The 72,089-nt window shown below is 45.2% G+C and overlaps 1 long non-coding RNA gene across 1 annotated transcript; it reads left to right on the top strand.

The window, feature by feature from the left end:
• The first annotated feature begins 19,352 nt into the window (after positions 1–19,352).
• LOC147711274 (uncharacterized) lies at positions 19,353–52,172 on the top strand. The gene is made up of 4 exons (XR_015295687.1): positions 19,353–19,543; positions 28,118–28,228; positions 31,815–31,887; positions 52,062–52,172. It is a non-coding gene; the product is annotated as an uncharacterized LOC147711274 (long non-coding RNA).
• The last annotated feature ends 19,917 nt before the right edge of the window (positions 52,173–72,089 follow it).

Genomic DNA, 72,089 nt, shown 5'->3' with positions numbered 1-72,089 from the left:
CTGTCCAATCAAAATTGGGGATCCTCACACTTGCAACATTGTGGGGTGGTACACTGACCTGAAAAACAGTATAACTAGTGTAGGTTTAGATAGAGAAATTGATTGACTTGTCTGAATAGCTGACCTGTCACTGACCCAACGCACTCAATAGGTGACGAAAAGCAGAGAGCTGTGAAGCACTCTGTCGGGAGGTTCGAGAACCTAATCAGGGTTTTGGGAAGTGAAAGTGCTGGCGAAGCACTTTTTTCATGAAAGTTATAACCCAATCGGGGTTTTGGCAGATTCCTTGCAGAGAGGGAGTAGCGCAGGCGTTGCAACCGAAACTGCGGGTGCTGGTCTTAACCTTTGGTAATCTGGTCCTGATCCAAATTCTGGGATTATCCTGTTCTGATGGTCCATGAGCTGCACCTGCTTGCCTACTGGCACTGAAGTCTTTGAGGTTACTCCTGTCCTTTCCAACTAACCCGTGGCCAGGGTTTGTCTTCACACTATTCTAGGTAAATATAAATCTGTGTGGGTAATTGTCTTTCTAAATCACGTACTTTTCTTTACCCTCCCTGAAATTTGCAAAGCTTTGATTGCATAGGTTCCTTTTCCTTCCCCGTCACTGGGTAAATGAGACTCTCATGTATTACTGTCTATTAGTAAGTTCCCATTTTCCAACCCACCCTTAATGAATGCTAAATTGTTCCTATCTTAGTATATGTTCCTTTTCTTACCCTCCCTGTTTAAGGAGATAAGCTGAATTTATAGTAAGCTCCAAATCTTACCTTCCCTATAGTTATTGAGCTAAATTCTGAATAATCGAATTGCATAAGTTGTGTTCTCCTTTCCAAACTGCCAATGTATTATGAAAGTCTTTGGGTTTAGTATGTTCCCTTTCTTTATCCTCCTTTAATCAAGTTGCGAAAGACTGTTTTCTAAAATTACCATGTTCCTTGTTTCTACCTTCCCTTTATTTCAAGTTTGCTAAATGGTTGGCATAATCTATCTTTTACATAGCTATACGCTGTTTCTGATATTGGTTATTGATAGTTTAATTGCTTTCAATCTATGGCTTATGACTTTTGATGATGATTAGATAAAGAGTTTGAACCTACCCATGAGTCTGTGGTAATTATATAAATGCAAATGTTATGTAATTTTGAGTGCCTTTCTTTATTAAACTCCCTGATTCATCGTGTTTAGGTATCTAGTGACAAGGATTGGTAAGTTACTGGTATAGGAATTAGTATAAACACAAACTGGTAGTAGAGCGTGGGTTACCTGTCTGAGGTAAATACAATTTGATGATCCATTTTGAATTATGGGCCCAGGCGATTATTTGTAAGATCCTAGTAGGGTGACCTGCGCGCTCTATCAGTACCCCCAAACTTAGTCATGTTTAGTATCAAACAGAGTGCTTTTGTTACCCCTGATATGATTCTCGTGTCCTGGGTGAGCTGGTGTGCAAACCGGTGGCACCCTTAGAGGATACCCACCATGATACTGAGTTCCCCTTGCCTTGTGGTGGGCTTCCCGAGCCATTTGCTGCCAAGACAGAAGTCTGATCTCCTGCTGGTAAGTGCTATACTCCCAAGGGTAGTGAGACAAGAGGCCTGGGCAGGCAGGAGGTCACACCTCCTCCCTTCCAGGATAGCTAGTGAATAACCCATCACGGCGGTGAGGCTCAAAGTCTTCACTGTCTCTGATAAGAAAGTGACTTGTCTCCCAGTGGAGACCAAGGCCCCACCTTGTTTCCAGGCTGTTGTAGATGTGGGAAGGCAGGAAACTAGGCATTCAGGAGGTGTACCCACCAAAAGGGTAGCCACACCTCTAGGGTGGATTAGTGGGCCTGTACAGCCAAGTGTCATTTTGAAAATTCATAAAAGTAGTGGGTTCTGGGTAGTTTGGATACAAACACCAACCAGATGTTGTCATCTCAGGGGCAGAGTAGCCGCAGGACTGGTAGCTTATTGACTACTAGCCCTCACACCCCTAAACACCCCCTAAATCCAGGATTTAAGGGGCACCTTTGACACCGGAACTCCGGATCTGCTCTGAAGAAGAAGAGGGCAAAAAGAAGGCATATCAGCCCAAGGCAAGACTCCACGAAAAAGATGCGCAAAGTACTGCACATGTGGCAGCCCCCTGTACCTGCTAAACTACATCCACTGACCAGACCAGTTCCAGAAGGAAGGTGAGCTCCCCCTGCAAGCCAAAGAGTTCATCTGGACTCCCTAGGGCTAGAGGTACTAGTCCCCTGCAGTCTGCCAGAACAAACCTCACTTCCACATTCCGAAGAAGGACTGACCACCTGGCTCCATTGTGAACCAGCCTGTAAGTAACCGACGAGTCTCAGCTCCCTACAGAATTCCAAGGACCTCTGGTAGAAGATTGACTCAGATGTGACCTTTGTTGGGGCCAAGACTTGTTGGTGGTCAAGCTGATTTGTAACTGGTTTACTTGATGCCCCACACAGAGGAAAAGTCTGCAAAGTTCCTCACTTCTGTGTCAGAGTTGTAGAGTTTTTGCAACCCAAAGAAGGCTTTGCTTGCACGCCTGATAACGTTAGCAACCGCAGTCCTGTTCAGTACCACAGATAGAAAGGTACACCTCTGCGCCCAAGATGCCCGAGCTAGGCAGAGCTGTCCTGCATGGTGATTCCTGGTCCCTGGGCCCCTCCAAGCTTCACCTTCAAGGGGCTCCTCTGAACTCAACCTGAATGCATCGTTTTGTCAAGTGTTGTTTTTGACAGCTCCTGTGGCTCCCATTCGGCCTCAAGGACAGCCAAGTCACCTCTGCACCCGGGCTCCCTGGGCAAGATAAAATTGTTCTGACTACCGCAGCTTGGTCTGTGGACCGGCAAGACCTTAAGTTAAAGTCGGTTCCGTTGAACTCACCCCGCAAGTGACTGTCACCTGAGATTTGCCTCATTGAACATAATGGTAAAACTTGACAGATCTACAAAATATTAATTTCTTGAACACTTTACAATTGATAACTGTAGTTATCCACCATGTATTAACTTTGTGTTGGTGTTATTTTATATAAAAATAAGCTCTATTTTTATAAATTTCTGCCTGATTTCTTTCGAGTTGTGTCAATTGCTTATTTTCACTGTTGGGTAGTGTAAAATAGTTTATACATGTTGTTCTAAGTAAGCCTGTCTGCTCTTTGCCACTCTACCAGGACTGAGAGAAGGAATACTAATGTGAATCTGAGGTGTACTTTTGGGTATCCTGTCAATATTACACGATAAGGCCTCCCAGTCATACCACATAATATTACCAAATTGCTATATTGGTGTTTCAGAGGTGTGATCTAGAACATGCGTAGTGCAGTACCACTTGACTTTAAGTATATGTTTCGTGTACACAAAAATACTCAAACTTGTCTTTAGAAAATTTTTGGTAGATTTTTCTAAAACAAAGATTCATTGGAATTGTTAGGGCCCTGTATAGACCTTCATTCCAATAGCAAAAGTTTAAGTTTTAGTGATTTGAGTTAGGAAGTTACGATAAAAGTGCTTTATAAGTTTCTAGTGATTTTTAATAAGATCCCAACTTCCAAAATAAAGTAAGCACAATGAAGGATGGACAGAATCCATATATGCCCATTTTCTCCACTTTCAAGATGAATGATCTGAGAGCCCTTTGCAAAATTACAGGAATCACCTTAAGAGCTACTGCCAAGAAAGAGGACCTCAAGAAGGTACTCTGTGCTCACGAGGAAGAGCAGGATAAGGTGAGTCATACCTCTGAGGTTGGGATAGAGGTAAGGATTCAATTCTAGCCCCAAAAGACAATGGGGAAGAAGGTGAAGACCAAAACTCTGTGCCCTTCCCCATACCCCCCTCATCAGCAGGAAGTTACCAGAGTCACTCTAGTAACCCTCCTACGGTAGGGTGGTGGGTCATCTCGAGGACAAGCTTGCCTAAATCTCCCTGGAGGAGAGAAAACTTGAACTAGAGGAGAGGAGACCAGTCCTTGAGGTAAAAAAGGTTTAGATTGGGCCTAATTCCCAAAGATGGTGGCAGCAATGTAAATAGGGAAAAAGATCAGTATTTTGACCCTAAGATCCTCAAAGGAATTGTTTCCAAGTAAAGTGAAGGAGACAACAACGATAAATGATTTGCGCTTTTGAGAGAACCTGCAAAATGAAGATAGTAGGTCGCCAACACTGGGACTCTCTACTTTGGGAGTTATTCTCAGTGAAGGGCAGAGATAGACTTCTGACTCTTAAAGAGGATGTGGCTGAGTCCTATAAGCACAGACCCTCATATAAGGGTTTGAACTCACCAACGAGGATAATGTTTAGAGAGATCTAAAAAGGTCAAACCAAACTTGGGTAGAATTTGTTGACTCCTCAGTCCAGGTACTAGAGGGCTGGGTAAAAGGTAATATGGTAGACACTTATGAAGGGCTGTATAATCTGTTGAGGAAATAGCACATCCTGACTAATTGTACCACAGAGCTATTGTGACAGCATCTAGTAAATTCTGAAAGTTCCTTTTCTGGTGAGGAAGACAGATAAATGGGTCAGATCCAGGGTAAAAGACCCAGGTTGGGGGTGACCAAAAGAAAGGTGCACAGCCTTTCTAACAGGGGAAGGAAGTGAGCACTGGCAAGGGTTAAAAGCAAGAGTTCTCTAAAGGTTACCAAAAGACTTCTCAGGAGGATGGACTCTTCCCAGTCTAGAGGAAAGGGCTATCATGGTAAGAATTGGAATCCCAGAAGGCTATGATGTGCTATAACTGCAATCAGCCAGTGCACAAGAAGGATGAAGAAACATGCATCAAGAAGTCCCCCCTTGGTGGATATTCCAAGGGGATCGTTACTGTTGGGATGGGAGTGGAAGTGTACTCTGGAAAGGCCAGAGGTTACACTGAGGCTACTTTAGTTTCCCTGGGAGGTGTGGACATTAAAGCCTTGTCAATCTTACCCCCAGCTTCGAAAGGTACAGACAAAGGCCAAGAATCAGTGAGACTGAAGTAGAGGTTTTGAGGGATACAAGTGCCAGTGTCACCATGGTGCCAGCTCAACTGGTTTCCCCAGACCAAATGATCTCTGGTGTTAGTAACCAAATTACCAACGCTGATAATGAGACTAGGCTTCATCAAATGGCTTTGGTGAACCTAGAATGGGGAAGAGTTACTGGCCAGAAGACGCTAGTTGTGTCTCCTGCCATATCAGTTTTGTGTCTGTTAGGCAATGCTCTGGAGACTGCATGGGCAAAAGTAGAGAAGCGGGCTGATGCAGAAATGCTGGATCTTCTTGAGTGGGTGTGAGTGACAACTAGGACACAGGCTGCATGCCAGGGTACTCAAGAAGAATTGGAGCCTTGAACATTGGCCCAAAACTTCAGAAACAATAGGAAGTACAATAGACTGGTGGCACAGCTTCTTAGAGGTCACAGGATTGGGGGAGAAGTCTCCCCAGGGAGATGCTCTGATGCCCATGGAAGGAACGGCAGATAAGTAGCTTGGTATTGACCTGGCAGAGCTTTGGGTGACTAGGATCTTACTTAATATTGTGAACTCCATACTTAATATCAATAGTTGCTTGTAGGAGGAAACCTGGAATTCCTCCTTGCCCCATGTAAGGAGTGGGACGTGCAGGACCTCACACATAGAAAGGGGAGATTGCCACTCTCCCTGACAGAGTTATAGAACGTAGTGAGCGAGGAAGCCAATATGTCCACAAATATTGAATAAAATTTGATTGGTAGCCAAATTGTCTCTGGCACTTCCCCCCTGGCCAGGGACTGAATAGCATCCCTCACTTCCTGAACCTGTGTGTCTCAGCAAAGTAAAGCAGCCATGTTGTGGTGCAGTCTTTTAGTCATGGTGGTTATAACATTTAATTAATTAATTAATGTTTGAGCTTGTAAACCGCACTGCTACCCGTAGGTTTCCGGGCGCTGTATAACACTGGGGAACCCGTCCTGGCTTTCCCTGTGGGATGGTCCCTGCTGGGAGTCCCCAGGGTGGAGCCAGGCATCCCTGGCGTTGATGGGGCCGTTGTGGAGATTAGGCAAGCTGATGCCCAGAGTTGCCGAGTGGGACCCCTGATTAGAGTAGGCACAGAAGCGAGAATTATCCAGTCCACTGCCCCAAGTCCACGACCCTGCTGCGTCGGGAAAGAACCCTGGTCCCGGCCGACTTCTGCTCCCGGGTCTGCCGCCTCTAACCAGTGAGCCACACCACTCCACATTAGCGTGCAGTTCTTGTGGGCCTGGTCTGGGGCAGGTAGAGTACAGATTAGCATAGTAGTTGCAGAATGTGGCAATTAGAGGCACTTGTGTGTATACTGTATGGCCGTAGGGGTTGGTTTTAATGGCGCACTTCCTGGAGCCCAATGGTGCGTGATCATGAAGCCAGACGGTGTTACACCCATCATCCCCGATGTTCAGTGAGGTAAGATGTGGGCTACGGGTTCCTGTACTTCGTAGCAGATGCGCTTCTTCATCTTGCAGTCTTGGCGATCTTTGAGTCAGGAACGGGAGGGAATGGGGATCATCAACCTACCGCAATTGAGTACTACTTACTGTGGTGCCATTACCAGTGCCGGCAGACTCTATGACCCGGCCTTCCCCTCCCTCCTTTGACAACAATACACCCTTCCGGTGAGCCTATGCGACATGGAATGTGTATCATGATACTGATTTGCCAGTTCTCCTATGATGTTCCATAGAAACACGTACAAAACCGGGGATATTAGGGACGCTTAAGTCTCTGCCCTGTTTGATTCCACACTGTTGCCTCACAATTTTGTTCACCATTTTACTTTTTTCAGGGCTTTACAATGTACTAGTTCAGATATCCTGCTGGCAACTGATAGATGCGATACTTTGGTTACTACTAGGTGAGTTAATCCTGATTGCTACCCACACATTCTATGTTTGTAAAGATAGAACTAGCCTTGTGTATAGCTCAGTCTTCTGATTTTAAGTAATTTTATTTAGCCATTAACTAAGATCTATTTCTTGTTTAAATATGCATCACTTACAGTAGGTTATGATAATACATACCTACTGCCTGTCACTATTTACTTACATTGTGACACTGCCACACCTTGTTACCGCAGGATGATTACCTGTGGTGTTGGATAGCTACCCGTGTGTCTTAACACTGAGAGAGAGAGAGATGTTGTGACTATGATCACTATTGACTGATACAGTTGCGATTTTTATTTCTGTATCCTTCTCTTAGGTCGCTCTAAGATACTCGACTCACAGTGTTGAGACGAGGTAGGTAGTTTGTACACCAACCACTGAGTGTAGATAGTCCGACCACTAGGTCCTGATGAATTGCCACGGATCCTCCTCACCCAACGGCATGAAACATGTTGACACATAGAGTATAGCATAGTTGAATTGAATCATTAAGTTCAGATAACTGCCACTCTTTTCACGTTTTTAATCAGGTGGATAGGCAGTCTGAATAAAAGTATCCTTGGACTATCCAACTTGTTTTAATCACTCCTCACCCATCTACACTTTAATAGGCCCCTCACTCCCACTGCACCACACGGCAAGGAACAAAAGATCTCTGCCAAAGAGCCCCTCTATGGGGGCCTGTCGGGTATTGCAGCGCCGACCCGACGAGGAGCAGGCCCATATGATGAAGAATGACACCTAGTTGGCTGGGTGTGTGGGGGCCCTAGTTCTGATAAGAGGAATTCCTTTCCTCCTAAACATTCCAGAACATATATCTCTCTCCTTCGTCTTAATCACTAGAGGAACTCCATACCCTTTTTTCCTACAACACATTATAGGAATGTATGCTGGACCTCTTTTCTAAAAAAAAAGCCCTTCAGTCCATCCCTTTTTGATTGATTGTATACTTTATGGCAAGCATGGTCAACTTGGGAAATTATAGAGTATGGTTTCTGTTGCGATTAGCAAGCCATGCCAATAGACACCCAGTTTTGTCCTGTTCGTTTTGTGGCTTAGTAATGTAGTGATGGCAGTCATGGCTTTGAAGTCTTTTGATTAAGACTAGCAGCTTCTTCTTCTCGGGTCCAGCCCGTCAGTATACAGGAGGGTCATTGGGCACCAACCTGTCCAGTGTGTCAAGGAGACCTTCCTGCTGAAATGTTTTGCGATTAAGGTTATGCAATGGCCACGAACCACCACTTTGAGGCCCAGAAAAGAGGAAGCAGTACTCCTGTTCTCCACTAGGTAATTACAAAGAGCCATCCCCAGAAAGTCACAGAAGAAAGTGTCCTTCAGGGCCTCCATGCTCAGTTTCCAAGGTGGGATTGGCAGTCTATGGGAGTCCGAACGCAAGGTCAACAGAAAGTAATTGTGATCAGAGTGTGTATTATCAAGGTATTCCGAGTGGGTGGCCCGACCACATGAAAGCCCATTGTGTAATAGTGTGTCTAGGTGTACAAAAAGGTTGTGTAAACCCGAGTGATACCAGTATTCCTGGAGCAGTAGGTTGTGTTCCCTCCATGTGTCAAGCAGTCCCCAATCTTGCATTCAGTCTCAGAAGAATTTTGCTGTAGCGTGGTTCTGATAGGTGGGCAGCGGTGGGTGGAACCTGTCCAGGGATGTTTCTGCAATGCAATTGAAGTCAGTCTCTCTGACCAATGGGTAGATCAGCAGTGTGGAAATGTGCATCAATAGGAAGGCCGGTTGGTCAACATTCAGGGCATATAGGTTTATCAGTGCAACATTCCTTCCCCAATAATCTACCCCCAAGTACACTATACCTGCGCTCTGGATCAATCCTCTCAATCTGTGGGAGAAAGGGTACCCCGCGGCAACACTCAAATAAGCACACCATGGGAGAAAGCAATGAAACACGTGTAGTAGAGGTGACCCCACCGCCGTTTTTGTAAGACAAACCCCTCTGACTTAATTAGGTGCGTTTCTTGTAAAAAAATTACATGTAATTGCGTTTTTCATGTAGGCCTGGACACTTTCTTTTGCACGGGAAGTGAGGCCCCTCATATTCCAGGTGATGAGAAGGACTGTAGATCCAGGACTAGCCATGGTCATGATTCTTTGTATCAAGTCGCGGGCCCCGGTCTCTGCCCCATATCTTACACCCCTAAGCAAACAGTATAAGCAGACACCCCAGCATAGACAAAAAAGAAACTTCAATGAACAACCCCCAACTGATCCCTCCCAGAATGATAACACAATGCGTCTTATTCAATTTGTTCAACAAACATGCCATCCAGGTGCCCTCAGAGAGGTTTAAGTATAGCCACTTGTCTATGGCATGGGGGGAGGGGGAGTTTGAATTGGAAATATTAGGAGAACTTCCCACCTGACCCCAGAGAGAAAGTGAGGTCCAATATGCTAATCATATGGGTGCCAGGACATGGTTCAAAGGAGTCGGTACCTGGAAGAAAAGGTATCAGAATGGAAAAATTAAAGTTATATAAGTTCATCAGTCGTGCCAGTTGGCAGAGGCATACTAGCATCCATGTTGGTACTGCTTCCGGTGATTCTGGAGGCTGCCACCAGGTTGAGAGATTGTGGCAGCTGTAGCCTCATCATGGCCAGCATGGGCTTCTGGCTGTTTGAGTCAGGACCCTGTTCACGAAGTGGAAGAGATTTCCTGTGTCATTGAGGGTTTGCCATGCCTCCTCTGGTGTACACAAGAAGATGAATTTCCCATCCAAGAGGATCTGCAACTTTGCTGTGAACAACAGCGAGTCAGTGACACCCTGGTCCGGAAACCTCTTCTACGCTGTCATTAATGAAGCTCTATGCTTCTGAACTGTGGCAGTGAAATGTGGGGGAAATTGAAACTTGAGCATCATCCACTTGATAGGGACCATGACTACGTATCTGTCCAAGCAAGAAGTCCCGGTCTCTAAAATGCAAACGGTTTGCCACCACTGGATGAGGGGGTGCTGCACGTGATGGGGGGGGGGGGGTGCGCTGGTACTCTGTATGCTCGCTCAAGAGCATAGTATTTGGTTATCTGCTGTAGGGCCACCACCTCCTACCAGTCATCAAGGAATGAGAGCATGGACGATCCCTCTATCTGCTCGGGCAGGCCCACCATTCTATAGTTGTTAAACCAGGCCCTGTCTGTCTGATCCTCAATCTGGGCTTCAAGAGCCTTCTTGACCCTGGCTGTTATTATGGTCAGATCAGCGGCTTATGGTTTCGAAGCCGGGCCCAGGTCTGACAGCTCTGATTTCACATGTCTGTCGCAATCCGCCACCATTTTATGGTCATTATGCAATAACCCCATGTCAACAACCAAAGAGTCCATTTCACTCACGAGTGTATCTCTAGTGGAGTTTATAGCAGCCAAGATTGTGTTCAGTTTGCCAAGAGGGGCCTGAACAGTGGCAGAGGGGCACCATCCACAGCGTTCTCCTTATGTCAGTGGGAGCGCCTCATGATTCTGCTTGTGGTCAAAAAGAATCCATTTGCAATTTTAACACAGTTGGACATGGGACAGCAGGGGCTAGTGGCAGGCATGGTTTGGGTACAATAAACTTAAGGTGGGATTATTGCAAGCCTTTGCATGGAAGGACCTTCCGCCACTGGACAGCAGGGCAGAAAAGATAATCAGGCAACCCACAGATCGGTAAGGAAGGAAGCTGCAGAGATTTAAGCAATAGCTGTGGCATGGAGTGGGGAGAATGTGGGTACACCAGTCAGCAGGGCTCAGGGTGCTCTGGATGCCCAGTCACTAGGTAGATGATCCATTAGTCGCTTTGAAGGCGCTAGAACACTGAGGCCACCATGCGCATCCCCAGGCTAGGAGCAGCCAATATGTGAGGTCAGTGGAGCAAAGCAGACACATGTCTATAATCACTGCGTCAGCCTTCTGGGTAGTATGCACCAGTCAGTGTGATGCCTCTTTTGTCTGCCACAGTGATAGGGCAACTTGCCTCGGCCTCCTTAGGAATAATGGCTGCAACAAGTAGGCACCACGGGGAGGGCAGAAAGGCGCCTGTTGCTATGGGCTGAGCCGTCCGGCAGCCACAGGAGACCTGCTACAGAGGGCAAAGTCATGCAGACAGCTCAGGTCCCACTGCTCCCCGCGTCCAGCTTATCTCCAGGTAGGACGGGTGCCCAAACTGCAGGATAGATGATAGTTCATGGGCCGGCGGGAGCGCTCGCTCAGACCCCCCATCCAGCATGGCGGTTTAGCTCTGAACCTGTCGAGATTTTACTAGACACTTGCAAACACCCTGCACCCTCAGACATCTCGAATCACTGCCATCTACAAGGGCCACAGACCACTTTGATTCTTGTCAATGGGAATCCCAAACCCAATCAAAATGGTAGACACGTACTATACAAACAGACTTAGCGCTGGATGCCCATCTATTCTTAAATACAAAGGGCAAAGCTTACATTTTATATGCTCACTGCTTTACACCGTTCAAGGGAGCCTAGCCTCGTGGAGCCCTGGATTTCCATCCTGTTTGATATTCCCTCTCCCTAACTCGTGTGCTCCCACACTTCACCAGACCTGACAAGTCAGTGGTAACGTGCCTTTGAAAGCTGTTGCCTCCAATCCGTGAGGTTGTGTTAAATAAAAACAATGGGTCCATCAAGCCACATTGAATAGTAGTACAAAGTGTTTTCATTGGAAAAAATAAGTGCAAATCGAGTCATGGACTAAGGGTGGAGTTTGGCGCGGAGCTAGGGGCGGGGCTTCGAGGAAAGTATTTCCTAACAATATTAACACTTTCAGTGCAGCATTGTGCATGAGGATACAGAAACATTTCTGCTATCTGTATTATTATTTTAGCATGTACAAAAGGATCTATTTGGCAATGTTGTTCAAAGTTCAAATGTGTGCAGATTGCTTCTCCACTTATGGTGTATGAACAACACTTGAATTTTCACTTATTCACAATATGGATACTGTGTGCAGTCTGAGAAAGAAACCTAGCCAAGGACATACCATGGTTCCGCTCTTGTTGACAGATTTCGCCTCTAATGATCTATATAGTTTTTGTATATTCAACTATGGTGCTTCTTTTAAAACAACTTTTGTAATTCCCATGAATTTATTAATAATGTTTATTCACCTAATGTGGTATTAGTCAGTTTAAAAGGTACAAAATAATGAAGTACAGCAATGTAAATAAAGCATTTGAAGAACAAAAACAAATATTATGAAACTCCACGTAGTGACTAATAAAAATAAGCATCAATGGTTTATTTTTTTATCTTGTGTTATTGCAAGCCACCTGACCTCGTGGCAAAGTTGAAATTGTATTCATAGTTCCTCCTGTGTGTTTTGATTTGTATTTAAAGGGCACAACAGCCTCCTTTAGATATTTACCAAGAATATGCATAATAATTGTTTCGTGTTTACTTAATTTCATCATGTAACTTTATATGAGGAGAGAGATCATTTCAATGAATTTTAGAGCCAAGCTACTTCTTCAGGAAAGTGGAGCCCCCCCCCCCCCCTCAAAGTGATGCATTTGCAACTCATTTTTAGATCAAAAACTGCACTTTTCCCATCTCCTTTTCCCTCATTTTTCCTTCTACTCTCTCATGGTTTCCATCAGTCCCTTCCATCCTCCTATCACTAACTATATCTCTCTGTACTCCCTAGCTGAACCCTCCTGTCTTCTACTAAACATCGCTCTTGTCTTAACCCCTAAATCTTTTTTCTACCACTCTCTCATCTTTGTGTCTTTCTCTTTCTGTAGTACCTTCCCTTCACCCTTTCTCCAAACTTTATACTCATTCCTATTCCTCCTTTTCACTCTATCTCCAGATTGTCTCTCTCCTTCTTTCTATCCCCATCTCCTTTCAAATGGTCTAGATGTGCACATGCACAGCTAAGGATTACACAATCCCAGCCAGAGCGCCAGTTAATTGTTGTTACCCTCGCATAGTGACATTCATACAGATCACATTCCAGAAAGATCTATCTGCTTGAGATTCAGTGGCAAACAGTATTAGCCTCGTCACAAAAGTCAAACACCGGCGCATGCATTTTAGGGCACTGGTTTGCAACCCTAAATTCAGGGCCACTGGAATTGTGTACTTCTATGGCATTTTCCGCATAATAATAGAAATGCCGCATTCGCCATATAAACCATCATCTGTTGCATACTCTGCAGATTTTAACCCACAAATTGTTTCTAGCTTAAGCAGATCAAGACTTACCAAAAACATGGTGACAAATGTTCCCGTTCAGTGGAAGGCCCTTCACAAAGGTTGGCAAGTGATCGTTGAGTATCTTTTTGCTGTTTTGGAGCATTAAACTGGTATTAATAAGGTGAAATATTTTCCCAGACATTGTTACTGTGTGTTAAAATGTAAAAATAATGAAGTAATACTATCATAACGTGCTGCATTAAGCCTCGCAATTTGCCTTTTCTTATTGCAAAATGTACTCCTGCCACATAATGTGGTCCTCTCCTGCCGCATAATTCCCGTCGTCCTCCCTATATTGTACATAATCCTTACACAAAACACTAAAAACACTAGTACTGCTACGACTAAACAAATGACGCAGAATGAAATGCCCCGTGCTGCAGCAGAACCAACGTAAAACATGAGCATGGCTTACTATGGGCGCAAATGCATCACATGTATAAAGTTCGAAATAGCTGAAAATAAAAAAAATGGTGCTGAAAGGGTGTTTCACTTGACATTTCAGAGAGTCATTGTTTGATTGAATTATGCTTATTACGTGTTCACAAATTCCATCACTATAGAATGTGTCCCTTTCGGTGATATCTATGTCTCTTGCTTGTTCCCGCTCTCCCCGCTTTCTTTCTATACACTCACGAGTTTCTTCTCCCTCCTCTTTCTCATTCTCTTTTACGGGACACTGAGAAATTAAATGCAGCTTAATGATTTGCCCTTGTAAAATGTCGTCCACAATGTTTTTTTCGGGTTGCCTCTTGCCTTTCAAACTCCACTGTAACACGAAACCACTCTGATCTGCTAATAAAATAAAAACTTTACACAACTTGCACTTAATGTCCTGTTTCGCATGGAACAAGCAGACGGCCCTGCATCGCATACCCCATACAATGCAAGCTGGGTAAACCCCAGGAAGCCCCTGATACAGCAATTGAGCTGCTGGTGATTTATCAGCAGCTCAGCTTAGAGCAAGCAATACGAGATTTTTTAGGTCTCGACCTGCAAATGCGCAAGCGCATTGCAGCTCGAGACATATAGAGGCGCATTACCAAGAGGGCTTTGGCAGGCGGATTACGCACAGTGCATGTGCTTCGTGCACGTGCTTGCCATTTGCTCGGCATGTGCCTCGCATCATCGCATCAGACCCGCCACAGCAATGCTGAAAGCTTCAGATTTCAAAGGAATGCTCTCCCCCGCCCCCCTCTGCGCAATGCCAGAGCTTGCCACTTCACGCGCTCCGCAGAATCAGCCCTCCTCCGTAGACTTGTTTCAAATGTTTTTTTTAAATCTGCTCTTCGCCGCTACCCTGCTCCCCCCGCCTCCCCACCCCCACCACGCAATGCCGAAAGCTTGTTGTATCCATGCCCCACCAGCTGGTCTCCCTTCGCCCACCACTCTCACTGCAAACATGGAACAAACAGCAGGGATGGGTGGCTAGCTCGCACTCATGTTGTTCGTCTTGTTTTGCTTTCGATCTAGACTCGTATCCAACAACAGGCCCAGCTGCCTCAACTTTTTGTTCTAATACTGCGGATATTTACTGGGTGCAAACTGATATAATCTTCTGTAACACACCATCACACAGTCTCAGTCTCTTCTCTCCTTTCTACTCAAACTCTCCTCTTCCACCTCTCTTTCGTACAGAGTAGTTTGCACGTCTGCTTCACCCCAAATATCTAGCAGAGCACGGGTCTCGAAGTCCGACCACAGGAAACCACGGGTGTTTGTGATCATCCTCCTCCTACTACCAGTGCTTTCAATGGGCACGTGCTGTCAGCTAGGGAGTAGCTGCACTTCTGTAATTTATGAGCGGACCTGCACTTATCAACAGATATGAAATATGTAAAATAGGAGATTACCAGCACTTCTCAGTAGAAAACAGTTACTGTGGGATTGTGAGCACCTGCACTTCTCTATTCCAATTTCAGGTACTGCTTACTCTGACTTCTAACATTATACCTTTTGTCTATAAGCACATCTCTCAACTTCTAACTGCTGCATTGCTAAGCACTGAGCAAAGCAAAAGAAACACCAGTAACTTACAATCCAGCAGAGCCGCAAGACTGCTCTGGCTGCAAGCGGTATTTAGAAAACAAGATACCAGCATGTGCCAAAACAAGCTTCCTCGCCACAATTATTACTGCCTTGCCTGCTGCCAAGTCTATTCTCATTCTCTGCCACCCACACCAAATGATTGAACACTTAGAGAAGCAAAGCACGAGTTTCCATCCTCTGGTTTCACTTCTATCTATTGCTACATTTATTTTCTTCTCATTATCTCTTCTCTCCTTTCTACTCGCACTCTCCTCTTCCACCTCTCTTTCGTACTTGTTTTTTTTTACCAGCGGGCAGTCTCTTGTTGCAGCTGTCACAAGCATTTTGCCCCTTGCCCCCACTGGACTAAGTTGATGAACATGACCCTCCCACTCCCCCCGCCAAGGAACCACCAACTGCCTGCACAGGGTCATTCGCGTGGGTGGTGGACACGCCAGCGCCTTAAGCGGTACCAGTTCAGTCAGCGCTACATGTCACGTCTGTTATTTCCCAGGGCTTTGTGCTTTCTGAAATTGGTCTGATACCAACACACAACATCAGCTCGTACGGAGGGACAGACCCACAAAACATTATCCATAACAACTAATCGGCCCGCACGCACTTATCAAAGAGCAACACGTTCGGGAAAACTTGTTTAAAATAAAATTGTTGCTTTGCTCCCGTTGTTGCTTCCACGCACCCACCCCCCTCCAGCACAAAGGCAGCCTAAGCAGAAACATATTAAAGGTGAGCAGCGGTGTTTAATGTAGGTGGCTGCAGTACAAACTTAAAAAAAAGACCTGACACAAATGCTGCGAGTACAAACATTAAGGTACGGCCGGATCTAGTCTAAAGCATAATTCATATTGCGTCGCTTTAAGCAATTACTTTGTCCTTGTTATATGGCAGGAACTCATCCCGAAGGTACTGTAGCGCTTTGCATAAGCACCAGTTACATTATGCAAGGACACATTCATTTTGGTAGATAAGGGGAGATTAAGTGATTTGCCCAGAATCACAGGATGTTGGACCCCATGCCGAGACTCGGATCTGTTTCCACAGTTCAAAAATCAACTCTTCTGCTGTTACTCCACACTTTCACTCACCTTTTCCCTTCTGAAGTAATATCTGCAGAAGGTGAAAGATCTTTGAAGTTTTTTGGAAGGGGCGGGGCTCCGAATGAGTATGATGTCGAACTCTCCAGAGAGTTCTCACTTCTTGCAAAATAGAAACGTAACCTTCTGTTGTCAACACATTCAAACGTTCCTTAGAACCTAACTGATGTGCATATGGAAACACTAATCGTGAAATGGTTGAGAATTTGAGAATGCACGCCTTTTGGTAGAACTATCACCATCACAAGAAAAGTCTTTAAAAAAATCAGAAAGGAGGGTCACGTCTTCTTGATATGTTAATGAGTCTTATTAACCCCCCCCATTCCTTCGATCGCACCACCCACTTTCCATTCAGCTTTCCAATTAACTGGGGCGCTTCCTGCCTTTGTAAAACTACTGAAGAACAGCTTAATAGCTTTGGCCTCCCCCTGCATCTCGCGCCATTAAGTGAAGGTTCGGCGCCATAAAGAGAGCACATCTGCGCCGAAAACCCTTCATGCAGAAATTTCCCGCTGCAAACGCTCCTGCCATGACAGAGAGAGAGGGTTTCTGCGCCAGCTCTCCCCAGATACAGATCTACTTGATGGGTGCATGTTAGGTATCTTCAGTTTTCAACTGCACTGAAATACATACATAAGTGCTACGACACAGATGATGATTGTGCAAACAAAAAGTTGTTAATCTGCACCTATGGATTTTGCCAAATAACACTTTCCTGAAGTACCGTGCAAAATACGCCAGTCGCAGGTAATCTCATCGTTAAAGGGATTTATGCTGCCACTGACTTAAACTTTCTAGTGAAAACTTCTCCCCCCCCCCCCCCCCCCCCCCTTAGTGGGATTTACTCTCCAGCAATATTACATCAGTGTGGCATCTTAATATTAGCAAGTAAAAGAAATCACATTTATACGGCATCCTTTTGTGACAACATTGCACTCATAAATCCTCAAATTTGCGCATGTAATTTGGATTCTATGTACCGTTGTCTGTTTATTATCTCTAGTTTTTGTAAGTTTCAGAGTGTATCTATCTATCTATCTATCTATCTATCTATCTATCTATCTATCTATCTATCTATCTATCTATCTATCTATCTATCTAGCGGCCTCACTCTATCTATCTGTCTATCTAGCTATCGCCCTAGCTCTATCTATCTATCTATCTATCTATCTATCTATCTATCTATCTATCTATCTATCTATCTATCTATCTATCTATCTATCTATCTATCAATCTATCTATCGCAACACCACAGCATCACTCAGCGCACCACAGCATCACTCAGCGCCACCACAGCATCAATCTGTGCAACCATTCAACAACAACTGGTTCAAATATGTTCTCGCAATGTTTCAAGCTTTATTACAAATGTCACAAAAAGGTGTTAATATTTCACTTCTGTTCTTGGATTTTCGTCACAATAAAATACACTGAACATAATCTTCACAAAAGTTATTTACAAAAGTTTAAGCTATTACCATTTTAAATTACAATAACTTTTATTTAAGTATTAATTATTTAAAAAAATTAAAAGCCATTGTTATTTGTAATATCAATACATCTAAGTCACGTAAATACAACACATATTGCATTACAAATGCTATAGGTGTCACATTTGCGAAAGTCAAAACTATTGGCATTGTAAATGACAAAGCTATTAATTTCGCTATTTTCAAAACCAACACATAAATAAAACATTTGTCATTTACAATACCAATAGCTCAAACTTTCCTGATGCGAGACCTATTGCATTGCAAATGCTTGTTTTTTTGTAGCCGATTAATAGCGCAAACTCGACCGAAGGTATTGGAGCGCTTTACAAGAGCACCATATTTACATTACACATTCAGGTAACGGGGAGATTGGATGTGGACGCCACCCCGAGGCTCGAACCCTGGGGCCTTATTTATGAAAAGTGACGCATCGCTGCGTGAAAACAGCGATGCGTCACTTTTCACTGCGCACTCCTTGCGACACCAATGATGTGTCATATTTAATGTATGACGCATCATGTCGCAAGGAGTTACAGATACGTCAGTATTTCTGACGTATCTGTAAGCGCAAAAGTGACGCATTGCTGGAGTGTGTCACAAAAGTGACGCAACTCCAGCAATGCGTCCTTTCACATGGGGAAGGCCCCATGTGAAAGGGCTTGCGTCAGTCTTACGCCTGCTGTGAGGCAGGCGCAAGATTTTGACGCAACAGCGTCCTAAAAGTGACGCAGTGAAATCTCATAGATTTCACTGCGTCACTATTACGAGGCTTTTTGCGGGGGAACGCCCCCTCTGCATACATTATACCTGACGCAGGTATAATGTGGCGCAGGGGTTTAAAAAGTGACGCATCTACCTAGATGCGTCACTTTTTAAATATGGCGCAACAAGGCGCATGTTTTACGCCGCCGATGCGTCACAAAAAGTGATGCATCAGCAGCGCAAAACTGACCCCAGGTTTCCAGCACCAAAATTGGCAGTTAAACACACGGACTAATGGCTAGGGCGCTCGACGGCGGACCTGGAGATCTGGGTTCGAATCTCGGTAACGCTAAACGTCCTGTGATTCTGGGCAAATCGCATAATCTCCCCGTGCCTAACAAAATATATGAACGTGTTTCCTCTTGTAACTGGTGCTCTGATACCCGATACTGGTCACGGTATATCACTCTGCAGTTTGAAAGTGCCTCGCGTTCTGCTCCTCCGAGTACCGGTACAACTCCCTTTGGTGAACATGTTTCGGAAAGGGTGAACATTAAAAAGTGACGTTACTTAGTTCGGACCCACTGAGGACTAGTGCTGTGTCGGTTGGAAAGATTCATTGACTGCGCAGCATAGGGGTGGGGGTGGGGTTGGAAAGATGGATTCACAAGGAGAGGGTTAGTTGTTTACACGGACTGGAGCCTCTGCTGTAATTAGGGACGCGTACTTTTCCACTTGCCAGTCAAAGATCTGGACGTTTTGTCGCGGCCCCGTTTCATTACCTTTGATCGCTACGTCACGGGGCGGACCACTTTTAGTTTACTCGCGGGGTCCGCGTAATAAAACACCCCTCATAGTGTCTCCACCGTGTGGCGGTCCACATCTATGACATAACAGGGTCCAGCCACTGCTTAGTTTCAAGGCAGTTGGAAGGTGACGAGTTAAAGCCTTTGATTTTGGACGATGGACATATTTAAGGCGGGTGTTCACTACAGATGTCCCAATATCTGCACCGCCCGGTAGCTAGCAATGGAGCCGCACGCAGGATAGGTGGGGCCCGGTTTAACCCAGTTCAAAGCCTATTGCTGACTTGCCCGGGTTTGCCTCCAAACTAAGGTGTGTATCTTGCCTCGAATCTCCCACGGTCGACTAGATTGATGACAGTGAGTTTGCTGGCATCCTTACACACCCCAGCCTGTGTTTTTCCAGGAGCTTAGGTTCAGATGTCTGGCGCTAGGAGTTTCGACTGCTGTCTGCTTTCCTCTCCCTATGTTGTGTTTCATGATCCTTAGGGCGCACAGAGAGTGTGCGTGCTGGCATTGGAGTCGCTTCTTAAATGCCATCACTGTCTGACCTACGGGTGTGAATTTATGGGTACACACAGAGGCGTAGCAGTCCAATTTGCAGCCCCGTGCCAGAAGGGTCCACTCAATGTCTGTTTTTTTTAACCATATATATAATTGCAGGTACCGGAGGGGGTTACATTGATGAAGTTCTGCGAAAACACTAGTTAGAGCAGGAACCTGCTTAGTTGTAAATAGTAACAGTGTAAGTGATGTCAACTTGGAATCGCTGTATGTATTTTTTTCTAGCAAAGATACCTGGCTTGCAGCATGGATTCTTATAGGTTCTTGAAGAGTGGGGGCAGGAGGCTGGCCAGGAAAGAGGAGGGCCCGGATGCCCAGAACTCTAGGAGATAAAAGTTGAAAATCTGCACCCATAGAAGTACTTCTTGAAGGAATGCAAATCTGCCACATTTGAGAATACACAAACATTGGCAGTAGTAGGCTTAAAAAGCTGCACCAGTATCAGGTTTCCATGCACACTACTGGCAATCAAAGACCCAAAAGGCAATGGGATGAATGCTTGCAGATAGTCTAGGTAGCATTCTAACCCATTGTTTTTCGCGCACTGTGCCAGTCTAGATGGAGGGCCTTATTCCGGTTTTGGCATGTGAAGTAAAGGTAAGAGGGGTGGTGGAGGACCCTCCATCCTGTTATTAATCTACCCATCAAATTTAGAGAAGTCCACCAGCCTGCAGACATCTTTATACATTGGCAGGAACCACGTCATGAGCGCTGTTGTCAATGTATGAAAAAAGTGAAGGTACCGGAGGGGGTTACATTGATGAAGTTCTGCGAAAACACTAGTTAGAGCAGGAACCTGCTTAGTTGTAAATAGTAACAGTGTAAGTGATGTCAACTTGGAATCGCTGTATGTATTTTTTTCTAGCAAAGATACCTGGCTTGCAGCATGGATTCTTATAGGTTCTTGAAGAGTGGGGGCAGGAGGCTGGCCAGGAAAGAGGAGGGCCCGGATGCCCAGAACTCTAGGAGATAAAAGTTGAAAATCTGCACCCATAGAAGTACTTCTTGAAGGAATGCAAATCTGCCACATTTGAGAATACACAAACATTGGCAGTAGTAGGCTTAAAAAGCTGCACCAGTATCAGGTTTCCATGCACACTACTGGCAATCAAAGACCCAAAAGGCAATGGGATGAATGCTTGCAGATAGTCTAGGTAGCATTCTAACCCATTGTTTTTCGCGCACTGTGCCAGTCTAGATGGAGGGCCTTATTCCGGTTTTGGCATGTGAAGTAAAGGTAAGAGGGGTGGTGGAGGACCCTCCATCCTGTTATTAATCTACCCATCAAATTTAGAGAAGTCCACCAGCCTGCAGACATCTTTATACATTGGCAGGAACCACGTCATGAGCGCTGTTGTCAATGTATGAAAAAAGTGAAATACCATTTCGAACATGACTGCCGGCTGACACACCTTTCCAAAGATTTTTATTTTTCAAAAGCAAACACCGAAGCAAGACTTTGTTTATGAAAATAAAAACCCAAAAAACGTATGGCCCCCCACGCCATGGGAGTTTTCTCCAGTTGGGGGGGGGGGGGGCGGGCGTTATTTTTGTATTGTCCTTCACCTGGCAGTGATGGACAGTTAAAAAAAAAAGCCATTTGACCGTCCACTCTAAATTGGGCACCTGGTCAGATGGCCATCCTCTAACTGTGCCTATTGCCATCAGTGACCCTAACACATACATGTTGCTCACTTATGAGCCTACCACACAACTCCAAGAGATGCTGGGGCAATTACTAGAAGAAGCATACAATAAGGATTGGATTGATGACTCTACCAAATCTTTCTTGGTTACAAGCCCATCCTCGACGTCCACAAATCTATATGATTCCTAAAATGCATAAAGATGCCACGGACCCACCGTTCCGACCGATTGTGTCGGGCTGTGGGTCTATCTTTGATCCAATCGGAAGATTTTTGGATATTTATTTACAACTTTTTGTGCAAAATTGGAGCACTTACCTAAAAGACACTACACACTTTTTGCAGAAATTATCCAGGTTAGACAATGATCCTCAATCTACCATTTTGCTGTGCACTATTGATGTGACAGCACTCTATACCAAGATCCCCCGTGCAGCAGGTCTTGAGGCGGTCGAATGGGCCTTATTGCAGACTGATCACATTGATATGGAACAAATATTCATTCTCCAACTTTTGAAATTTTGTTCACACAACAGTTATTTCCAATGGCAAAAGCAGTTTTTCGTTCAATTGACGGGGACCTCTATGCCAACATTTATATGTCCTAATATGAGTTCGAGCACATCATTACTAATCCGACATGGTGGGGAAAAATCCCTCTGTATTGTAGATACATTGACAACATTTTTTTGTTATGGCAGGATACGGATCAAGCATTGGTAGACATGATCAATACAGTGAACAATTTGAATCCACACATCCGTTTAACCTACACCATACATTCAGACTCTATTCATTATCTGGACGTTCAGGTCCACAAAACACCACAGAACAAATTTCAAACATCAGTTTATTCCAAACTGACAGATCGCAACAGCACTCTAGGTCATTCCAGTTTTCACCCAAGGGGATTGCTTAACAACTTACCATATTCACAGTTTATTAGGATACGCAGGATCTGTTCAGATCCTGTGACCTGTCAAGAGAAAATGGAGGAATACTCACAGCGATTTTTAAATCGCGGTTACCCTGAGCACACAGTGCAAGAATGTTTCCGAAAAGCCTTGTTGAAAACTCGTGATGAGTTACTACAGCCATCTATTAATGAGACAAGTAAGCGTATGGTATACGTCTCCAAATTCTCCACTGTTTCGCAGTCTGTGAAGAAAATAATTTTAAACCGCTGGGATTTATTACAGACTGAGGGAGATTTCCATGGCATTTTCCATGATAGACCCTTGTTTGCCTATACTAAAGGGTGCAATCTACGCACCTTATTGGCCAGATCTTCGAGAGCAGAACAGATTCAGTCTTTTGCAGGTGCAAAACGATGTAATAATTGTACCCACTGTAATATTGTGACAGTTGGCACCACTCTGACACATCCTACATCAGGCAAAAAATACCAACATAAGCACACCACAGACTGTAATTCAGTAAACGTGATTTATTGCATTAAGTGCCCTTGTGGCAAAGCGTATATCGGGAAGACTTCCCGTATGCTCAAAGTACGCATCACTGAGCATAAGAGCCGTATACGCACCAAGAACTCCACATCAAGTTTAGCAAGACACTGGGAAGAAGCCCATCATACGATAGCTCAACTACATGTACAAATAGTTGAGCAGATCATGGACAGACCAGGTCTAGACATCAACAGATTATTACTCCAGAGGGAGGTACATTGGATTCAAACCTTGGGGACAATGCATCCGTCAGGTCTTAATGATCGCCTAGACTTGATATGCTTTTTATGAATGTTGCAACTCTAGTCTTCTGGTTACTTTTTAATTTTTTCTTCTCGCCTTCAGGGTTGATATGCATTTATGATGGTTTGCTATTGTCCATTAGCGCCATCAGCCTGCACTGTGTATACTGTGTTATATTGTTTATGTTTTGATAGCAATATCTATGGTTGTCCCTTATTGGACTATTGTGCATGTCTGGCAACTTTGACATTCATTATTTGTTTTTCCTTTAGGTGTCTTATAAGCAATTACATGCTTTGAATGCCCTTCTTATCACTTGTTTAAGGGTTCAGTAACCTTCTTCACATATTCTTTTCTCATAATCAGCACCCATTCGGTCTGCACTGTTGTTTACACACTGCACAGTGTTTTCTTTTTCTTTCTCTCATTTTGTTTTTCGCGTTTTGATCTTGTACATTTTTGTATTGCTATTACATCAGGTGTATTCCACTTTTGATTTGTTTCACAATTTATGGGATACGGGTAGCAGCTTGCCTATATTTGTATTATCTAGGCAGGGTGTAGTTTATCCCTTGTATATTTAGCAAACTAGCAGCTCATTTGACATCCTCCTGTTGCCTTTGAGACGGGCATTATTTACTTTTGCTGAAATCCACCATTCCAAGATGGCGCCTGTTGGTTCATCCGCAGTCCGCCTTTCACTGGGACTCTGAGCTTGTTTCATGTTCATTGTGCCTCTTTTGAGTTGTTCACTTGTTTAATCCCGGGGAGTCAGATGGTCCTATCGATCCCCTTTTGGTTTCCTTTTTGTTTTGCATTTTCATGTCCACAGCAATTTGTTTTTTGCCAGTTTACGAGCAGTTTCAGGGGTTTTTGACCAATCCAAGATGGCGCTTATGGCTGTTTGGCGCGAGGCGGCTGTTTATGTTTATAACCCTATTGGGTTTGCTGTTGATATTAAGTGAGACGCCAGTCGTGGCGACGCTACGGTTTTTGAACCACTGAGGTTGTAATCCCTTCGAAATTAGGTTGGTGAGTTGGCTTTTTGTTTATAGTCGTTAGCATTAGTATCGTAGTTCGAATCATGTATGGTAGTTCCCCAGCGTGGTAACAGCTACTACTTCATTTCAGGATACTCTGGTGCACATTTGAAGACGTGTATATTGGAAGTAGCAGTCCTCCCTGTATTTAAAAAAGGTGATAAGACCCTTGCGGGGAATTACCGCCCTATAAGCCTTATCTACGCCCTGCAGAAAGTAATTGCCAGAAGGCTGCTGGGTAGAATCCAGTCTTGGATGAGTGAAGAAAATATCTTATCCCCGCTGCAAGCTGGCTTCAGAGCCAGTATAAGCACTGTCGACCAAGTACTTCGATTTGTTATGATCTACTGGAAGACAGTGCATCTAGGAGAAGGCACCATATACGCAGCGTTCGTGGATCTTAAATCTGCGTTCGATTTGGTCCCCAGAGAGAAGTTGTGGATAGCCCTGAATTGCATGGGTATGCCGCCTGAATTACTGGATCTGACCATCAGGCTACATGAATCTAACTTTGCCAGAGTGAGATGGGGGCGTCAGGGCCAGGTGACCGAGCCCTTCCCAGTGACCCGTGGAGTAAGACAAGGCTGTGTCTTGGCACCAACCTTGTTCTTACTCTTTATTAATCAAGTAGTACAGTTTCTTTCATCTACCCCGACAGATGCGCCAGTCTTGGGTGGGACAAGATTCCCCCTCTTAATTTTTGCCGATGATACTTTGATTTTGACAAAAACGCAGATGGGGCTCCAGACCGCAATAAATAAGTTTGTGGAGTTTTGTAAAATAAATGACCTCGAAATTAATGTTTCAAAAACCAAATTCATGGTTCTGACCAAGAACAAACCACTAAGGGGTCATGTAACCATAAACGGTACCATTTTGGAACAAGTAGGGGTGATGACCTACCTAGGGGTGGTTATCGACTATAGGCTGCGCTGGAAGGAGCAGATCGAGGCGCTCTATTTAAAATTTGCCCGGTTATCGGGTTGCCTTGTTAAAGAACAGCACTGCTCCCAAACTAAAAGAATTTTGGCAGCATTAAAAATTTTCAATGCCAAAATTAGTTCAGCCATCCTCTACGGTTCGGATCTGTGGGGTTATGTTGATCTTGCCTCATTGGATAAAATCCAGAACAAGTTTTTCCGTAGTCTGGTAGGTCTTCCAGCATCTTCACCATCACTCTCACTTACGTTAGACATGGGCTGTCAAACCATCAAAAATCAGGCACTCTATAGGATGGTAGCCCTTTGGAGACGTATTTGGTCCACTCCAGAACTTTCTATGTTTGCAAATGAAATTCGGGATGTGAGATTGACATCAGGGTCAGGGAATATATCCTGGTTTAAGAATGTGAAGGCAACTCTCTATAGAATGGGTCTTCACATGCAGTGGTCAGATCCAGTAAACCAGGCTTTTCCGTCGAAAAAAGAATTTAAACTACTGTTTTGGGCCACAGTCAAAGAAGATTTGGTTATGCTTTCACAGAAACACAACCTGACAGGCATCTTTTTGCTCCATAAAGTGGTCACTCACACTGAGACATATTGGGACAACATCAAAAGTGCAGATAGGAAACTCTATCATCAATTTAGAGTTGGCACCCTGCCAATTTGTAATTTGTAATTTGTAACTGGGTTTTGTATCGCGCCAACTCACCGACAGGTCTCAAAGCGCTACTGACTAAGTACAGCAACAAAGATGAAATAGGAGTATAGGGGTGTCTAATCCAGTAGCCGACTATTGAGATGGGAATGCGTCTTTAAAGAGTAAGGTTTTCAAGGACTTCCTAAAATGGAGAAGATTGGGTTCTCTGCGAAGCGCCTCCGGTAGCTTGTTCCAGATGGTAGGAGCCTGAACTGAAAAAGATCTGCCTCCTTTTGTTGTTAACTTGAAACGTGGACAGGATAGCAGAAAAGATCCGGACGATCGCAGGGCGCGCTTAGGTTCGTATATTTCGAGCCTTTCTTTTATGTAGGCTGGCGCCTGTCCATGAATTGCTTTGTGGCAGATACACATACTCTTAAATTCAACTCTCTGCACCATAGGCAGCCAATGTAGCCTATAGAGCAGAGGGGAGGCATGAGTCCTCCTCGGCATTCCAAAAATCAGACGTGCTGCGTCATTCAGGATAACCTGAAGACGGTTGATGGAGTTTTTTGGAAGGCCGAGGTACAACGCATTGCCATAGTCTATTCTAGACACTATTGTGGCTGAGACAATAGTTCACAGCATATTCCTAGAGAGCAGGGGGGCGAGTTTGCGTAGTTGCCTGATCAGGTTGGTGCAGGATCCAACTACCGCGGATACTTGGTTGGCCATCGAGAGTTCCTGATCGATTTTCATCCCAAGACTCTTGACACTAGGGCACGGTTTTGGAGTAGGTCCTAGTTCTTGTGGCCAAAACAAATCATTCCAGGGGGAAGTAGAGGTTGAGACTACGAGGACTTCTGTTTTATCTGGATTGATTTTCAGCAAATTGGACGACATCCAGTTCACTGTAAATCGTAGTATGTCTTGGGCCTTGGACTGAGCCGATGGTGTATTGTCGATACTCAGCAACAGCTGAGTATCGTCGGCATAGTTAAAAACTTTACAATTCATGTTTGCCAGGGACATTATCAATGGTTGTAGGTAAAGATTAAATAAAAGCGGAGAGAGCGCTGATCCCTGCGGGACTCCGCAGGCTAACATGCCCACGTCTGAGACCTGGTCTGCCAACTGGATCTTCTGCGTCCTTCCTGTCAAGAAAGCTGTTAGCCATTTGAGGGCTTGCTCTCCTATCCCAAACCTAGCCAGTCTGTCCAGGAGCAGTGCATGGCTGACAGTATCAAACGCCGCTGAAAGATCTAATAATATCAGGGCGCTTGGCTTTTTACTGTCAGCCATGCATCTTAGCTCATCCAGTACCGACAGCATTACTAGTTCTGTGCTATGGTGGGCACGAAAACCAGCTTGCCGCTCCTGGAGAAGGTGGTGGGATTCCAGGAGGGATGACAGGGATTTTAGTACGTGCTGTTCTAGTACCTTTGACAGAAATGGCAGCTGGGAGATTGGCCTGTAGTTCTTCAGGCTAGTTGGGTCAGCTCCAGGCTTTTTTATCAGGGGTCTGACGCGTGCCTCTTTGAAGGTAGATGGTAATGATCCAGTGGCTAGTGAGGTGTTTAAAAGATCTAAAATCTGGTCTTCTAGAATCGGTATTGCTAGCCGAAGGATGTCGGGCGGGCAGGGATCAGCGGGGGAACCTGATTTGGTGGATACTACAAGTTGTCTCAGAATGGTGGAATCGATTTCGGGGAAGCTGGTGAAGACAGGGATTGAAGGGTTTGAAAGAGGCAGTTGTTCGATGTAGGAGACTGGGTTATCCTTCTTGATGTCAGACAAGATGGTCGCTACTTTTTCGAGGGAAAGGGAGTTTACCAACAAATGGCATAATCAACCGTCCTTGCACTGTCCCTGGTGTAGTGAGCTAAAGGAAACCATGGGGCATTTTCTCTTTGCTTGCCCTGCATACTGTGCACCACGTCGGAAATGGCTTAAACCCATCTGTAGAAGGGTTAATACACGGGTGTGGGAAGAAGCGCTGCTTATTCTGAGATATAATACAGCCGAGTGGATTTCCATAGGTATGGCGAAATACCTTGGATGGGCGTGGACCATCAGAGTTAGGCACCTTTCAGGAAGATAACTGAGATCTGTATGTTAACTATATAAGTGAGATCACACGCTGTGTAGTCACTCATTGATTTAATCTATGAATTGTGAATTTGTAAATCTTTTTTTTTTTTTTTTTTAATGACTGTTATAAACGTCTTGTGATGCTATTTAATCAAATTTTTAAAGTGTATTGATGGTTATTTAGAACCGTTTTCTTAAGATTTGTATTAACCTTGTTGTATATGTGTATGCATTTTATTTGTTGTCTTTTATGAAGAAACCTTCGAAATAAAGACGTTAAAAAAACTGAAACTGGAAGTGGCAGTAGTGGGGGATGCCGCAACTTTGATGTTTGGTCTAGGCACATGCTACCGTTTATCAAGAGCGGGTGAGTGTTTGGTTTACCATTTGCGCAGCCTTTTTTCTATCAGCTATTTTACTATCAGCATATGTATACGTTGTTTGATGAGTTTGCCATTCCCATTTATTTCTAGCTTTGTGTACGAGTGCATTTACTGCCTTCATAGTCAGTAACACGCTTCTTGAACCTTCCCTAGTGGCGTAGGAATTCGGTGAAAAGCACAGCCAGGTACATTGCTCGGCAGCAATGTCAAAGTTTCTCTGAGTTTCAAGTGCACGTTTTTTTTCACAGGGGACCGAATAGTAGTTACTTTCTGTTCTGCTTCACCGCTATTTTGTCACAGTAGGTTTTATCTGTGTTTTAAATGCACGTTTTTCCTTCACGGGGGAGCATTTAGTAGTTTCTTTTTTTCTGCTTGATTTCCATTCTGTCACATGTGGTTTACCTTCGGGATTAATTGGCATATCTCTTTTTAGTTCTCACCATTGCGGTGTCCACTTTCAATTCCTTTCAGTCTTGCTTATTAAGACACAGTACTCGCGTTTTGATCACTCTTATGTGAGTGTCTGCTGTTTATTATGTTACTTCTCCAGCTACATATGTTCATCCCTTCCCCTACAGATTGGCCCCTGAAGAAGGGACCTTCATGTCCCGAAATGCATCGGGCCCCAACAAGCAGTATTGCGACAATTTGGCTGGATTGATATTTGTGTATTTACACTAGTTGACAATGTTATGATCCTATTTTCATCATATATGTGAATATGTTTGCTCTGTTTAAAAATATTTGACTGAATACGTTTGACCACAGTTACCTGTAAAGATTTACATTTACAAGTATTATGGCGTCTATGTTTTTCATTTTTGATATATTGAGCTGATTTTGTTAAGACAGTAGGAAGGTCACACAGTGACCACTTGTGCACAGTGCGCAGTGGAGTTACCGTGTTCGGTAACTTTACCTATTCTTTGTTGGCTGACCCTTGTGAGACAGCAAGAGTCCCACTGCGGCACCATTGTATTCAAGCTGTTCATCATAAGTTTAACAATTGATTACTAAAGAATAATTGGTGTGCGCTTCCCTCCTTCTAATCCAATTGATTGAGCCATCTGAAGAAGTTTTACAGTAAAGAAGTAAATTTGAATCTCTTGACATAAAATTTGCAGTCCGCCCGACTCAAAATGAGACGGTCACATCTTGAGTATGGCGGACAGGATACTCCATCACTGTTGTAAAGGAGTACCTGTCCACCAAACATTAAATCGGCCCAAGGCCCCCTTAATGCAAATCAGTACTGATACTGCTTCCCATGGAAACAATCCATATCAAAGTTTGGCCATTTCACCCATATACCCTCCGGCCCTCTGTTTTTTTTTAAATTGGGAAATTTTAGATTCATACCCCCTGAAGCCCACTGACGAAGCTGCACTCCTGGCTGCATAATATGCAGATTTTATCAAAATTAAATGCTGTTTCCAGCTAATTCGATTCAAAAGTTACTAAAAATGTGCACATGCTCCCTCATCTAAGAAGCCCCTTCGCAAAGGTTGACTGGATATCTATCAGTTGTTAATTGCTGTATTTAGTTTTCAAAGTGGTCCTAATAAGGTGATATCTTTTCCCAGACAGTGATACAATATGTGACAAAATAATGATGCAATGCTATCACAAAATGTGCCGCATTACACAGCATAATTGACTTTTTTTTGCCACATACATATGTCAACCCTGCCGCATAACTTGGTCCTCCCCTGCTGCATAATTCCAGAGGCCCAGTTTACCACCATACATCTCCTCTCATACTAGGAAGGAGTTGCAGCATGCTCTTAATAGGTTCTGGAAAGCATAAGACACACAATTGATGGACGGAATGCAGAACAAATCAAAACATTCACCCCCAGTCAAGAGATCTGGGTTAAATCCATCATTCTTTTGCTCACCATGCCACCCCAGTTTAGACCTGGCCATATGCAAATCAGTCTTGACCCTGTGCCTCATGGGAACAGTCCAGCCCGAACTGCCAAGCCAGGTCCTCCCTGGACCGGAAGCTAGCATCCTACGACCTGTTTCGGGGTTTCATCCCTCTTCAGCCAGAATAGCTTGATTCCAGACCCACGTCTGGGCATACCTAGAGCACTTAGGGCAAGAAAGCAAAGGACACACCCTGAACCGGAAACTAGCATCCCAGGATTGGTTTCGGGGTTTTACACCTCTTCAGCCAGGATAGCTTCCAATGGGGCACAGGCTCAAGACTGATTTGCATATGGCTGGGTCCAAACTGGAATGGCATGGTGAGCGAAAAAATTATGGATTTAGGCCCAGATCTCTGTACTGTGGTGAATGTATGTCATTGTTCTGCATTCTGTCTCTCAATTGTTCTTTTTGCACTTAATAGGTGCTGAGCGGAAAACAGATTGGATAGGGTGGCTAAACATACGTCGTTATTTACATTTATTGTCCTTTATTTGGGGCACTTTTCCGTTGTTCACAATGAAATCTTTAATGGAACTGTTTGTCCGTAATTTCCATGGTGCCTGTTGACAGCCAATTATGTGGTTCCATTCGTCCTACACAGACGCCAACGGCGACCATAAATTGTGGTCACACTGTCGTTAAGGTGACCTAGGATTGGCTTACACGTCTCCCAGCCAATCCAAGCACTCACCAGACACATTGGTGGTCATGTAAAGCGCTCCAATACTTTTGGGTCGGATTCGAGCTATATAAATCTTAAAAAATGTGCCTTTGTTCGTTTGACCCTGCTGATTGGGTATGCCTTGGGTTACTTTTGTGCAACTTGCCATCTCCGATCACATTCCACATAGCGGACCAGGACCTCTCTTGTGAAGTGAAACTACTTCTGAGGTGCTCACTGCACATGCCTGGCCCCTGCCGGTCCTCTTCATGCACACACTCTCCTCAGGAGCAATGGTACTATGTAACTTAGGCAGGACCGATCATCCCTAGACTCGAGATCAGATCCCATGCCAGCATTCAGCTTGCGAGGTTTTTGCGCTCCTCTAATCTCCCCGTAAGGTCACAATGCGGGGAGCAATGCCGATACACGGCGATATTTATTTCATTGCATTTCCGTTTATGCTACACTGAGTAAACGCAGGATAAAGAGGGAAAATGTACCCGAAATGCGGATTCTATTATGTTTTTGCATGTTTAAAGATGGCGCAACGCTCAGTTGCAATGTATTCAGTCCATCCACTATGTTTAGTCAATGTATGACTGCATCAATACCCATGCTAACCTGGGAAGCGTGACTAACACTGACGAAGGCTTGATGCTGAAACGCGTCTGTTAGCTCTGTAAATTAACTTTGATGGTGTGAGCACGAAATTTGGTTCTACGAGTGCGGTTCTTCTGAGGGGGATTCTTGGAAGCGGAGCGCTATATATATATATAGTCGCCAGTAGGTAGTTATAGTTAGGACATCCGGAAATCCGCAACATTCTTGTGATAAAATATATTAGTGAGGCCTGTGAAAGACTCATCCGACCTGTAATTTGTATGTATTGTTCTTTATTCAGACTTGTAGATGCATAAAGAAAGAAATTAATTAATCCTAATAGTTTTTTCCTCCTTTTCGTCTCTCCTTTGCAGGATCTTCTTTGGCGTTCTCCTTATTGACGTCTTCCTGGCCAGCAGTTTCCCTCCGAGAGAAAAAGAGGATCAGGTAAGTTTTCTAATAATACCACTATATTAATGTGGGAAAGGGCGTGTGGGACCACCAACACGAAAATTAAAACAAGCCAGTGTTTTGAATTTACAAAGGTCCGATCTCCAAAAAGAAACATAAAAAGTGAGGAAGGAGGGGGTAGTGATAAGGTTTTAACGAAGAAAGAGTGAACACGCGCTCATACAGCGTACACTATAAAGTGCTCAGCTTGCTTTTCGCTGTCAGCGCGTTTATCTGTTGCCCTCCCCGTCTCTCCCGATCCCTCCCCCTCGCCTCCAATACCCTCGCAGATGCCCACGCACCTGTGAGAGCCACAACCATCCAGGGCCCTGGCAGGACTCTTCGCCTTGCTTCCGCGACAACTGGTCTTCACCTCCTGCAGACGGTCTGTCGCTAACTTCCTTTCTCTCCGTCGGGAACACTCCTCCTACAGTTACCGCTTCGCTGTCACTTCCCCGACTCGCCAGCGTCTTATGCTCCGCGTCCCGCTCTGCTCCTCTTTCTTCCTCGTCCTGTAGAAATGCCTCTTCCTTCCTCATGTGACCTCCCACGTGGGCAGTAGAAATGTTGTTCTTAAAGGGACCGCATGATTCGCCTACTTCTTTCGTGCCGCCAGAGGGTATTTCACTTCATACGGGCTGTAAGTAAAGGAGGAGGGAAATGTAAGGGGGGATACAGTCCTTTCTGTCAGTTTCCGATTTACACTCATTATGGTCGGTGACTTCCTGACATACCCCTCCCCCAGTTTTTTCCTGATCGGAGAAACATGGATTACGTGAAAGGAAGTCAGCATTTCCATTTTCAGCTCCCTTCCGATGACGTATGTCAAAGGAATAGGGTTTTAGGGATAAGAACCAACGCAGAATCCTCGGATTATTACCCTTGTTGTGACTCATCCACAGGAGAAGCGCATGATCTGTATACAGGGTAACATGTGTCCCTTCTAAGTAATAATGTAAATTGTCCACCGCCCATTTGATGGCCAAGCATTCTTTTGCAATCTTCGAAAACTTCTTTTCCCTTGGAAATAGTTTCTGACTAATAAACAGTACAGGGCGTTCTATAGTGTCTTTGGTACACTGGTAAAGGACTGCCCCTAAGCCTGCTTCCAATGCATCAGTCTGTAACAAGAACAGTTTTTTTGAATTCAGGTGAAACAAGAAGGGGACTGCTAGGAAGGGCTTCTTTGAGATCATAAAATGTTTTTCTGGCGCTATGAGGGGGGTGTACTAGGTCCTTATTCTTTACTTCTGTTTTTAGCATGTCAGTTAAAGGGGATGCTATCTCGGAGTAATTAGGTATAAATCGACGATAATAGCCGAATAAACCCAGAAAAGATCTCACACCCTTTTTAGTAGTGGGGAAAGGAATATCCATGATTGCCTTAATCTTTTCCTGTTGGGGTGCAATGACACCATCCCCTAGGAGATATCCCAAATACTTTACTTTGGTAAAGCCAGCCCTGGACTTTTTAGAATTAACATTCAAACCTGCCATCTGGAGTGCATGAAATACCTCTCTACAGTGGAAAAGATGTTGTTCCCAATTGGGACTGAATATGATGATGTTATCTATATATGCTGATGAATAAGCTTGGTGTTGATGGAGGACCTTATTCATGAGACGCTGGAAAGTTGCGGGGGGCCCGTGTAGTCCAAAGGGTAACACCGTAAACTCATACAGACCAGTAGGGGTACTGAAAGGTGTTTTCTCTTGGTCTTCCTGTCTCAATGGGACCTGCCAATATCCCTTGGTGAGGTTGAGTGTAGTTATGAACTGGGCTTCCCCTAGTTTCTCAATTAGTTTATCAACCCTGGGTAATGGATAAGAATCGAATTTTGATATGGCATTAACTGCTCTGAAATCTATGCCGAAACGGATGGAGTGGTCAGGTTTTGGAACTATGACGATAGGAGAGACCAGTTACTATGGGATGGCTTAATGACACCTAGCTTTAACATAGTTTCTATTTCATTGGCAACATAATCTCTTCTGGCTGCTGGAATTCTATAGGGGCGCTGTTTCACTATTTTACCCGGAGGGGTGGTGATGGCATGTTCAACTAAGGAGGATCTACCAGGGATGTCAGAAAAAATGGAAGAATAGTAATCCAGAAGGTGGAGGAGGGATTCCTTTTGCTCAGAGTTCAGGTTTTTGTTTATATTTATCTGGTTCACAGATGAGGAGAAAGACGTATTCTCAGAAGAAGCTACTTGGACTTTTCTGGGAGGAGGCCCTAACCATTTCTTTAAAAGGTTTCTATGATAGGTTTGGGTTCTTTTTGGTGACAACCTGTGAGGAGGAGCACTGCAGTGGGGATAAACACCCAAATGGAGGCATAGGGAGTTGGATTCCTTACTGTCCTGATGAGGGCGAGGACGCCGATACCCCAGCTTGCGCCATATTGAGGACTCTTTTCCCCCGCCTCAGCTTGTACAATAAAAAAGATTCTTTTTTTCCCGCCCCACAGTACATCGGACTTGAACCGGAAGTTGTTTTCCCGGGAGGCGGACCTCAACGAATGGAGCAATCAGGAAACCGTCAACATGGTCAGGAGCAGCAGAAAAAGCCGGAAGAAACAACAGTCAGCGCGCCTGCTGGAATTTGATATTCAACGCTGGAAGGAGATGCCGACAGAGCCAAGGACGCCACCAACGGAGCCCAAGACGCCACCGAAAGAACCAAGGATGCCGCCACCACTCGAGAGGACAACAAGGAAACTCTAATCGAGGAACTAGAAAATCCTGACATTTGGTCCAAAGTCTGGTGGAGTCTGGGGGACACCCACAAGCCGCCACAACTCAGGAGAATTGTGGCACACAGCTGTACGTAGCAGTTACCTCGCGCTCGGTGGTTGGGGTGGGAGAGACTGGGAGGCTGGGAGGCAAGGAGGGAAGCCGGGCACTGTTTGTTTTCTTCCTCCTAGCACACTTTATACCCCCTCTTCCTGCCGATGCCCAGCACACTTTATACCCCCTCTACCTACCGGTGCCCTAAAAACGGGACCTGGATCAAACTCCTCACACAGGTCAGAAATGTGATAGCCGCCTTTGATAGATAGACTGTCCCTTTAAGAATAATAAAACCCCTCCCTCACATTGCCTCTAACCCTTGCGCACGGTGTGGTGACGGATTAGGTAAACCCACAGATTAGAACCAGACAGTGACTGCTGTTCTCTGTTCTTTTAAGTGACTTCGGTACCCAGCGAAAGCCCTACCACAGATAGTATCCCGGTTCCTGGGATCACCGGACAACATACCGGAGGAAGACCACTAGAAGATAACGCTGTGGACCAATTTTTGTTTGTTTATGCCCAGAGACAGTTGCTCCCCAACCTACCCTATTCATTAAGAGTTATTAATCAACATCAATAAAAATCCTACAATTTTCAACCCAAATGGCCTCCTCGCTTCTGTTTCCGACCTTCCCTCCGACATTTGGTGTCAGAAGTGAGGTCAGAGGAAATGGAGGCCGTAGTTAAAAAAATGGTGGAAGGCCAAGACCGTCTTGAGAAAATGTTGGCCCGATTCTTAGAAACCGCAGAAAGTGAGAGAGAAGCCTTACATAAAACCCTCACAGGACAAAGCCAAACGCAGGAAACCACCATAGGCAAACTCGCAGACGTATTGGGACAACCCAGGGGTTACACCGCCCCTCCCTCTTTAGTTGTGCAAAAGTATGCTGCGGGAATGGATCCTGATTTCTTTCTGTCCAATTTTGAGAGACTTGCCCGTGCAGCCCTTTGGCCAGAGGATAGGTGGGGACAATACTTAGGACTCTTCTTTCTGGGGATCTCCAAGCTGCCTACCAGGCCGCCAATCCCCTTGGAACTACCCCGTATCTAGAAATAAAAAAATGTATACTAGAGCGTATGGGTACTGACGATGAGACCTACAGGATGCAGCTTCGCCAAATAAAAGATGGACTGCAAGAGAACCTCAGGGCCTTACGTTATCGAATAAAAGATATCGCTGACAGGTGGCTCGAGCCGATAACTTCAACTAAGGAGGTCACACTCGAAAAAATTTACCTGGAACAATTTCTCAGTTCCTGACATCCATCCATTCAAAGATGGGTACGTCAACATACAGACCTAAATCTAGAAAAAGCGGTAGAAGTAGCAGTCGCCTACTTTCGAGCACAAGAGCTACAAAAGGGAAAGGAAGCTAGTACCTGGAAACAACCCGCTGGTCATTTAGCAAGGAATCCCCGACCCCCTCATGTACCCCGGAAACCTGAGACTGTAACAGTAGCCTCCAATCCTGTATTATCAGTGACCCGGCCCTCCCCACCTTTGGGGCCTTAATGCTTCCACTTCGGTACCTTGGCCCATATAACCTGCGTATGCCCCCAAAAAGAAGAACCAATGGAGATCAGGTACGTAAGAGCTCTGCATTGTCAAACAGAAAGAGACCCAGGTCCATTTCAAAGACAGATAGCCGTTAACGGAGAACCAAGACAGGCCTTAATTGATACAGGAAGCTGCTAAACCCTAATGAGACATCAGGTTATACCAGGCGGGACTCCACCTACCACGGGTGTTGTTAATATCCAATGCATTCATGGAGACTGTAAGACCTATGCCATGGCTAATGTCAACATTCAACATACACCCACCAGAAATCTGGTAAACATGTTTACCAGTTACATCACCCCGCCACAAAGAAAAATCAGGGGCGGCCCTCGGGGGGTCTTTTGACACTGGTATCAACAAAAGTAATGAAGGAAGTAAAACTGTTGAAAACAAAATGTAAATGGGTCCAATTAAGTAGAATTGTACTTCTGGCGGTGGAATCGAATCATAAAATGTTGATTTTAATGAATGTATATATGCAGTGGGATAATGGGGAGGAGTATGAAAGGGAGATGAGGTGTTTTAATGAGGATGTAGACAGTACTTTAGAAAAATATCCCGCAGATACAATAATAATAATGGGGGATTTCAATCATAAATTAAATCCAAAAAAGGCAGACCTCTGGAATAGGGAACAGTTAGAGGTGTTCGGAATAAACCCAGCTAGGTTCCCAGCTGGGGAGATTGCGAAACAGGACTCAGAACTTGTACACGCCCTAGGAGGTAGGGGCCTTCACTGTGTAAATGGCAGAATAGAGACAGACTCTCCTGCAGGAAAGACGTTTAATCTAGGGCAACAGAACTGCCCTATTGACTATACATTTTTGCAAGCCTGGAACTTCCCCCAGATTAGGGGTTTTAAGATAGAACAAAAAGAGGTGAGCGATCACAAACTTCTCCACCTAATAATATCTGGGGGAAGGAAATTGCAGAGAGAAATGGTGATTACCCAGGAGGTCGAGTACCCTAAACGGGTGACGACACGACTAACTGATGAATATATGGAAAAACTGAAGGTCATGCAAATAAAAACGGCACCTGAAGATTGCGAGAATAAAACCCTGGAATGGTTTATAGGGAAATTAGAAGAAGTGGTTCAATGCTTAAGAATAGAACCACAAGGGTAAAACAAATAAACAGAGGGAAAGGGTTTTCAGTGACGTGCCAAAATAAGAAAAAGGAGATACGGGCAGTACAAAGAAGACAAAAAAAGAACTTCACACAAGAGAGACAGGAACAACTAATCAAGCAGAAAAAAGAATTTACATTAATGGTAAATAATGCAAAAAGGATATATAAAGAGAAATGCTGGTTAGATCTATTAGAAGCCATAGAGGATAAAAATTTAAGGCAATTTTGGAAACTAATAAAAGCTGCAGCCGGAACAGCAGATGGAGAACTAAACTGCGTGGTGAGTGAGGCCGCATGGGAAGAGTACATAAGGGAATTGTACGGGGTAAGATCGCCCAGAGAGGATGTGGAGGCCAAAATATGGCTAGAAATCTCCGAAGACTTAATAACCAAATTTAACGAAGGACAGGTAGAGCTTACAATAAAAGAACTTAAGCTAACCCGGGCTGCAGGTCCAGATAATCTCCCTGCAATAATTCTGAAGTCGGAGGTAAAAAAATGGTGGGCAAGATTTCTGGCTAAGATGTTCCATATAGTCTTATACGTAGGAGTAATGCCATCAACCTGGAAGGGTGCCATAATTAGGCCAATCCACAAGAAAGGGAGTATAGAGGTGCCACAAAATTACCGGCTGATCAACCTCTTAGATATAGGAGAGAAAGTCTTCTCTAAAATTGTATTGAAACAATTGAATGCATGGGTCGAAGAGTTCCAAATTGTACCCACAGAACAGGGTGGATTTAGAGCGGGCCATTCCACAATAGATCATGGATTTGCCCTATGGGCTATGGCTAGGAAGTCGACGGAACAAAACGGCAAGCTATGCTGTAGTTTCGTCGACTTCAGAGCAGCCTTTGATTCAGTGGATCGGGCTTGCCCATGGGAAACCCTAAAGAGGTTAAATATTCCCAAAGATCTCCTCACAATAATAAAGGAACTATATAGGGAAAATTGGGGGCAAGTTATCAAGGATACCGTGGGATCTTTGACCCCAAAAATACCCATTGCCAATGGATTAAGACAGGGCTGCGTGTTGGCTTCCCAGCTTTTCTCTATTTTTCTGTCTGATCTCCCGGCATATCTAGAGGTGGAGGGTAGTGCCAGCCCTAAAATGGATGGAAACAAGGTATCCTGTTTATTGTACGCGGACAATCTGGTAATAGTAGACCAGACCGAGAGGGGTCTCCAAAGAAAGCTTAATGCCTTTAAGACATATTGTGATAGTAAACTCCTAACTGTTAATCTAGATAAAACCAAAACCTTATGTTTCGGAAAAAAGATAAGTAGGTTCAGTTGGTACATAGGTGATCTCAAACTGGAGACAGTTAATGAGTACCGCTACTTGGGTATATGGTTCGATAGGGCCCTAAATTGGAATACTCACCTGGAAACACAAAAAGCAAAGGCACTCTCTTCCATATGTGGTTTAAAAAGATTTAATGGGGATTATGGAGAGATGTCACACCGACCAATGCTTAGAGCTTTTGAGGCAATGATCCCCTCCCAAGTCCTGTATGGAGCAGAGATCCTTTATTTGAGCGGTAAGGGATCCTGGGATGTGATAGAGGGGAAATGCATAAAAAGGCTCTTATCCCTTCCTCAATCTTCTATGATACAAGCCATAAGAACAGAAATAGGTACAAAGTCCTGGGTGATACAAGGTCAGATGGCTGTGATCGGATTTTGGAAGAGATTGGAAGATCCAGAAAGGCAAAAAGTAGCACACTGGTGTCGTACAGAAATTCAGAAAAGTGAGCTAAAATGGGCAAAGGTCAGTAGGGAAAAATTGATGGGAATTTTTAAATTATTAAAGATTGATGTGGACCAGGAAACGTACCAAGTTCTTAGTACCAAAGGTGAGCTGAAGCAAAGGGGGAAAGAAGTCTCTAGACTGACTGATATTGAATATTTAGTACAGAAAAAATCAGTAGCGCATATGTTAAACGCTTGGTCCAATGAAAACTGGTTCCCCTACCTTGATAGGCTACCAAACCGTGGGTACAGGCAAGAGATCCTGAGGCTTCGGATCGGGATTAACCCATGGCTAATAAACAGAGATCTTAAGTCAAAAATGTTAGACCAGCAAGGTCTTTGCAGGTGTAAGTTGGGAACTAAAGGAGACCTGCTACATTTCCTGCTAGATTGTCTGACACTCTTAGATCAGAGAAAACTGTGGCTGCGCCCAGTATTTCTAAAACATGACATAAAAACAAGGACGCAGGCAGCCAGCCTTTTAACCGAAATCCCTTCCATTGATATTGTAATTGCCCTCGGGAAATTCATAAAGGTGGCCCTGAGTGCATTGAGAAGCCAGGAATAATCTGTAGTACTGTATGAAATTTTAGTTGAATGAAATACTTGGAGTGGAAAGAAAATGAGTAGGTTTTTATATTGTAAATATAAGTTTTACGGTACATGTAAATTTTTACTGGTATTTCATAGGATTGTTTTAACGGTTGAATTTTTAAAATAGGCTTATGAATTTACTGTGCATACTCCATTTTGTGTTATGTTCATTGCATTGCTTAAAGACTATGGTCATAATAAACATACATTTCGACTGGTAAACATGAAAGTAGGACTCCTTCCCCATCTTCCAGAACCTGTGCTCTAGGTACGGACTATCCCTATATTCACAGCCTACTTCCTCGCCAAGCGTCAAACCAGATAGAATAGAGAGAAGAGGCACCATTCTTCCATGAGATAGATCCCGGGTGGGAACAAGGAGAAGACAGGAATAGTAAGTAATACAGAAGAAGGGAAAAAAGAAACAAGAAACCTGTCCTTTTAACCCATTCAGATGACCCTCCATGGCAGGGGTCTCCAAACCGGTCCTGGAGGGCCGGATCCATGCCAGATTTTTAAAATTACTACATGTATCTCAATGGGGATATCCAAAAAATCTGGCATGGATCCAGCCCTCCAGGACCGGTTTGGAGACCCCTGCTCTATGGAGTCATGATCGTAATTTCCACACAGCTCAGAGAGAAGACAAAACCCTACAGGAAGCATGGAGACAAGCAACCGAACAAGAAGATCCACTGCAAGTAGGTCTCCAGTTTTTTACAAAGAAAGGGTTGTTATATAGAAAAGGGGGAAAGTCTATGCCTGTCCAATTACTAGTACCCCTTCCCTACAGGGAAAAAGTTCTTTACTTAGCTCACAGTCATCTACTGGGCGGTCACTTTGGAGGAGACAAGACAGAGAAGGCTATTCTGGACAGATTTTATTGGCCAGGTATATATCAACAGATCAGGAGATATTGTCGTGAATGTGCAGTATGTCAAAAAACTAGCCATTATATTTCACCTTGTGTGCCCTTTAAACTTTTGCCTGTTATGGATTTACCTTTCACCAGGGTAGGAATGGACATCATAGGACCTCTTTTACCCTCACGTAGTAGTTGTCGCTACATGTTAGTATTAGTTGACTACGCTACTAGATTCCCAGAAGCTAATCACACTTAGGCAACCCAATACAACGCAGATAGTTAAAGCCATGATCAACATCTTTTCATGTGTAGGATTCCCTAAGGAAATAATCACTGATCAAGGTACCCCTTTCACCTCCAAACTAATGAAGCAAGTATGTCAAGAGTTAAAAATTAAGTAGATCCGTACCTCCGCCTATCACCCTCAGAGGGACGGATTGGTGGAGCGCTACAATGCGACATTAAAAATCACCCTCAGAAAATTACTAAATTTGGAAGCCCTCAAATGGGAAGACATGCTCCCACTCGCCCTGTTTGCTGTAAGGTGTAGTCAGCAAAAGAGTCTAGGATATTCTCCATTCGAGTTATTGTATGACAAACCTCCGCGTACCCTCTTGGATATGGCCCGAGAAGAATGGGAAGAGGACGCTGACACCTCTAAACCTTTATTAGAGTATGTAGGCAATCTTAAAACCCACTTGAAGCAGGTACGTGAAATAGTAAGAACGAACCTGGAACAAGCCCAAAATGCACAAAAGAAACAGTATGATAAGGTCACTAAGAACAGGTCCCTCCAAGTAGGATAGCAGGTCCTAATATTACGCCCCACACCCAAACACAAACTATTAAGCCAGTGGCAGGGACCCTTTAAAGTATTTGATAAGGTAACCCTTGTCACCTATACAATAGAAATGGATCCCTCTGGTAGTACCACTCAAATCTATCATTTTTTTTTTTTTAAATATATTTTTATTGCAGGAATTAGTAAATCGTTATAATATCGACCAGCAGTGTATCATAAGCGATATCAACAGAATAAGACCCTCTGGCCCCCCCCCGTAAGTTCCGTACACAGCCATCCGGCCCACAACCCTGGGGTCGGGCGGCGAAATGCAATGGGGGATCAGTAGGATACTTGAGCTGGTCCGGATGATTCCCTGTCCGTCATCTGCTTTTCTAAACAAGCCTATAAACCTAAAGGAAAACCCCCACCCGCAAAGGACTACTAACTAAAAGAAAACCCACCCAACCCCACCACCAGCGCCAGGGAGCTACCTACACAGGATCTGCCATGGGACCCACGGGGAAAGCAATAGGACCATCAGTACAAACGTTTACCGGGACTCGGGGCGAGTCGCTTCTTCACCTTCAGAGTCGCTGGGGGCACAATAATCCCTGAGGGCCTGCACTAACATTTCCCACTCCAACGCGGCCTCCTGCGCCTTCTCATTACGCTGCCTCCAAGCTAGTTGATATCTCAGCGCGCTCTCCCCCGCCGCCCACTTCAAAAGCTCACTGTGCCATCTGCTGCCTGTCGGACCAACTCGTGCCTTCCAGTTCCTGGTCACCTCTCGTTTAGCAAGGAGGAGCCCTAGGTCGACAAATTTACTAGAAATTTTATTCCTGGGGGTATGGGGGAACCAGTGTAGGAGCCCCACCGCCGCATCAAATGATAAGGATCTCCCCGTCACCTCCTCCAGGGTCGTTTCTACTTCCTGCCAGTAAGATGACAGACCTGGACAGGCCCATAACATATGTAGGAGGTCCGCTTCCTGAGCCGGGCACCTAGGGCATGCCGCCGAATTCGTGGCAAAATATCGCCTGATTTTCACCGGGGTCAGGTACGCTCTATGGAGAACATAATAGTGGACCAACTGAAAACGGGCGTTGCGTGTGCCCTTCCAGGCTCGTCTCACCAACTGGGACCAAGTCGTCTCCGGGATCTCCCTACCGATGTCCTCCTCCCAGCGGTTTCTTAGAGTGGTGAGAGGAGCCAACCCTTCGTTAATCAACCTGCCGTAGAGGCAAGTGACCGCCTTCACCGTGCCCGCCGACATCATCACGTACTGGCACACCTGAGATAAGGGGGGTTCCTCCTGCCCGTTCTTCCAATGTGCCTGGATCGCTCGCACAATGGCCGAGTGTAGCAGGAAGTCACCACGGGGGATCTCGAAGCGGTCAAAAAGATCCCGGAAGGACAAGAGCGCTCCGTCCTCGTACAGATCCCCAACCAGCTGTAGGCCGGCATCCTCCCAGGCCGCCAAGCGTGACCAATCCCCTCCATGGGGGAGGGCCGTCAGCATCCCCAACGGTATTTCAGGCGCATATGGTATCCTCAGTTGGCCTCGGGCGTGGGCCCGATTCCAACACAGGCGAACAGTCCGCTCCTCCATCGACAAGTCCCGCAGGGCCAAACGTTGTCGCAGCGCTATAAAGGAGAGAACATGCCTGGCCATGCCCGTCCCCCTCCCGTCTTCCGGGCCCCGGAATTCCCTGGCGATCTCCTGGGTGAAGGTCTGGAGCTGCGCCGCCAGATAATACTTTTCAAAGTCCGGCACCGCGAGCCCCCCCTCGTCTTTCGGCCTCATCAGGGTTTTGAGGGCCACCCGCCGGCGGCCTGTCCCCCAGAGGAATCCGACCACCATGGAGCGTAACAGTCGAAACGTGGCCGGTGGGATCCAGATCGGTAGAGTCCGGAAGTAATATAATAGCCGGGGAAGCGCCACCATTTTAAGCAGGGCGATCCGTCCCGCCACCGAAAGCGGTAGCGTAGCCCAAAAGGCCATGCAGCCTCGGAGTGCTCGAATGCTACGGGCAATGTTCCCATCTAGGAGGTCGGGTTGGTCGTGGTAAACAAACACCCCAAGGTACTTAAAGCAGTCGGGTTCCCACCTAATCTCCCTACTGAGGGCAGAGGCGGAAGTACCCCTGCGTACCGGAAAAAGACAGGTCTTGGACCAATTCACTCGGAGGCCCGAGACCTCCCCGAACTCTGTGAGCGCCACCGCCGCCCCGCGTAAAGCGTCGAGCGGGTCCTCCAGGAAGAGCAACAGGTCGTCCGCATACAGCGACACATAATGCGGGCCCGCAGGCGTCCACAAGCCCGTGTAGTGGGCTCCCGACCTAAGGTGCAGCGCAAGTGGTTCCACCGCCAGCGCAAATAGAAGTGGGGACAATGAACACCCTTGCCGCGTGCCTCGTTCTACCGGATACCGCGAGGAAATCAGTGGCCCCGCCCGGACCCTGGCCGAAGCAGAGGCATAGAGAACCGCGGTCCACCTGACAAAGCCCTCCCCAAGGCCGAATCTCCGCAGCACCGTGCAGAGGTAGTCCCACTCCAGGCTATCAAAAGCCTTCTCTAGGTCCACCGACAGGACGACCGGGGACGGGGCATCCACGAATGGTTCCCCCAACAAACGGAATAACCTGCGAATATTCATAGTCGTGTTCCGCCGTGGGATGAAACCAGCTTGGTCTTCATGCACCAGGGAGCTCATGTGTCCCAGCAGCCTCGAGGCCAAGATGCTGCTCAGTATTTTATAGTCCACCGACAACATCGATAGGGGACGGTAAGACCCCGGGTCGGACGAGTCTCGGCCCGGTTTGAGGAGAGGAACCACCAACGCCTCACACATCGAGCTTGGGAGTCGCCCCAGCCTCTTCGCCTCCCTGTAGACCACCAATAATCGAGGGGCTAGGAGGTCAGCGTAAGCTGCATAAAACTCCACAGGCAGGCCATCCAGGCCCGGGGTCTTGTTTCTCGCCATCCGTTTAATGGCCCCGCGGATCTCCCCCAATTCAATGTCAGATCCCAGGGCTTTCGCCACTTCCTGCTCCACTGTGCGGAGCTCCAGCGGACGTAGATAATCATCTAGTCGGTCAGGGTCTCGTGCGGAGCGACTACGGTACAAACATTCGTAATAATGCCGGAAGCAGCTAAGAATCTCCGGTTGGGTGTGGACCTCGGTTCCGTCTGCCTCACGCATACTTGTCGTCAATTGGGACTGGCGCGTAGGGTTGGCCAACCACGCCAACAACGCGCTCGATCTGTCTCCCTCTGTGATGGATCGGACCGTATAGGCCTTATAGTCAAAACAGCGGAGCCGTTCGACCTCTGCCGCCACCTTCTCCCTCGCCTCCGCCGTTCGTATTTGCAATTCCGGGTGTCCCGGGCGGCGAAGTTCAAGCTCGCGGAGTCTCCGATCCGCTGCATCTAGATCAGCTAAGATAACGCGCCTCATGCCCACCTTCTTAGAAATACAGTAGCCCCTCACCACTACCTTAAAAGCGTCCCACTCTAACGCTCTAGTACTCGCGGTGCCGCCGTTGGATGCAAAATATTCCAATATCTTGTCCCCCAGGTCAGCCCTGAAGACACTGTCCTCAAGGATCTCTGGTTGCAGCTTCCAGGTGGGCACCGCCGGCGTCCCGGGGAACCAACGAAGGTCCAGCAGGAGGGGGTTATGGTCCGAAATGGTCCTGGACAAGTACTCAGATCGGACCGCTGCCGAAACCAGTTCGGGCGACCCAAGAAAGCCATCTAGTCTGACATGCAACTCATGAAGGCTCGAGAAATATGAATAATCCCTAGATGCGGGATGATGCGCCCTCCAGATGTCCGTCAAACCCCAGCGGGTCTGCCAATCTTGACGACCCTTAGCCGTGCGACGAACCGGAGAATCTGGAAGCGGCGGATGCGAGCGGTCAATATCCACATCCACTACAGAATTGAAGTCTCCTCCAAGCAGAAGGGGCCCGGAGAAAAAGTGGGCCAACGAGCCCGATAGCCTGGAAAGGAAGGCAGTCTGGTCCATATTAGGAGCATACACACAACAAACGTTCAAGTCCCTCCCACCTAGAGTGCCCGAGATGGCCACGTAACGCCCCTCTGGATCTATCACTGTTCTCGTGACTTGAAAGGGGACCCCTGCCCTGATCCATATTAGCGCCCCTCTGGCATAAGCGGAGTACGACGTGGAAAAGACCTGCCCCCGCCATCTACGCTGTAGCGCCGCCCCTTCCGCCTTGTTCAGATGAGTTTCCTGCAGCAGCGCCATTTGCACTCCCCTGCGCACCAAATAAGCGTGGACCTTGTGGCGCCTGGACATAGTATGAAGCCCCCTTACGTTCCAAGTGACACATTTCAAGTTAGCAACATCAGCCATTGTCCCATATTGTTCTTGCACAGTCTCCCCATCCGGGTCCCAACAAAGAAAGGACAACATTCCTCCCAGCACTGAAGGCGGCCATTTTCCCCAACCAAAACCAAACAACCCAAGAACGAACCAAACCCTCACCCACCCACCCCAGAACAGGACCCAAACTGCACCATCTAGATCCCATCCAAACCTCGCCTTCCATTCACCCAGTAACCCCTACTAATCCCACGGTCGCCACCGTAGGAAGGCCTTAAGGGCCAGGTGCGGGCCGGGCGGAGGCAGTGGGCCCTCGACGCTCAGGACACCAGGACTATAACAAGCCCTAAACAGTGCCAAAACCTCTCGGGCAGAAACAGGGGCACCCCACCCCTCCCTCCCTGTCTGTCAGCAGCAATGGACGGCAACCGCCTCCCCCCTGCCGGGCCCCCTCCCAAAATAATGCAAACAAATGCACACCTAGTATAAGTAATTGCTAGGTGGACAACCCATTCGTGATTGATCACTTATATTTTATAGAAAAGTTTTTTGAAACGTTTTTGGCATCAAAGAATACACAACACATTCACAAAGAGTACACAAATGCATTGAAACCAAAATACAGTACATAACATTATAACATACACATATAATGATTGTGATTACAATGAACAACTGTGCTATGCCTCAAAATGTAGCGTTATACTGAGGCACCAATCCTGAATTACAAATGAACAAGTGGACAGAGAAATGAAATACTAGCCTACTTGTTTCCACCACCCTAGACACGTGTTAATTTTAACATATGGTACAAAAAATAGGAACACACAAAAAACTAAGCAGACATGTAGAATTTGTGCGAATTCTGTTCCTATTATGCCCTAATATTCTCAGTATCTGGGTGGAGCAGGACGCCGACGCGTTTCGAACCCATAGAATAAGTAGAGGGTTCTCCTCAGGACAAGGATTGGGGGTTGTTGTTGCTGTGAATTTAAAAAAAAATGGTATCAATGGAATGTTGACTACCACCTTACTGAGACTACCACACTGTACATACACGTAAGGGTACCTTAGACTTGCAATGTCAGGAAACTCTCTGTGGGTTTTCCTGTGGGTGAGATGATATAAACCCTAATTAATCACTATGCCACATACAATACGTACGCCTCCAAATGATCAGGGGAAAATGGGCACGTACCTTGGTGGATACACCACTATAAAGTGTAAGGGGTGCCGGTGTGCGTAAAATCAGGAGTTACAGGGATTATGCCTGAGGAGATAAACAACACTACGTGTCAAAAAATCAAACTCCAAATGCCCTAAATAGTTTTTTGCACATGTAACTGTCGCTGCTGCAGAGGTAAAGGGAGCACGTACCTTGTTAGGTAGACGTTTGTTACTCTGCACGAACTCGAGCGGCAGCCGCCGCTTTAGTTCGGAAACTGTGGGGACAAAGAGAGACAGTAATCAGTAAACTGCCTGACAGGCATTTACTGGCTCACTGTTGGTAACGCTATATCAAAGCGGGACTTACATTTTTCGCGATTGAATCTGTCTCCACACCAAGCACCCAAACTTCGCTGAACGAGTAGCGCGAGTGAGTTGGGGGCGTGTCCTGATCTTTTAAACGCGTAATGCGTTAGTGAAGGTGTGGGCGAGGGAGTGATGGGACTTGTAGTCCACTGTAAAGCGAGAGCATGTCCCGGTGTTTTCAAACCTGATGCGTTAGTATGTGGGCCACTAGGGCCCCGGCACCCACAGTTACATTTATGAAACCAAAAAGTAGAAGAGGGCCGCTGGAGCTTTGTATATCCACTGAATTGTCACTAAAAGATGTCATGTGTTTGTGGCAATCAGGCCCCTATATGATCATAAAAGGGGGAGGCAGGCAGTGTGGGTACATCAAAACGTGAGTGGTTGACGATATTTATAAGCACATGAGCGACTGGCAGCAAAAGCAGACGACGATGCTTTTGCTGCCAGTCGCTCATGTGCTTATAAATATAACTGTGGGTGCCGGGGCCCTAGTGGCCCACATACTAACGCATCAGGTTTGAAAACACCGGGACATGCTCTCGCTTTACAGTGGACTACAAGTCCCATCACTCCCTCGCCCACACCTTCACTAACGCATTACGCGTTTAAAAGATCAGGACACGCCCCCAACTCACTCGCGCTACTCGTTCAGCGAAGTTTGGGTGCTTGGTGTGGAGACAGATTCAATCGCGAAAAATGTAAGTCCCGCTTTGATATAGCGTTACCAACAGTGAGCCAGTAAATGCCTGTCAGGCAGTTTACTGATTACCGTCTCTCTTTGTCCCCACAGTTTCCGAACTAAAGCGGCGGCTGCCGCTCGAGTTCGTGCAGAGTAACAAACGTCTACCTAACAAGGTACGTGCTCCCTTTACCTCTGCAGCAGCGACAGTTACATGTGCAAAAAACTATTTAGGGCATTTGGAGTTTGATTTTTTGACACGTAGTGTTGTTTATCTCCTCAGGCATAATCCCTGTAACTCCTGATTTCACGCACACCGGCACCCCTTACACTTTATAGTGGTGTATCCACCAAGGTACGTGCCCATTTTCCCCTGATCATTTGGAGGCGTACGTATTGTATGTGGCATAGTGATTAATTAGGGTTTATATCATCTCACCCACAGGAAAACCCACAGAGAGTTTCCTGACATTGCAAGTCTAAGGTACCCTTACGTGTATGTACAGTGTGGTAGTCTCAGTAAGGTGGTAGTCAACATTCCATTGATACCATTTTTTTTAAATTCACAGCAACAACAACCCCCAATCCTTGTCCTGAGGAGAACCCTCTACTTATTCTATGGGTTCGAAACGCGTCGGCGTCCTGCTCCACCCAGATACTGAGAATATTAGGGCATAATAGGAACAGAATTCGCACAAATTCTACATGTCTGCTTAGTTTTTTGTGTGTTCCTATTTTTTGTACCATATGTTAAAATTAACACGTGTCTAGGGTGGTGGAAACAAGTAGGCTAGTATTTCATTTCTCTGTCCACTTGTTCATTTGTAATTCAGGATTGGTGCCTCAGTATAACGCTACATTTTGAGGCATAGCACAGTTGTTCATTGTAATCACAATCATTATATGTGTATGTTATAATGTTATGTACTGTATTTTGGTTTCAATGCATTTGTGTACTTTTTGTGAATGTGGTGTGTATTCTTTGATGCCAAAAACGTTTCAAAAAACTTTTCTATAAAATATAAGTGATCAATCACGAATGGGTTGTCCACCTAGCAATTACTTATACTAGGTGTGCATTTGTTTGCATCTATTCAGACTGTCCGGCACTTTCTTGTGTTTGGTATAAAAGAGTGGTCCAGCCGGTCAGAGACAGGACCCAGCCTTTCCCTCTTTTTTTCGTTTTTTTTCCCTCCCAAAATAAGGCAGCACACCCCGTTACCCTTGTCCATCCAAAAGGTCCTCCACCGATTTCGGTGTGATCACCGGTGTGTGGGCACTACCAGCCACTGAGTCCTCCGAGTCCGATGGTGCCCCCTCTTCACCCAGGTTTCCTTCCTCCTCAACGGCTTCGTCCCGTGCACCCGACAGCTCCGACAGTACTTCCAACACTCCCCTCCGCTCCGACGACGTCTCTGCAGTTGAGGGCCCTCCCGTGCGGCCTCGGCGATTCCTGATCCTCCTGGATCGCCGTCTCCGTTCCGGCTCATCTGCCTGTTGGGACGAGGAGCCGAAGCCATCTTTCCCTGTCCTGTAAAGTTCGAGCCAGGCACAGACATCCTCCGGGGTGTCGAAGAACTGAGTTTTGTCATCGACTATGATGCGGAGCCTTGCAGGGTAGAGGAGCGAGTACTGGATGCCCTCGCTCCTGAGCTCGCGCTTGACCGCCAGGAAGGAGAAACGCTTGCGTTGAGTCTCGTAGGTGTAGTCCGGAAAGATGTTCACCTGACTGTTCGCTACTTTGAATGGACCATTATGTCTGGCGGCATTGAGGATTAAGTCCCTGTCCCGAAAGTGCAATAAGCGCGCCACCACCGGCCTCGGGGTGCGTCCCTGTTGCGGTGGCCGTGCCGGGACTCTGTGGGCACGCTCCAGAGTGTAGAAGGAGGATAGCCCCTCCGGGGCCACCGTGTCACGGAGCCAGGTCTCTAAATATGCCACCATGTCGCCATCCTCGATCTTTTCCGGGAGGCCCACTACACGAATGTTGTTTCTCCTGTTGCGGCCTTCCGCATCCTCCGCCCTTTGCTCCAGGGTCGCAATTCGGGATAGGGCATCCTTCATCGTCGCAGCCAAGGTTCGCTGCGCCGGCTCCAAGGTTTTCACCGAGCTCTCCACTTCCTTGACCCGGTCCGAAAGTTTGCCGTGGTCCGCTCTGAGGAGGCCCAAGCTCGTCGCCACCTGGGCAATGTCCTGTTGGAGGGCCGATCTCGTGGTCGTTATCGCCTCCAGGACGCGGTCAAACTGTTGTTGCATCGACGCGCCACCAGAACTCTTTGGGTCCCCATGCTCCTCTTTGTCCTGGGCTTCCGAGTCCGAGGCGGTCGGGGTAGTCCCCTTGGCTCCTCTAGGTTTCCCCATGTCGCCGGGGGCACTCCGTGAAGGTCCCGGAGTAGGCGTCTCCGGGTGCAGATGTCGACCACGACCCTCCCGGTTACTGGTCCTCAAATCGAGTGTGGGAGACCTCCTTCTCCAGGGCCTGTGGAGACTTCTCCGCTTCGGCTCACACCACCGCCACAGCGTCCGAGGGCACCGATGAGGGGGCGGAGACAACCGTCGCCGAGTCGGGCAGGCCTGCTCACCCGCTAGAGACCCGGGGTGAGGGTCACCAACTCCACCGGACGATTTGTGGCGCCAAAGTGTCGCGCCTCCCATGGAAGTGGACTGGCCGGGAAGACGTGGCCAGGTGCGGAGTCGTGAGTCGGGCCACCGCCCGGATCACAGGGCGTCCGCTCCCGGGGTCCCCTACAACATGGGCATCCGCCCGGTCACCCAACCGAGTGCAAACTCGTTGTGAAAAGTCCGAACCAGTAGACAGCCAGTGCACAGAGCAGCCGGGGATGGCAAAGTCGGGAGCCAGTCGCTGCTCGCGACGCTCCTCCAAGTCAGTGGGTCCGACCAGGGGGACAAAGAAGTCCGGGCGCCATGTTGGGTCGCACTCCGCAACTCCGCAAACTTCGGTTTAACTCCGGAGCAATTCTCGTTCGAGCCCCATCAGGGGCCCCGGCAGGTCTTCGTCGGTCCGCTCAGCAGAATGCGGGGTCTGGGGTGCCCCGCAGCCTCCGATTTACAGGATAATACCGGGCTCAGTCCCGGAGCCGAGCTCTCAGGCGACCATCGCCATCGGCGCCCAAGCCACGCCCCCACCACTCAAATCTATCATATCAACCTATTGAAAAAGTGGGAAGGCCCTAAGCCGGTACTAGTCATAGAACCAGCCCCCACTTTAGTGGACCAGAGCATAGATGCAGATCTGCCTGCCAAAATGTGTTTTCCTTATTCCCAGGTCGAACCAGATTAGTAGAACATGAAATCCACACAGTGCCTGGGAAAACGGTGCGCCTGAAGCCATATAGAATCCCTGAGGCCAGAAGAGAGGCCATAGAACAAGAAGTACTCCAAATGCTAAAATTAGACATCATTGAACCCTCTAAAAGTGAGTGGAGTTCCCCTACAGTACTTGTGCCTAAGCCAGATGGATCCATTCGCTTTTGTATCGACTTTAGGGAGGTGAATAAAGTGTCACAGTTTTACGCATCTTCCCTCCTTAGAGTCGATGAAATGATAGAGAGGCTCGGAAAAGCCCAATACATTAGCACCCTCGACCTCTGTGAGGGGTATTGTCAGGTGCCCCTAAAACCTCAGGACAGAGAAAAAACAGCCTTTTGTACCCCTACTGGCCTGTACCACTTTAAGGTTTTACCTTTCGGGTTACACAGAGCCCCGGCAATGTTTCAGAGGCTCATGAATACAATACCACAGAATCACAGCCAATATGCAGCCGCTTACTTAGATGATATTATCATCTATAGTAATTCATGGGAAGAACACCTTAAACACTTATTATCTGTAGTCCAAACTTTAGGAGATGGTGGCTTAAATTTTAGTGTAATTGGTATATCTATACGTGAGTGGCTACTTGCCTTTGTCATACATGTTATTTTACGTACAATTTGGGGATTTTCGTTCTCTGGTTAAACGTTACTATGTATTAATAGGAGCCAGTTCTCTATTATTGTCGGCTTTCACCATATAGAGGACACAGATAGTATACTGGTTGCTTATCACATAGCTCTTGTTAGCGGTCACTATTAAAACGGAGATTGCTCTTTTCTTACTTTCAGGACAGGAGTGAATTCCTTAATTCCATTATATTGACCAGATACGGCTTGGGTTTCATATCTTCGCTATCGATTTTAAAGGACTGGGCTTTTGAACTATATTAATATGAGACGACCTGGAGAATACTTTCTATCGAGTGAGTGCTGGATATGTTTTTTACTCCATTTGGGCATTCCTACAATTGTTTGTCCTCATGTTTGGGTTACTTGGTTTTTGTAGACGTGAGGTTCTCACCCATATATTGACTAGTGATTAATTTATTTATTATCTTTTATTCTCAGTTTAAGAGTTGACGTTGTTAATGGACGGAGGCATTTCCCTCTTGTTTTCAACACAACCTTCCCTTTTTACCTATATGGTGAGCTACTCTCTATATACATGCTTTCAACCCATTTACGTGTTCGTGATTTATGTGCAACTTTATCACTATGGGGTTATCAAGGACGGCTCTAATTTCTGGTGTTCACGACCTTTCCTTTTATTCTTTTTGATCTGCTCTCTCACTTGAAACTCAGGTGCCTTTAGTGATTCGGTGTTAATTGTCACGGTCTTTTATTCTTTTCTGCTCACGTCCTTTAGGGACCTATGAAAGTTTCATCTCATCATAATGGCTATCTGACTAAATGACCTATAATTTTCTTGTCTACTGATATATTGTGTCTTTTCCTCTTTTTCCTTGTGTTCTTCTATTCTGATGACAGAACATATGAATCTGTAATATAACCTATAAGGTTTAAAGGGTAATAGTATGTAATATTGCTGTAAAACTGTTCACGGCTTATCTACTTATAATATATGTACTAGTTGTTTTGAATGTCCTTTAGTTTTCGTGACTCTCTTTCTTAAAGAACATTATGGTAGTGAAACTTTGATCGTTCTGAAGCCACTTTGTATTAATAAGGACTGTTTCTTGTATGCTTTTTATACGGATTGACTAAAATGGAACAGTAGTATGATTATATTTATTACAATATTTACAGCCCTGACGAAGTCTTTCGGTCATCACGACCAAGACGAAACACGTGTTGGCAGTGGTTATAAAATTCTTTTCTGGTGAAGATTGGACTCAATGGAAAATGAAAATAAATGAAGATGAAATGAAGACACTTTGAATCCTTGGATTTGATATTTGTTTCTTGATACTTATGAACTTTTAGCTCAGGATAAAGTTTGTGCTTTATAACATTACAGTTGTGACATTTGTCACATTGTTTGATTCTGGTTGGGTGACCAGGACCTTATCCTTTGAGCTAATTAGATACTGCATCACATTACTAATATTTCCTCCCAGCGCAATCTACCCTCATTCACCTGTTCGCTTGGTTTGTACTGTATATTTGGGGGTGCTGCAGGGAGGATTTGGGCACTAGTGCCTCATACGTATTGAGATTATGTGTTCTCGCAATGATCGCAGCAAAGTGGCGGATGACCTTTTTAAAAGTCTTAACGCTGGAGCTTCTGTTAATAAAGCTGTGGCTCTAGGTGCACCTAGATCCAATGATGGATTAAAATCTAAATTTATAAGGTTAGAGCGTTTAAAAAACAGGAGATCGGTAAATGGTGGGACGGAGCAACATTGAAGGAGTATCAAAGATTAGATAGAGTCCCACATGGTCTTAGATCACAACTCTTTCCCACGTATGATTTGGAAGAGGATCTCCTCCTTATTTGGGAAAAAGAACTCACTGGTAACTCTATGAGACTGATGAATTTACTCATAGAAAACTCTGAAAGAAAGGTAACTAAAATTATTCAGGAAGTTGACATTTTGGAAAAAGAGATATTGGATTTACAGAAGGCGGAAGGGACTAAGAAGAATTATGATATCTTAAATGAGATCCTAAGCAAATATGAGGATGACATTAAACAGAGGAAAGCCCGGAAACTAAAACGGGATGAACAGGACTATACTATGGGCAGGGTTTTTACTTTTGCCAAAAGATTTGACACATTAATTACAAGTGATCATTTTAATAAGGACAATAAGATTGCATCGACCAGTAGTTTGAACACTATATCCTCCAGTAGTTTATCAGCAAGTGGGGATGAAGGTACTAATAGCACCAATCAAGATCAGACAAGTGGGATACCACCCCCAACCTCTTCCTCCTCTTTTTTTAAGGAGGTTCAACGTATAAAAATTGGCAATTCGAGACAACGGGACCAAAGAGGGGAGGGCGCAGTGGGTCCAAGAGAGGCAAAAGGGGCGGCCGCAAACTCAGGCGTAAGAACCCAGTATCAGACGAGATCTTGGCGGGCCAACCAGGGGAGATGATTTGTACTAACGATATCCAAATATGAATTTGACTGATAAGGATTTCTCCCAAGAAACTCTCACAGCACTCAGAAAAGGTTTAAACTTTTGTCCTACTGGTATATGCAATGTGATTGATGTGAAAATCGATTTGTACAAATTCATTAGACAATTGAAAATTAAAAAGTTTTTTGCAGCAACTGGCGTGGAAAGCAATCAATCTTCTAGACAGGTGTGGGGGGATGTTACTATTCATGATGTGGAGGCAACAAGACTACTTCTGTCTATTACAGAAAAGGAAAATGATCCTATCACACTACAACGAGTCTTGCAGGAACTCGACCTCTGCACTAACTACAGTGAAGATAGTGGTCTAAAAAATAGGTCAAAATGGACCCCACAACTTTCCAGTAATAACAACATTGATGCCTTTTATAAGATCATAACACAAGAGCTCAACATATTAGAGAAAAAGATTACTAAGTCCAAAATATCTCCCTACAAGAACAACTTAACGATAGGTGAAAGGTCAGCCCTTAAAATCTTAGCTGAGTATCCCACCCTTATAGTCAAAGAAGCTGACAGACAAGGGAGGGAATGTTGTTTTGATGGATAAAGCTAAATATGACCAAGAAATTTTGAATCAACTGAGTAATCAAGCTTGGTATACTGAATTACCTTCTAACCCTATCTTTTCAATTGTCACAAAAATTAATGACTATCTTAAACAATGTCATCATGAGACTATCTTATCGGACGATGAATATAAATACTTAACAGTGGACCGCCCACGTTTCCCATGTCTATACACCTTACCAAAGGTGCATAAGGACACTACTTCTCCACCCGGGAAACCCATAGTCTCGGGGATTGGGGGGCCCACTGAAAAATTATCAGAGTTCGTAGACATCTTTCTACGCCCTCATGTTACCAACTTAGCGTCTTACATCAAAGATACGAAAGATATACTTAATGTCTGTAATGACTTTAGTTGGGAGCCAGAAATGTTAATGGATACTATGGATGTCTCACAACTGTATACCAATATTGGACATGAAAAGGGTATTTTGGGATTGGAATACTTTTTATACAAAAGACCTGTTAAATTACTGGACCACACCAATATGTTACTTACTATGTCCAAACTAATTTTGGAGAATAATGTTTTTCTCTTTAATGCCAAATGGTACCGCCAGAAATGCGGAGTAGCCATGGGTTCTAGGTTTGCGCCGTCTTTCGCCTCCCTCTATATGGGGTGGATGGAGACGGCGCATATCTGGGGCCCTGGTGGTGCCGTATGGCATGAATACATCAATTATTATGGAAGATATATTGATGACCTTCTTTTTATTTGGACAGGTGGTGAAACACAACTCGTTGAATTTTTTGCTTATATGAACAACAATGCATACAACATGACCTTTACCATTAACTACAGTTGCTCCGAAATAAACTTTCTTGATCTGAAACTTTATGTACATAATGGCAAACTCTGTAGTAAATTATTTAGAAAGGAAACCTCATTTAATGCTGTGTTACACGGTAATAGTGCACATCCGAAGTCACAAATCAACTCAATTCCCTACGGCGAATTTTACAGGGCTCGCCGCAACTGCAGTGAGGACACAGAGTACACAATATGTGCCAATGACATAGAAAATAGATTTCTTTCCAGAGGTTATAAACAGGATGTAGTTAGAAGGGCTAGGAATAGAGCTCTCAAACTTAAAAGAACGGAAACCCTACAAACAAAACCTAAACCGATTGGAACTAAGAATCCTATTAGATTTGTCACTGGCTACAATATATGGTCAACACATATCTATGGCATTTGAAAAAAATATTGGTTCATGTTAACCTCTGAACCCTCATTAAAGGAACATATCTTGACCCATCCATCCATTACATATCGTAGAGGTACTACGATTAGAAATATGATCATCCCTAGCTATCCGAAAAACATCCAGAAAGTGTCTTGGCTACATACCAGGAATAAAGGTTCATATCGATGTGGTAACTGTAGCATGTGTAGAATGTCGATGCATGGTACAAAATCTTTTAATTACAATGACTCAGGTACTTACCATATTAAGGCCCATATTGACTGCACAACAACTTATGTTATATATGCCATCCTATGTAAATGTGGGAAGGTTTATATTGGGAGTACCATCAGGAAATTAAAGGATCGGGTCAGTGAACACTTTAGAGGCCTTAAAAACAGGGATAATAGAGTCCCAATAGCAGCTCATGCTATGGACTGCCTGGTACAAACAGAACATCTGACAATGTCTTTTCACGGTATAGAGACGGTACCGATAGACACAAGGGGTGGAAACCGTGAACTTAAATTAAGACAACGGGAGGCACGTTGGATAATGAGGGTTCATGCAGTAGAGAGGGGTTTGAATTTTGATGAGGAGTTACAATACTTCCTGGTTTAATTCATGATGCATCAATATGTTCTATTTCCTCTCTCCTCTCTTGAACTAAGTTTGGGAATCAAGGAACCTGATTGTATTATGAATCTGTGAAGCTGAATATGTTCCCTGTTTTGAATATCTGACTAACTATGGGAAAGTATATATAAAAAAAAGTTTCTTCCTGTATGATGTCTGCTAATTGTATCAATTGGATTATCGGATGTGTTTGGAATACTATCAATTATGAAATTATGTGATTGATGTATATGCATTTCTTTCTTCTTAGGATCATAACCTTTCGCTTCCTGCTCTTCCTACTAAAACTTCTTCCTTACTGTTACTAATGATAAGACTCCATTCTACTAATCTTTACTCTTGTCCCTGGTATGTTTTGTTTAAATTTATGTATGTAATAATACATTCTATTTATTCTTGTCCCTTTGAAGATTATTATTTTTACCTTATGTCCAGGACGGATTTAGCATCCTCTCCAAATTATATAGTCACAATATTCCTGTGAGCTCAAACTTTGACTCTAAACGTTTTTATACAAAGATAAACTGTAGGACGCACTTACTTGTACTTAGGACTTTGTGCTGTTTACTTTGGATTGGAGGGACTATTGGGATAGAATATTTTGCTCTCTCCGTAGTTTTTAGGATAATCGCAAATATTAAGATGTGGTGATCTTTTGCCATTGGCACTATTAATTGTGCTTTTTACTTAGGGTGTGTTTCCAATATATACACTTACCTGATTACGGCTTTTCACCAATGTTTACATTACTTTTCGTGCTACTATAAGATGGCGATACATTTGAACCGTGAATTTGGTAGTCCGTTATTAGTTTCCTGGAGCAGGGGAACCACAGTGATAAGAAGTTCTCCAATATGGCGCAGTCGCTGCACGCCGCCTTACACTGAGAGACTGCTGTGTCCGCTCTGTACTCGAAGGTATGTCAATCATGACTTTGTTATTGGACTTTTCGTCCGTGATTTTTAGTGTAATTGGTATATCTATACGTGAGTGGCTACTTGCCTTTGTCATACATGTTATTTTACGTACAATTTGGGGATTTTCGTTCTCTGGTTAAACGTTACTATGTATTAATAGGAGCCAGTTCTCTATTATTGTCGGCTTTCACCATATAGAGGGCACAGATAGTGTACTGGTTGCTTATCACATAGCTCTTGTTAGCGGTCACTATTAAAACAGAGATTGCTCTTTTCTTACTTTCAGGACAGGAGTGAATTCCTTAATTCCATTGTATTGACCCAGATACGGCTTGGGTTTCATATCTTCGCTATCGATTTTAAAGGACTGGGCTGTTGAACTATGTTAATATGAGACGACCTGGAGAATACTTTCTATCGAGTGAGTGCTGGATATGTTTTTTACTCCATTTGGGCATTCCTACTATTGTTTGTCCTCATGTTTGGGTTACTTGGTTTTTGTAGACGTGAGGTTCTGACCCATATATTGACTAGTGATTAACTTATTTATTATCTTTTATTCTCAGTTTAAGAGTTGACGTTGTTAATGGACGGAGGCATTTCCCTCTTGTTTTCAACACAACCTTCCCTTTTTACCTATATGGTGAGCTACTCTCTATAAACATGCGTTCAACCCATTTACGTGTTCGTGATTTATGTGCAACTTTATCACTATGGGGTTATCAAGGATGGCTCTAATTTCTGGTGTTCACGACCTTTCCTTTTATTCTTTTTGATCTGCTCTCTCACTTGAAACTCGGATGCCTTTAGTGATTCGTGTTAATTGTCACGGTCTTTTATTCTTTTCTGCTCACGTCCTTTAGGGACCTATGAAAGCTTCATCTCATCATAATGGCTATCTGACTAAATGACCTATAATTTTCTTGTCTACTGATATATCATGTCTTTTCCTCTTTTTCCTAGTGTTCTTCTATTCTGATGACAGAACATATGAAGCTGTAATATAACCTATAAGGTTTAAAGGGTAATAGTATGTAATATTGCTGTAAAACTGTTCACGACTTATCTACTTCTAGGATATAAATTATGTACTAGTTGTTTTGAATGTCCTTTAGTTTTCGAGACTCTCTTTCTTAAAGAACATTATGGTAGTGAAACTTTGATCGTTCTGAAGCCACTTTGTATTAATAAGGACTGTTTCTTGTATGATTTTTATACGGAGTGACTAAAATGGAACAGTAGTATGATTATATTTATTACAATATTTACAGCCCTGACGAAGTCTTTCGGTCATCACGACCAAGACGAAACACGTGTTGGCAGTGGTTATAAAATTCTTTTTTGGTGAAGATTGGACTCAATGGAAAATGAAAATAAATGAAGATGAAATGAAGACACTTTGAATACTTGGATTTGGTATTTGTTTCTTGATACTTATGAACTTTTAGCTCAGGATAAATTGTGTGCTCTATAACATTACAGTTGTGACATTTGTCACATTGTTTGATTCTGGTTGGGTGACCAAGACCTTATCCTTTGAGCTAATTAGATACTGCATCACATTACTAATATTTCCTCCCAGCGCAATCTACCCTCATTCACCTGTTCACTTGGTTTGGGCTTGACCATCAATCCAGCCAAAAGCAGACTAGCTGCAAAATCCGTAAAATATCTGGGCTTTCTCCTAGGAGACAGTTGTATCAGACCCCACGAACAAAAGGTAGCAGCCATATCCCAGGTACCCTTCCCAAAACCAAGAAAGACCTAAGAGCTTTCCTGGGTGTTCTTGGTTATTACAGAAGGTTCATCCCCCATTTCTCACAGAATGCCAATCCTTTAACAGACTTACTTAAAAAAACCATACCAACAGAGAAGCACTTGAAAAATCCCTCTCCCACAGAGCTGAGGTCCTCCCAACAACTAAAATGTCTCATCACCTCCCAACCCCTTCTTTTAAATCCTAACTATGAGAAACCTTTTATTTTACAAACAGACTCATCGGATAGTGGTATTGGCGTAGTATTATCCCAGGCAGACGAGCAACAACAAGAGAGACCGCTTATTTTCATCAGCCGCAAGTTATATCCTAGAGATACCCGATATGCGGTGATAGAAAAAGAGCCGTTATTATTTTGACGGTAGGGACTTCCTCCTTTATACAGATCATGCCCCTCTTGAGTGGATCTCACAGAACAAGGGACATAATCCCACAATCTTACGATGGTTCCTAGCAATTCAACCTTTTCAATACACCGTCCACCACAGGAAAGGAAAGGACCAAGCTAAGGCGGATTTCGTTTCTAGATACCCTCAATGTCCTTTTCTTGTAAACAAGAAAGATAGGGTAGGGGGATATGAGGAGGAGCACTTCAGTGGAGATAAACACCCCGATGGGTGCATAGGGAGTTGGATTCCTTACCGTCCTGATGAGGGCGAGGATGCCGATACCCCAGCTTGCGCTATATCGAAGACTCTTTTTCCCGCCTCAGCTTGTACAATAACAAAGACTCTTTTCCCCGCCCCACAGTACGGAACCGGAAGTTGTTTTACCGGGAGGCGGAGCTCAACGAATGGACCAAACAGGGAAGCTGCAACAAGGTCAGGAGCAGCAGAAAAAGCCGGAAGAAACAACAGTCAGCGCGCCCGCTGGAATAGGATCTTCAACTCCGGACGGAGACGGCGACAGAGCCAAGGACGCCACCAAAGGAGCCCAGGACGCCACCGAAGGAACCAAGGACGCCAGCACCACTCGAGAGGACAACGAGGAGACTCTAATCGAGGAACCATAGGATCCCGACATTTGGTCCCAAGACTGGTGGAACCCAGGGGACACGCACGAGCCGCCACAACTCAGGAGAGTTGTGGCAGACAGCGGTCCGTGGGGAGGGAAGTGGGGTGGGATTGACTGGGAGGCTGGGAGGCAGGGAGGGAAGCCGGGCACTGTTTGTTTTCTTCCTCCTAGCACACTTTATACCCCCTCTTCCTACCAACGACCAGCACACTTTATACCCCCTCTACCTACAGGCGCCCTAAAAACGGGACCTGGATTAAACTCCGCACACAGGTCAGAAATGTGATAGCCGCCTTTGATAGATAGACTGTCCCTATAAGAATAAGAAAACCCCTCCCTCACATTGCCTCTAACCCTTGCGCACAGTGTGGTGACAGATTAGGTAAACCCACAGATTAGAACCACACAGTGACCGCTGTTCTCTGTTCTTTTGAGTGACCAGTACCCAGCGGAAGCCCTACCACAGAGAGTATCCCGGTTCCTGGGACCAGCTGACAACATACCGGAGGAAGAACACTAGAAGATAACGCTGTGGACCAATTTTTGTTTGTTTATGGCCATAGACAATTGCTCCCCAGCCTACCCTATTCACTAAGGGTTATTAATCTTCATCAATAAAAACCCTACAATATTCAACCCATACGGTCTCCTCGCTTCTGTTTCCGACCTTCCCTCCGACACAACCGTAACCGATAGGTCGTAAGGCCGATCCTATCTATGACCTCATAGGGTCCTTTCCATTCTGCCTGTTTATGAGGTAGGGAGGATGGTATGTGTACATACTCCCAATCGTGGAGGTTAAGCTGTCTCCATTTCTTCCTTCTACTATAATATGTTTGATGTTGTCTTTGTGCTCATTCCAGATTGGCAGAAGCGAAATCCCGTAATTTCTGTAAACGTGATCTGAGTGCTTAGGTGTATTCGAGAATATCTTGGGTGTCTTCCTGTGTCTCCTGCTCCCATGCTTCCTCGTCATTTCCAATAATGTTCTGGGCTGTCTTCCATAAAGATATATGTACACAACAGTGGTCCCTTGCAGGGAGAGGAATAAAATGAAAATGAATATAGACTCAGTCAGTTCTATATTAGTGAAGACATGCCCAGCCGGGCAGAGGTCCTCAAAGTTTATATTTAAATATAGGTTTCAAAAACACAATAACACCTTCAACAATTCACGTGCGTGGGGCACAAGCCTGTACCGACCCACGACAATACACAGACAAAAACATACACAAAAGGGCTTATAAGGCAAAATCAGCAGTCTCTGTAAGTTTCCAAATTTTTAGCAGAGAATTACTCATAGGTACCATTACATAATTTTGTCTAGAAAATTCCACAAGTATATGGTACACAGTAGGTCGACGACGTTTCGGACCCCCTTACTAAATGATGGGGTCCATCATCAGGACAAAGCAATGGTTGCCTTTTTAGTTACTAGCCTCTTTAGCCAGGGGGCTTATGGATTAAGAGCGCGCAGGCAAGTAGTTAGGTCAGGAGCGATTTAGTAATTCGGTCCAATTATTGGTTTTCCAAAAAATGAATTATTGCGAGGGTCCAGGGGCGGTGAGGGAAAGTATTCCGTTTCCGCATGTACCTTGATAATGTCGGTAGCGCCGTATCGCGCTGGGGTCCTGGAACCAGGATTGCCGGATGAGTCCATAAAGAAGCTCGAATGGAGAGCAGCCCGGACTACTCTGGATGGGACTACGGATGACAAAGAGAGCAAGGGGCAACAGCATGTCCCATTCCCTACCTTCTGTAGACAACATTTTTTCAAGGGTACGTTTTAGAGTGGCATTTTTCCGCTCACACAAACCAACTGTTTGTGGGTGATACGCTGATGTTCTTATCTGGTAGATGTTCAATGTCTTACATACTTGTCTCCTAAGGCGGGATACAAAGGGGGTTCGTTGATCCGTTAATATTTCTCTAGGGAACCCTACCCTGGAAAATAGTTCTAACAATTTCTCACTGATATTTTTGGTATTAGGTGTTCGTAATGGAAAAGCCTCCGGATATCGTGTGGCATAGTCTATTATGACTAATATGTATAGATACACTTTTTTTGATTTCGGAAGGGGTCCTACCAAGTCCATACCAATGCGCTTGAAAGGTTTCTCAATGATAGGGAGGGGTTGTAAGGGAACAGGTGCTGGTGTGTATGTATTCCTTTTCTGGCATATTTTGCATTCTTTACAGTATCGATCCACATTGGCATATATGTCAGGCCAATAAAAGTATCTTAATACTGTTTGGGTTGTTTTTGCTGCCCCACTATGACCAGCCAAGAGATGGGCATGAGCGAAGAACATGATTTGTTCCCTAAAACTCTGGGGGACTACCAATTGTAAAGGTTCTTCAGGAGCACCTCTACGGTATAATAACCCATTTTTAATTTGGAAAAGAGGATAAGTTGGTGATGACGTGGTATCCTTGGCTTGTTGCCAAGCATTTTGAAGGGTGGTATCTCTACTCTGTGCAAACTAAAAGGACCTATTTGATACCCATGAGGCTTGTGTAATAAGGACAGAAGACTGTACTGAAGCTTTCCTTAAGAAGTTCTTAAGCAAGATAGTAAACACAGGATTATCTGTCCCTAGGAGTAACTGTTCTGGAAGGGTGTCCACTACCCCCACCTTTGTCTGTACAATAACTCCATTAAGCAGTGTGATGGGGATACTAGCTATGGGATAGACACGAACGTCCCCATGGACCCAACATATTGGTACCTGTTCATTGGGGCATAGTTGGAATTCTCTTACTAATGTTTTGCGCACCACAGACTGTCTACAGCCTGAATCCAAAAGGGCTTTAACCGTATTTCCGTTTAGAATAAGACTTACAAAGAAGCAGGAACCTCATTCCTCAGTATATAGAATGCTGCGGGGTTCACAGCTAACGTCCATTGGTTCATCGTGGTTCTTCTTCTGAGGGCAGAACCTAGCTATATGGCCTCACGCTCCGCACTCATAACACATAACATATTGTTTCAGAATCAGTGTTCAGGAAATCACTGAAGACCTGGATCTTTAGCCTTCCTGATACTTGCTGCAAAGCTTTAATATGAGTATCTTGGCCTTACTAATAAAAGCAGTTTGACCAGCCTTTCTCATCTTCTCTGGTCTCTAGCGCCAAGATGCTCCTTGGAGTGATAGCCCCGCTCTATAAAAACTCACTTACATTACATTACATTACTGGGGGCCTTTGATTAGGGTAGTATCATTTTTAAGAGTGCGTTCTTTGGGAGGTTCCGAAGAAGGCCTGTTTTTCTTCTCAACTCTCCCAGGTCCCGATTGTAAGAGTTGGGTTATCTCTGACTCATACATTAATGGCTTTGGTTGAATGATGTTGCCATTTCCACTGCTTGATCAATAGTCAAGTTAGTCCTGTCTAAGCCATCTTTGAGTGGGTGGTGGCTTGTCTTCTAAGAACTGTTCCAAGTAGATCAATGCCATTATATCTTCCTTGCTGTTCTCTTGAGGCCGAAGCCATTTATCTGCGGCCTGTGGTTCTGTGAAAACGGGCCTTGTCTCGTAAGGTCATGGTTCCGTCATGATTTTGGTGATGTCGAATCGTATTTAGTAAGTTCGGCTAATGTGGAGTGAATTTGTCACGTTAGCTAGCGAGTTCACCATGTATTTGGAGATTTTGTCTCGAACATGGGTTCCATTTTTGTTTTGGAGTCTCCATTTTGTGTTGCCATCACGCAGGCCGATGAGTGTTGTCGAACAAATGAAGCGGCCTGGCCTTCATGTGTTGGTATACATTAACAGGGTCTTTCTTGACTCCGAGGTGAATTGCAAGAATTTGATTCCTTCACCTGAAGCTGACCCTGCCGAGTCAATTTCCCTGGTTTGATCGTTGTCTGAGATTGCCAATCATTGTTCAGGACATCGTTAACTTTTAGTCTCCTTACACATGCCTTATCTTGCTCACTATCAGACATTGTTTCCTTTTCTATGTTCTTTATTACATGCATTGTGCTTTTCAATTATGGGTTTGTCCTTTTTGTGGAGATTGGATTTGGGACATTCCCAATGATTAACTTTGGGCTGGGAAGTTGCAAACTGAGCTTTTTCGTCATGTGATACTTTGTTTGAGAATGTACCTCATTGGTCAGATTTTTGCGCAGTTGGAGTATGTTCTAAATGTGAATATTGTGTATAAAAGGAGATGTCTTGCTCTACGAATTTGAGCAGTCTCCTAAAATGCTTCCATGCTGTATTTCGAGGATCACTGTTACTGGCTGCATCTAATAAACTTGGTCTCTGATGCCACCCAGAAGTATTCCGTGTCTCTGTAAACCAAGACAGGTGAATCCGAAGACTTTGGGCGTGCCCCTGGCGCCGCTGGGTTCTAAAAACCTGGTTCTTCAGTTGGCGCCCAACGTGAGGTGACTTCAGCGGTACCGGTCCAAGCCCAAATATTGTGAGGAGCTTCGTGAGGAAATTCTGGAAGAGGGCCCCCACTTCATCGACCCCGGCATGTCGAATGTGGACTGAAGGTTTTTGCTGCGAGCCCTCCCCTTTCCGATGGCTACGAAGGACTGCTGCCCTGACTGTCGCCCTGTCTTGGACCCTTTTGTGATGATTTGTAGAGTGAGACGATAGACGTTCTTCTGGTGGCGTGACAAGACATTTTGGTTAAGTATAAGTGGGTCGCTCCCACGACTTGGTTTTGTTTCTTGGGTTCTTTGATTTGGTTTTTGCAAATACCAAAACCGAGGGGCTCGTACATTTGCGAGTATATCGTGTTAGATAACCCCTTGAAGTTTGAAGCTAGATTAGTGAGCGAAGATGCCTGGTCTTAGCAAACTTAGGAATTTGTTTTATTGTAGTTGCAACAGGGATTCCCGATTGGAGGACTCGTGTCCGATACCTCCGGTTGGAACTCCGACTTATGAGCTCTATTCAAAGCATGGAGTGGGTCCCATTACGTATAATGAAGTATGGGTCTGCTATACACGTAAAGATGGTGTCTTAAAATGGCCACAACATGGTAGTTTTGAATCCTATGTTTTAGATAATTTGGAAGTTGCGCTATTTAGGAAGAAAGCCCGGCCGGCGATGTGTGACTCTTTCCGCCTCTGGCGTAAGGAAGCCAAACAGCGAGAAATTAAGCAAGCTAAAAGAGATAGGAAAGAAAAGAATATGTCGATAATGCAAGCTGCTAGGCAGTTTAAGGAAGATGAAGAAAATCGTGCGATTGAGGTGTCAGACAGACAACGTTGCATGGCCATTGAAAAGTGTTATCCGGCCATTCTTCCGAATGTGACTAAGGACCCTGAAAAGGATCCTTTGATGTCGCATTTGTTGAGATCACCACCTCCTTATATGCAGAGTGCTACGGCACCTCCACAACCCCCAGTTGTGCAACCTCCAGTTGTTCAACCCCCTGCTGTTGTTCCGCCACCCATTCTTCCACAGTTGCTTCTCCCGCCTCTGGCGCAGCCTTCTCCAGGGCCGCCAGCTTTGCTTACAACTTTGCCTCAAGCTCCTTTGCCTTCTACTCCTTTGCCTTTAACTTCCTTTTCTACTGACCCTATGTCTTTGTCGTCTCAAAACACTTTGTCTCCTGTCCTTATGTCGACTTCTTCTCCTTCTACTCGACAACGAATGGCTGAAACTGTCACTAGCCTTTTGTCTCCTCTTTTTGAGTCGTTTAATATGACCCCAGTTTCTGTACGGAAACAAACGCGTAGTCAGCTCCCTAGTTCTGAGGAGCGGACAGTGTTAGATCTCCTTGCTCGTAGATGGATTTTGAATGCCTCCAGGTATGACCTGCAAGCAGTTATGGATGTTTTCCTACAGTGGGAAGCACCAAAACAAAGGTATGTTTTTGATGTTATGTGTACTTTCCTTTGTGAGGAATGGGATGATACTGAATTGGGTCCGATTCCATCGGAGTTACTTAATGTTCAGTCCGACTTTGCTAAAGGGACGATAGTGGGTCCCGATGTTGAGGAAGCGGTAGAGACGCTTCTTGCGTTTAGGTGTAGACTTCCTTCTCAGTCGTTGTTTGAACCTGACCCTTCTGTTTGGAGAAAAGTGAATCAGTATCCGATGAAAGAAGTTCCTCCGGTATGGAGGGAGGAAGTTTTGGCTGTCCCTAATCAGGGTATTCTGGGACTACCGGCTCATTTTAAGCGTGTTTGGGTGCATGTTCCTTGGAAAAGAGCTGAAGTCTTGGCTCTAAAGCAGACTTTACCTGATCCCCGTAAAAATCCTGCAGGTTATTTAAAGAATTGTCCCAGACAGTTGATGCGTGTGTGATGAATTTAGCTGATATAGATATGTTGTTGGGGAATGTATTCCCTCAACCTTTGTGGGCGAAGATCCTTCACGAGGATCATGCAGTAGAGTTAGGAGATACGTGGGTTAATATTACTGCTGCAGATGGTCGTCAAGGTGGAGGGGCTAAACCTGAGCCTTTAGTTACAGAACTCCCAGGTAGGATTATTAATTTATTGAAGACTTTGATGCCTCCTATGCGAGTGAATTGGGATAAGTTAGCAGCATGTAAGCAGAAGAAAGACAAAAGTGTGTCTGATTTCTTCACTAGGTTTGAAGAAACATTCATCGATCATAGTGGTCAGGATATGAGTACGGAAGGTGGTCAAAGGTTGTTTGTGGATAAATTTGTCTATAATTTACTACCCGAGCTGTGTAAGAATTTGAAGGTGTTAGATTCCGATCAGCCCGAGCACTGCAGGAACGTAGCATGCACTAGTCCCCTTCCCCTGCCCACTGACCGCTCACAGGACAACCACTATGAGTGCGCCAATGAACCTGAAAAGAGGGTGGTAATGTTGAGGAGACACCAAGTCTGCCACCCTTATGAAACAATAGGACACTGCTCCCTCCTTCCTTCACGCTTCTGCACCTATGTACAACAGGGAGAAAGACAAACCCTTCATGTATTTATGTTCCACGTAGCTAGATCCCAACCCCAATGACCATGCCCCGCCACAACATACACAACCCCTCTTACCAGTGTGAAGCGCAGGCTCTGCTTCGTGAAGGCATAAAACACCAAAGTATAGCACTCTGGAAATGCAAAAAATAAAGTTCCTAAAAGCAGACAGCCAATCGGGAGATCGTGTGTAGTGTCCTTAACTGTATCGCGAGGGGAAAAAAGGACTTGAAAAAGGCTAGACAAGTACCAGAAAAAAAAACCTTCGAAAGTGTGTCTTACAACACGGGAAAAAAGGGAAAGGGACCCCCGGGACCCACAACTTACTAGCTACAGAGGGAAGGGGGGATTGGGCAGAAAACACAACGGGACCAAAAAACAGTCTTCCCACGAGCCCGTGAGGAAGAACGAAAAAGGGGTACAATCAGCAGGAATCGTCTTTAATCAGCAATCAGCAACCAGCAACCAGAATCCAACAATGGCGATTTCAAGCAATGAGGTAAAGGTAGGACCACAATTTATCCTACATGTCACTGGTCATGTGATGTCGAAGCATGGTCACTGGAAAGGGACTAGCCCCCCTAAAACCCTAACAGAAGGACTCTGAGAGTTCATGGGCAGTTTCTTCTTCGACCTAGATATTGGCTACTGCACAATATTACGAGAACAGAGATAAAGATGAGGAAGATAAAGCAGAGAAGACTAAAGAATTAAAGATGAAGGTTCTTTTGCAACAGGCGTATCTGCCTCGTTTTAATCAGCGTGAGTTTCAGCAACCTTCACAGTTTCAGAGAGTGTTGCAGAAGCCCGAGTCTTTTCCTCAGCGACTTCCAGTACGCCCTAATCAATGTGCTTATTGTAGAGAGGAAGGTCACTTCAAGCATAGTTGCCCGATTCTGCTACAACGTGCGAATGGTATGTCTGGTGTGAGAGGTCGCGGTGTTCAGCAAGTGCCTAGGGGTAGAGGATGTGGTGTGTTCCCCCAGAATGGACGTTCCTTCCCCCACAGAATTCTATGAATTGTTTTGATCAACAGAATGTTGCATCTGGTCAGTCGGCTCAATATTATGCTGATGATTATTATGTTGAAAGTGAGAATGCTGACTTTAATGATAGCTAGGATAGCCATAGACAAAGAGAGGGAGTAGTGTCAGTTCCAGTCGACCAGAGTGGACCTTATGTTGAGGTGATTACATCAGGTGTGTCAGAACCTTTTTTGTTGGATACTGGTGCGGCGAAGAGTTCTATCATGCACTCTAAACTCCCTGGCGCACCTTTGTCTGGCTTGACAAATGTTTCGGTAGGTTTTTCTGGTGCCCCAGTTCATAACCCGGTTTCTTATCCTTTGTCTCTTTCTGTTGGGCCTTGTGAGTTGGAAGCACCGTTAATTCTAACGACAGGTTGTGGTGAGAATCTGTTGGGTTTGGACTTGTTGAAGAGATTGAATGCCACATTGTATTGTTCTCCTTCGGGAGTACATCTTACGTTGGGTAAGAGAGTGATTTCTCCGATGTATTTGTCTAAAGATCGGCTTCTGCTGGAATTGCGTTCTCTCCCTGATACTCTTTGGGCTACGGGTCCAAATGATGTTGGTCTTTTGCAGATTCTGCCATACGTTGTTACCCTCAAAGCAAATGCTAAGTTACCTCGCATTCCTCAATATCGAATATCGAGTGATGGTGAGAGAGCTCTTTTAGCGATTATCTATGATTTGGTTGAGAAAGATGTGATTGAAGAAACGAGAGGTAATGTGTGTAATAGTCCGGTTTTGCCTGTCCTTAAGCGTACTGACTCTTCCCAGCCACCTGTGTATCGGTTTGTGATCGACCTTCGAGAAGTGAACAAGATTGTTGTTCCTCAGTTTCCTGTTGTCCCGGACATTACTGCTTTATTGACTATGATCCCTGCTTCGGCTGCTTGGCTTTCTGTGATTGACCTGAAGAATGTTTTCTTTAGTATTCCTATTGCTGAAGAGTGTAGAGATATTTTTGGCTTCTCTTTAGGAGGCCGAAGCTTCCGGTTTAAGCGTGCTCCTCAAGGTTATTGTGAGAGTCCATCTATCTATAGTCAGGCTTTAAAGACTCAGCTTGATTCTTTTGTCTTGCCTTCTGGTGCGACTCTTATCCAGTACGTGGATGATTTGTTGGTTGCTGCTGATGATGAAGAGCTTTGTAAAGAAGTTACGCTTTCTTTGTTGCGACATTTGTCTGACCCTCATCATAAAGTGTCACTTTCGAAGTTGCAATATTGTCGCCAAGAAGTGACCTACTTAGGTCATCTCTTGTCGAAGTAGGGAAGACGATTGACCCCAGAGTGTATACAAGCGATTGCGCAAATGACTGTACCATCCACACAGAGAGAAGTGCGTGCTTTCTTGAGTATTACTTCGTATTGTAGACAGTGGATTACGAATTTTTCTCTATTGGTGAAACCTCTGTTGGCACTTACTCTTAAGGATACTCCGAATCCTCTTCCTTGGTCTGACGAATGTCAGAGAAGTTTTTCTGAATTGAGCGATGCGCTGTGTTCGGCTCCGGTGTTGGGTACCCCTGACTACAGTAAGCCTTTTACGCTTTATGTGCACGAGAGAGAAGGAGAAGGAGAGAAGGATGAGCTTTGTCAGTGTTGACACAACAATTTGGAGACAAGCAACGCCCATGTGCGTATTTCTCGGCTACGTTAGATCCGGTAGCTAAAGCATTGCCGAGTTGTTTGAGAGCTACAGCGGCAGCGGCTATTTCTATCCGACAGTCTGCTGGTCTGGTATTGGATAATACATTGATTGTGATGGTCCCACATGGCGAGTCATGTGTATATATAACGATGCAACACGTTGAATCCAGCTACGTTGTTGCCGATTTCTGTAGAGACAGATGTTCAGGAACAGCATGATTGTCTTCTTCGGACAGAGGAAGAAACGAAGGGTAGAATTGATCTGAAAGATACTCCTCTTTCGAATTCTGATGGTACCTTATGGGTAGACGGTTCTTGCTTTAAGCTCCCGAATGGCGATACGACTGCAGCGTATGCTGTTACGACTTTGCACACGATTGTTGAAGCTGCACGTATTCCCCAGAATTCAGCTCAAGCAGAAGAGTTGATTGCACTGACAAGAGCATGTGTGTTGTCGAAAGGAAAGAGACCTTGCCTTTTGGACGACCAGAGCACCGTGTGGAGGCTTTACCCTTCTGGACTTCGTCGCTGGATTTCATCGAGGAAAACTCTACACCTTGCCTTTTGGACGACCAGAGCACCGTGTGGAGGCTTTACCCTTCTGGACTTCGTCGCTGGATTTCATCGAGGAAAACTCTACACCTTGCAGGACCCGCTGCCCGGGTCCCGCTGCGCCTCCAGCTACCGAGAGGCTCGTGTGGGGAGCTGGTAACTTCCTGGACCTTCTGCACCCCGGCAGGGCTGCGAGCAGCCTAGCAGGGACTCCATTGCCCAGGAGTACCTGCGTGTCACACCTGTGGCCGCTCTCCCTGCCGGCCACGCCCCCTGGCTGAATAAAAGAGCACAAGTCCCATTTGCCTGTGGGAAACCTTGCCTTTTGGACGACCATAGGACCGCGTGTTGAGGCTCTACCCTTCTGGACTTCGTCGCTGGATTTCATCGCGGAAAACTCTACACCTTGCAGGACCCGCTGCGCGGGTCCCGCTGCGCCTCCAGCTACCGAGAGGCTCGTGTGGGGAGCTGGTAACTTCCTGGACCTTCTGCACCCCGGCAGGGCTGCGAGCAGCCTAGCAGGGACTCCATTGCCCAGGAGTCCCTGCGTGTCACACCTGTGGCCACTCTCCCTGCCGGCCACGCCCACTGCCCTTCCCTAGCTCTATATCACAGTTAGGAGTTACCGCTGCGCGGTAGCGAGCGGGAGCGACCGGGGTGAAGACCGGGCAAAGAGAGGGCCGTTTGAGGCTGTTCGAGGTCTGAGAGGACTGGACTGGGCCATCCCTCTTGGTCCTAACCCTCGGACTCTTTTGGGACCATTCACCATGTCATCACGTGAGTACAAAGAGAGGGCTGCTAAATCCAAACTGAAAAATGGCACCTTAGATGATTTTATTACCAGGACTCACTCAGCCATAGATACAGAGATTGCGAAAATGCAACGTCGAGTTTACATTGAACTGGATGCTGCAAGGAGACTCTCACAGGAGCTTGCTGCGGCCAAAAAATCCTCACTAGGGTCCATAGCTCTTGCTAAAACCCCTGACCGTTTAATTGGCCCACCTCTTACCCTGATTGAAACAATGGCAGATATTCACCAGCCATCAGCACCCACTATATCCATACCGAAGGAGGATTTACCATCAGTATCCTCTAACTCTTTAAAAATGACTATGGTTGGGTCAATAGGGGAAATGAAGAAGTGCAACGGAGGCACCCCGGAAATGGCGCTAAAATCAACATCTATAGAGCAGATTGGAGGAATCTCTGACATTAAACAGCAAGGGCCACATATGAAAAGGAAGCGTAATAACCAAACAGCATACGCTAGGAAAAAGGCAAAGATTGCGAAGGCTCAGTTATCTACTAAGCCACCATCTCCGCCCCCAGTGATTAATACGCAGCCTTTCGACTTGCCACCAGAAGTTGATGTAGACTCGCTGACGATAACTCACGATAATAATAATCTCGTCATAGAGAATGAAACTAGTGGGGTACCATTCTGCGTTATAAAAGGGAAAGATGTTGAA

This window comes from Lissotriton vulgaris, chromosome 5, assembly GCF_964263255.1.
Source record: "Lissotriton vulgaris chromosome 5, aLisVul1.2, whole genome shotgun sequence".
In the NCBI taxonomy this organism is placed as follows: Eukaryota; Metazoa; Chordata; class Amphibia; order Caudata; family Salamandridae; genus Lissotriton; species Lissotriton vulgaris.
Note: the sequence above shows the minus strand (reverse complement) of the source record. Positions and strands in the feature narration are given on the sequence as shown.